Here is a 72,089-nt window from a genome sequence, read left to right as displayed (position 1 = left end):
GCTGGTCTCGGGCATGTGCTGGTGCCGCATTTTTCTTCACCGGGGCACCATCGCCGGAGCATCACCGAAGAACCTGACCGACGGCATTGTGGTTCCGTCGATGGGGGGCCCGGGGGGTGTCCGCACATGATATGGGATGGGAGCTGGTACTTGGCCCTTATATTGGCCCCCTATCCCTCATCAAACTTTGAGAATTCACACCCCCTGAAAGAACATTTGAGATTTTATAGGTTTGCTGCCAGTAGCCATTAAAGTGTCTGAAATGGGGACACTTTTTTCAAATGGTCACAAAATCTTGTACACTTCGAGTTTTTAGCTGATTTTTTTTATGCATGCCAAAAAAAATACAAGGATCACGTCTACCAAGTTTGGGGCCAAAAATCCTTTCGAAAAAATTTCAAAAAATCCCAAAGCGCAAAAAGTTTTGAAAATCGTAAAAAATAGAAAATGAGTCGTCTTGCCATGAAACTTCACACGAAGGCTTAAGGGACCATTGTATGAATTTACAAGCCATAAAAATGGCATTGGCATCCAAAAATATGAAGATGTACCTAACCCACCTACCACCCTATCGATACACGGCTTGCGTATCCCGTCTCTCTAGCCGGCATAGTGATCGCCCGCTCGCCTGCCCGCTCGTTTCATCGGTTGGCTTAGGCATACGGAGTTCATTCCCAATCTAAGATTGAACCAGACCAAAGGTTGCGGTAACAGGATCAGCAGGACGTAGAGGTGGACCCGATCGATTCCCGGTTTGCGCATCCCACCCCTCTGGCCGCTTGAGAGCCCGCACGCTTGTTCCGTGGGTTGACGGCATTGAGGTTCAGGCGATCGGGGGGGCGGGGGGTGAGCGCACCTGTTGTGCGATGGTTACTTGTACTTGGCCCTTATATTGGCCCCCTATCCCTCATCAAACCTTGAGAACTCACACCCCCTTACAAAGCAATTGAGATTTTACAGGTTTGCTGCCAGTAGCCATTAAAGTGTTCGAAATGGGGACACTTTTTTCGAATGGTCACAAAATCTTGTACACTTCGCGTTTTTAGCTGAATATTTTTATGCATGCCAAAAAAAATACAAGGATCATGTCTACCAAGTTTGGGGCCAAAACTCCTTCCAAAAAAATTTTAAAAAATCCTGAACCGTAAAAAGTTTCGAGAATCGTGAAAAATAGAAAACGAGTCGTCTTGCCATGAAACTTCACGTAAAGGCTTAAGGGACCATTGTATGAATTTACAAGCCATAAAAATGGCATTCGCACACAGAAATATGAAGATGTGCCTAAACCCACCAACCACCCTATCGATCCACGGCTTGCGCATCCTGTCTCTCTGGCCGGCATAGGGCCCGCCCGCCTGCCCGCCCGCCCGCTCGTTTCTTCGGTTGGCTTAGGCATACGGAGTTCATTCCCAGCCTAAGATCGGACCGGACTGAGGGTTGTTGTAGTAGGATCGACAGCACGCAGAGGGGGACCCGGCTGATCCCCGGCTTGCGCATCCTGCCCCTCTAGCCGACCGAGTGCCTGCATGCTCATTTCGTGGGTTGACTTAGGCATACGGAGTTCATTCCCAGTCTAAGATCGGATCGGACCGAGGGTTACGGCAGCACATGCTGGGCTCAGGAATGTGCTGCTGCCGCATTTTTCTTCATCGAGGCACCATCGACGAAGCATCGCTGGAGAACTTGATCGGTGGCATTGGGGTTCTGGCAATCGGGGGTGCCGGGGAGGTGTGCGCACATGATGTGCGATGGGTGCTGGTACTTGGCCCTTATATTGGCCCCCTATCCCTCATCAAACCTCGAGAACTCACACCCCCTTAAAGAGCATTTGAGATTTTACAGGTTTGCTGCCAGTAGCCATTAAAGTGTCTGAAATGGGGACATTTTTTTAAAATGGTCACAAAATCTTGTACACTTTGAGTTTTCAGCTGAATATTTTTGTGCATGCCAAAAAAAATACAAGGATCACGTCTACCAAGTTTGGGGCCAAAACTCCTTCCTGAAAAATTTTAAAAAATCTCGAACCGTAAAAAGTTTGAAAAATCATGAAAAATAGAAAACGAGTCGTCTTGCCATGAAACTTCACGTGAAGGCTTAAGGGACTTTTGTATAAATTTACAAGCCATAAAAATGGCATTGGCACGCACAAATATGAAGATGTACTAAACCAACCTACCACCCTATCGATCCACGGCTTGCGCATCCCGTCTCTCTGGCTGGCGTAACGCCCGCCCGCTCGTTTCGTCGGTTGGCTTGGGCATACGGAGTTCATTCCAAGTCTAAGATCGGACCGGACCGAGGGTTGCGACAGCACATGCTCGGCTCGGGCATGTGCTGGTGCCACATTTTTCTTCGTCGGGGCACCATCGTCAGAGCATCACTGGAGAACCTGACCGACGGCATTGGGGTTTCGGCGATCGGGGGGGACGGGGGGGTGTGCGCACATAATGTGCGATGGGTGCTAGTACTTGGCCCTTATATTGGCCCCATATCCCTCATCAAACCTCAAGAACTCACAACCCCTTGAAGAGCATTTGAGATTTTACAGGTTTGTTGCCAGTAGCCATTAAAGTGTCTCAAATGGGGACACTTTTTTCAAATGGTTACAAAATCTGGTACACTTCGAGTTTTTAGCTGATTTTTGTTGCACATGCCAACAAAAATACAAGGATCACGTCTACCAAGTTTGGGGCCAAAACTTCTTCCGAAAAAATTTTAAAAAAATCTTGAACTGCAAAAAGTTTTAAAAATCGTGAAAAATAGAAAATGAGTCGTCTCGCCATGAAACTACACGTGAAGGCTTAAGGGACCATAGTATGAATTTACAAGCCATAAAAATGGCATTGGCATGCAGAAATATGAAGATGTGCTTAAATCCACCTACCACTCAATCGATACATGGCTTGCGCATCCCGTCTCTCTGGCCGACATAGTGCCCGCCCACCCGCTTGTTTGGTCGGTCGGCTTAGGCATACGGAGTTCATTCCCAGTCTAAGATTAGACCAGACCGAGAGTTACAGTAGTAGGATCGGTAGCACGCAGAGAGGGACCCGGTCGATCCCCGGCTTGAGCATCCCGCCCCTCTGGTCGGCTGAGCGCCCGTACGCTCGTTTCGTGGGTTGACTTAGGCATACGGAGTTCATTTCCAGTCTAAGCATACGGAGTTCATTCCCAGTCTAAGATCGGACCAGACCGAGGGTTACAGCAGCACATACTGGGCTCGGGCATGTGCTGTTGCCGCATTTTTCTTCGCTGAGGCACCATCGCTGGAGCATCACCGGAGAACCTGACCGGGGGCATTGGGGTTACGGCGATCGGGGGGGCCGGGGGGTGTGCGCACATGATGTGCGATGGGTGCTGGTACTTGGCCCTTATATTGGCCCCTATCCCTCATCAAACCTCGACAACTCACACCCCCTTAAAGAGCATTTGAGATTTTATAGGTTTGCTGGCAGTAGCCATTAAAGTGTCTAAAATGGGGACACTTTTTTCAAATGGACACAAAATGTTGTACACTTCGAGTTTTTAGCTGAATTTTTTTGTGCATTCCAAGAAAAATACAAGGATCATGTCTACCAAGTTTAGGGCCAAAACTCCTTCCGAAAAACTTTTAAAAAATCCCGAATCGTAAAAAGTTTCAAAAATTGTGAAAAATAGAAAACGAGTCTTCTTGCCATGAAACTTCACGTGAAGGCTTAAGGGACCATTGTATGTATTTACAAGCCATAAAAATGGCATTCGCATGCAGAAATATGAAGATGTGCCTAAACCAACCTACCACCCTATCGATCCACGGCTTGCGCATCTCGTCTCTCTGGCCAACGTAATGCCCGCCCGCCCGCCCACTTGTTTCGTCGGTTGGCTTAGGCATACGGAGTTCATTCCCAGTCTAAGATCATACTGAATCGAGGGTTGCAGCAGCAAGATCGACAGTACGTAGAGGGGGACCCGATCGATCCCCGACTTGTGCATCCCGCCCCTCTAGCCGGCGGAGCTCCCGCACGCACGTTTCATGGGTTGACTTAGGTATATGGAGTTCATTCCTAGTCTAAGCATATGGAGTTCATTCCCAGTCTAAGATCGGACCGGACCGAGGGTTACGGCAGCACATGTTGGGCTAGGGCATGTGCTCGTGCCACTTTTTTCTTTGCCAGGGCACCATCGCCGGAGCATCACCGGAGAACTTGACCCGACGACATTGGGTTTTCGGCGATCGGGGGTGCCGGGGCGGTTGTGCGCACATGATGTGCGATGGGTGCTGGTACTTGGCACTTATATTGGCCCCCTATCCCTCATCAAACCTCAAGAACTCACACCCCCTTAAAGAGCATTTGAGATTTTACAGGTTTGCTGCCAGTAGCCATTAAAGTGTCTGAAATGGGGACACTTTTTTCAAATGGTCACAAAATCTTGTACACTTCTAGTTTTTAGCTGAATTTTTTTGTGCATGCCAACAAAAATACAAGGATCACGTCTACCAGGTTTGGGGCCAAAACTCCTTCCAAAAAAATTTTAAAAAATCCCAAACCACAAAAAGTTTCAAAAATCATGAAAACTAGAAAACAAGTCATCTTGCCATGAAACTTCACGTCAAGGCTTAAGGGACCATTGTATGAATTTACAAGCCATAAAAATGGCATTGGCACACAAAAATATGAAGATGTGCCTAAACCCACCTACCACCCTGTCGATCCACGGCTTGTGCATCCCGTCTCTCTGGCTGGCGTAGTGCCCGCCCGCCCGCCCACTCGTTTCGTCAGTTGCCTTAGGCATACGGAGTTCATTCCCAGTTAAGATCAGACCAGATCGAGGGTTACAGCAGTAGGATCATAGCATGCAGAGAGGGACCCAGTCGATCCCTGGCTTGCGCATCCTGCACCTCTAGCCGACTGAGCACTCGCACGCTCATTTCATGTGTTGACTTAGGCATACGGAGTTCATTCCCACTCTAAGCATATGGAGTTCATACCCAGTCTAAGATCGGACCAGACCAAGGGTTGCGGCAGCACATGCTGGCCTCGGGCATGTGCTGGTGCCGCATTTTTCTTCGTCAGGGTACCATCGTCGAAGCATTGCCGGAGAACCTGACCAGCGGCATTGGGGTTCCGACGGTCGGGGGGGCCGGAGGGGGTGTGCGCAGATAATGTTCGATGGGTGCTGGTACTTGTCCCTTATATTGGCCCCTTATCCCTCATCAAACCTAGAGAACTCACACCCCCTTAAAGAGCATTTGAGATTTTACAGGTTTGCTACCAGTAGCCATTAAAGTGTCTGAAACAGGGACACTTTTTTCGAATGGTCACAAAATCTTGTACACTTTGAGTTTTTAGCTGAATTCTTTTGTGCATGCCAACAAAAATACAAGGATCACGTCTCCAAGTTTGGGGCCAAAAATCCTTTCAAAAAAATTTTAAAAAATCCCGAACCACAAAAAGTTTCAAAAATTGTGAAAAATAGAAAACGAGTCCTCTTGCCATAAAACTTCACGTGAAGGCTTAAGGGACCATTGTATGAATTTACAAGCCACAAAATTGGCATTGGCTCATAGAATTATGAAGATGTGCCTAAACCCACCTACCACACTATCGATCCATGGCTTGCGCATCCCGTCTCTCTGGCCGACGTAGTGCCCGCCCGCCCGCCCGCTCGCTCGGATCTGATCGATGGTTGCGACAGCACAAGCTGGGCTCGGGTATGTGCTGGTGCCACATTTTTTGTCGTCGAAGCACCATCACCGAAGCATCGCCGGAGAACCTGACCAGCGGCATTAGGGTTTCGCGATCGGGGGCGCCGGGGGGTGTGCGCACATGCTGTGCGATGGGTGCTGGTACTTGGCCCTTATATTGGCCCCCTATCCCTCATCAAACCTCGAGAACTCACACCCCCTTAAATAGCATTTGAGATTTTACAGGTTCGCTACCAATAGCCATTAAAGTGTCTGAAGTGGGGACACTTTATTCAAATGGTCACAAAATCTTGTACACTTTGAGTTTTTAGCTGAATTTTTTTTTGCATGCCAACAAAAAGTCAAGGATCATGTCTACCAAGTTTGGGGCCAAAACTCCTTCCAAAAAAATTTTAAAAAATCCCTAACTGCAAAAAGTTTCAAAAATCGTGAAAAATAGAAAATGAGTCGTCTTGCCATGAAACCTCACGTGAAGGCTTAAGGGACCATTGTATGATTTTACAAGCCATAAAAATGGCATTGGCATGCAGAAATATGAAGATGTACTGAAACTCACCTACCACCCTATTGATCCACGGCTTGCGCATCCCGTCTCTCTGGCCGGCGTAGTGCCCGCCCGCCCGCCCGCCCGCTCGTTTCATCGGTTGGCTTAGGCATACGGAGTTCATTCCCAGTCTAAGATTAGATCAGACCGAGGGTTATGGCAGCAGGATCGGCAGCACACAGAGGGGGACCCAACCGATCCCCGGCTTGCGCATCCCGCCCCTCTGGCCGACTGAGCGCCCGCTCGCTCGTTTCATGGGTTGACTTAGGCATACGGAGTTCATTTCCAGTCTAAGCATACGGAGTTCATTCCCAGTCTAAGATCGGACCAGACCGAGGGTTGCAGCAGCACATACTGGGCTCGGGCATGTGCTGTTGCCGTATTTTTCTTCGCTGAGGCACCATCGCTGGAGCATCACCGGAGAACCTGACCAGGGGCATTGGGGTTCCGGCGATCGGGGGGGCCGGGGGGGTGTGCGCACATGATGTGCGATGGGTGCTGGTACTTGGCCCTCAAATTGGCCCCCTATCCCTCATCAAACCTCGAGAACTCACACCCCCTTAAAGAGCATTAGAGATTTTACAGGTTTGCTGCCAGTAGCCATTAAAGTGTCTGAAATGGGGACACTTTTTTCAAATGGTCACAAAATCTTGTACACTTCGAGTTTTTTGCTGAATGTTTTTGTGCATGCCAAAAAAAATACAAGCATCATGTCTACCAAGTTTGAGGCCAAAACTCCTTCCGAAAAGATTTTAAAAAATCTCGAACCGTAAAAAGTTTCAAAAATCATGAAAAATAGAAAACGAGTCATCTTGCCATGAAACTTCACGTGAAGTCTTAAGGGACCATAGTATGAATTTACAAGCCATAAAAATGGCATTGGCATGCAGTAATATGAAGATGTGCCTAAACCCACCTACCACCTTATCGATCCACGGCTTGCACATCATGTCTCTCTGGCCGACATAATGCCTGCCCGCCCGCCCGCCCGCTCGTTTCGTCAGTTGGCTTAGGCATACAAAGTTCATTCCCAGTCTAAGATCAGACCAGACCGAGGGTTGTGGCAGCAAGATCGACAGCACACAGAGGGTGAACCGGCCGATCGCCGGTTTGCGCATCCCGCCCCTCTGACCAGCTAAGCGCCCGCCTGCTCGTTTCGTGGGTTGACTTAGGCATACGGAGTTGATTCCCAGTCTAAGCATACACAGTTCATTCCCAGTCTAAGATCGGACCAGACCGAGGGTTGCGGCCGCACATGTTGGGCTCGGGCATGTGCTGGTGTCGTATTTTTCTTTGCCGGGGCACCATCGTCGGAGCATCATCGGAGAACCTGACTGGCGGCATTGGGGTTTCGGCGATTGAGGGGGCTGGGGGGGTGTGCACACATGATGTGTGATGCATGTTTGTACTGGGCCCTTATAGTGGCCCCCTATCCCTCATCAAACCTTGAGAACTCACACCCCCTTAAAGAGAATTTGAGATTTTACAGGTTTGCTGCCAGTAGCCATTAAAGTGTCTAAAATGGGGACACTTTTTTCAAATGGTCACAAAATCTTGTACACTTCGAGTTTTTAGCTAAATGTTTTTGTGCATGCCAACAAAAATACAAGGATCACGTGTACCAAGTTTGGGGCCAAAACTCTTTCCAAAAAAATTTTAAAAAATCTCGAACCGTAAAAAGTTTTGAAAATCGTGAAAAATAGAAAACGAGTCGTCTTGCCATGAAACTTCACGTGAAGTCTTAAGGGACCATTGTATGAATTTACAAGCCATAAAATATGAAGATGTGCCTAAACCCACCTACCACCCTATCGATCCACGACTTGCACATCCCGTTTCTCTGGCTGGCGTAGTGCCTGCCCGCCCGCCTGTCCGCTCGATTTGTCGGTTGGCTTAGGCATACGGAGTTCATTCCTAGCTAAGATCAGACCAGACCAAGTGTTGCAATAGAACATGCTGGGCTTGGGCATGTGCTGGTGCTGCATTTTTCTTCGTCGGGGCACTATCGCCGGAGCATCACCGGAGAACCTGACCGACGGCATTGGTGTTCCGGCGATCAGGGGGCCGAAGGGGTGTGCACACATGATGTACGATGGGTGCTGGTGCTTGGCCCTTATATTGGCCCCCTATCCCTCATCAAACCTCGAGAACTGACACCCCCTTAAAGTGCATTTGAGATTTTACATGTTTGCTGTCGGTAGCCATTAAAGTGTCTGAAATGGGGACACTTTTTTCAAATGGTCACAAAATCTTGTAGACTTCGAGTATTTAGCTGAATTTTTTTTTGCATGCCAAAAAAAATACAAGGATCACGTCTACGAAGGTTGGGGCCAAAACTCCTTCCGAAAAAATTTTAAAAAATTTTGAACCGCAAAAAGTTTCAAAAATCATAAAAAATAAAAACGAGTCGTCTTGCCATGAAACTTCACGTGAAGCTTAAGGGACCATTGTATGAATTCACAAGCCATAAAAATGGCATTGGCACTCAAAAATATGAAGATGTGTGAATTCACAAGCCATAAAAATGGCATTAGTTCTCGCCCGCCCGCTCGTTTCGTCGGTTGGCTTAGGCATACAGAGTTCATTTCTAGTCTAAGATCAGACCAGACTGAGGGTTGCGGTAGCAAGACCGCCAGCACGCAGAAGGGGACCCAGGCGATCCCTGACTTGTGCATCCCGGCCCTCTGGCCGGCTGAACGCCCGCACGTTCATTTCTTAGGTTGACTTAGGCATACGGAGTTCATTCCCAGTCTAAGATCAGACCGGACCGAGGGTTGCGGCAGCACATGCTGGGCTCGGGCATGCGCTGGTGGCACATTTTTCTTCGTCGGGGCACCATCGCCAGAGCATCGCCGAAGAACCTGACCGGATGCATTGGGGTACCGATGGCATTGGGGTTCCGGCGATCGGGGTAGCCGGGGGGGTGTGCGCACATGACGTGCGATGGGTGATGGTACTGGGCCCTTATATTGGCCCTCTATCCCTCATCAAACCTCTAGAACTCACACCCCCTTAAAGAGCATTTGAGATTTTACAGGTTTGCTGCTGGTAGCCAGTAAAGTGTCTGAAATGGGGACACTTTTTTCAAATGGTCACAAATCTTGTACACTTTGGGTTTTTAGCTGAATTTTTTTGTACATGCCAAAGAAAATACAAGGATCACATCTACCAAGTTTAGGGCCAAAAATCCTTCCAAAAAAATTTTAAAACATCCTGAACCGTAAAATATTTTAAAAATCATGAAAAATAAAAAATGAGTCGTCTTGCCATGAAACTTCACGTGAAGGCTTAAGGGACCATTGTATGAACTTACAAGCCATAAAAATGGCATTGGCATGTAGAAATATGAAGATGTGCCTAAACCCACCTACCACCCTATCGATCCACGGCTTGCGCATCCCGTCTCTCTAGTCGGCGTAGTGCCCGCCCGCTCCTTTCATCAGTTGGCTTAAGCATACGAAGTTTATTCCCAGTCTAAGATCGGATCGGACTGAGGGTTGTGGCAGCAGGATCGGCAACACGCAGAGGGGTACCTGACCAATCCCCCAATTGTGCATCCTGCCCCTCTGGCCGGTTGAGTGCCAATACGTTTGTTTTGTGGGTTGACTTAGGCATACGGAGTTCATTCCCAGTCTAAGCATACGGAGATCATTCCCAGTCTAAGATCAGATCGGATCGAGGGTTGTGGCAGCACATGCTAGGCTCGGGCATGTGCTGGTGCCGTATTTTTCTTCGTCGAGGCACCATCACCGGAGCATCACTGGAGAACTTGACCAGCGGCATTGGGTTTCCGGCGATCGGGGGGGCCGGGGGGTTGTGCGCACATGATGTGCCATGGGTGCGGGTACTTGGCCCTTATATTGGCCCCCTATCCTTCATCAAACCTTGAGAACTCACACCCCCTTAAAGAGCATTTGAGATTTTACAGGTTTCCTGCTAGTAGCCATTAAAGTGTCTGAAATGGGGACACTTTTTTCAAACGGTCACAAAATCTTGTACACTTCGAGTTTTTAGCTGAATTGTTTTATGCATGCCAATAAAAATACAAGGATCACGTCTACCAAGTTTGGGGCCAAAACTCCTTCCAAAAAAATTTTAAAAAATCTCGAACCGCAAAAAGTTTCAAAAATCATGAAAAATTGAAAACGGGCCGTCTTGCCAAGAAACTTCATGTGAAGGCTTAAGGGACCATTGTATGAATTTACAAGCCATAAAAATGGCATTGGCACGCAGAAATATGAAGATGTGCCTAAATGCACCTACCACCCTATCGATCCACGGCTTGCGCTTCCCGTGTCTCTGGCCGGCGTAGTGCCCGCCCGCCCGTCCGCCCGCTCGTTTCGTCGGTTGGCTTAGGCATACGGAGTTCATTCCCAGTCTAAGATCGAAACGGACCAAGGGTTGTGGCAGCAGGATCGACAGCATGCAGAGGGGGACCCGACTGATCCCTAGCTTGCACATCCCGCCCCTCTAGCCGGCTTAGTGCCCGCACGCTCGTTTCGTGGGTTGACTTAGGCATACGGAGTTCATTCCCAGTCTAAGCATATGGAGTTCATTCCCAGTCTAAGATCCAACCAGACCGAGGGTTGCAGTAACACATGCTGGGCTCGAGCATGTGTTGGTGCTGCATTTTTCTTCGCTAGGGCACCATCGCCGGAGCATCGTCGGAGAACCTGATCGACGACATTGGGGTTCCAGCGATCGGGGGGGCTGGGGGGGTGTACACGCATAGTGTACGATGAGTGCTGGTACTTGGCCCTTATAATGGCCCCCTATCCCTCATCAAACCTCGAGAACTCAAACCCCCTTAAAGGGCATTTGAGATTTTACAGGTTTGTTGCCAGTAGCCATTAAAGTGTCTGAATTGGGGACACTTTTTTTAAATGGTCACAAAATCTTGTACACTTCGAGTTTTTAGCTGCATTTTTTGGTGCATGCAAAAAAAAATACAAGGATCACATCTACCAATTTCGGGGCCAAAACTCCTTCCAAAAAAATTTTAAAAAATACCGAACCATAAAAAGTTTCGAAAATAATGAAAAATAGAAAATGAGTCGTCTTGTCATGAAACTTCACGTGAAGGCTTAAGGGACCGTTGTATGAATTTACAAGCCATAAAAATGGCATTGGCATGCAGAAATATGAAGATGTGCCTAAGATCGGATCAGACCGAGGGTTACGATAGCAGAACCGGCAACACACTGAAGGGGACCTTTTCGATCCCCGGCTTGCGCATCCCGCCACTTTGGCCGGCTGAGCATCCGCACACTCGTTTCGTGGGTTAACTTAGGCATACGGAGTTCATTCCCAGTCTAAGCATACGGAGTTCATTCCCAGTCTAAGCACATGTTGGGCTCGGTTAGGTGCTGGTGCCACATTTTTCTTTGCCTGGGCACCATCACCGGAGCATCATCGGAGAACCTGACCGACGGCATTGGGGTTCCGGCACTTGGCCCTTATATTGGCTCCTTATCCCTCATCAAACCTCGAGAACTCACACCCCCTTAAAGAGCATTTGACATTTTACAGGTTTGCTGCCAGTAGCCATTAAAGTGTCTGAAATGGGGATACTTTTTTCAAATGGTCACAAAATCTCGTACACTTCGAGTTTTTAGCTGAATTTTTTTGTGCACGCCAACAAAAATACAAGGATCACCTCTACCAGGTTTGGGGCTAAAACTCCTTCTGAAAAAATTTTAAAAAATCTCGAACCGTAAAAAATTTTGAAAATCATGAAAAATAGAAAACGTGTCGTCTTGCCATGAAACTTCACGTGAAGGCTTAAGGGACCATTGTATGAATTTACAAGAAATAAAAATGGCATCGGCATGCATAAATATGAAGATGTGCCTAAACCCACCTACCACCCTATCGATCCACAGCTTACGCATACCGTTTCTTTGGCCGACGTAGTGCCCGCCCGTCCGCCCGCTCGTTTTGTCGGTTGGCTTAGGCATACGGAGTTCATTCCCAGTCTAAGATCGGTTCAGACCGAGGGTTGCGACAGCACGCAGAGGGGGACCCGACCAATCTTTGGCTTGTGCATCCCGCCCCTATGGTCGGCTGAGTGCTCGCACGCTCGTTTCATGGGTTGACTTAGGCATACGGAGTTCATTACCAGTCTAAGCATACGAAGTTCATTCCTAGTCTAAGATCGGACCGGACCGAGGGTTGCGGCAGCACATGCTGGGCTCGGGCATGTGCTGGTACCATATTTTTCTTCACCGTGGCACCATCACCGAAGCATCGTCGGAGAACCTGACCAGTGGCGTTGGGGTTCCGACGATCGGGGGGGTCTGGGGGTGTGCGCACATGATGTGCAATGGGTGCTGGTACTTGGCCCTTATATTGGCCCCCTATCCCTCATCAAACCTCGAGAACTCACACCCCCGTAAAGAGCACTTGAGATTTTACAGGTTTGCTGCCAATAGCCATTAAAGTGTCTGAAATGGGGACACTTTTTTCAAATGGTCACAAAATCTTGTACACTTCGAGTTTCTAGCTGAATTTTTTTGTGCATGCCAACAAAAATACAAGGATCATGTCTACCAATTTTGGGGCCAAAACTCCTTCCGAAAAAATTTTAAAAAATCCCGAACCATAAAAAGTTTCAAAAATCAAGAAAATAGAAAACGAGTCGTCATGCCATGAAACATCACGTGAAGGCTTAAGGGACCATTGTATGAATTTACAAGCCATAAAAATGGCATTGGCATGTAGAAATATGAAGATGTGCCTAAACCCACCTACCACCCTATTGATCCATGGCTTGCGCATCTCGTCTCTCTGGCCGACGTAGGCATATGGAGTTCATTCCCAGTCTAAGCTCAGACCGGACCAAGGGTTACGGCAGCAGGATCGGTAGCACGCAGAGGGGGACCCAACCGATCCCTGGCTTGCGTATCCTGCCTCTCTGACCGACTGAGCGCCCGCACGCTCATTTCGTGGGTTGACTTAGGCATACATAGTTCATTCCCAGTGTAAGATCTGACCGGACTGAGGGTTGCGGCACCACATGTTGAGCTTGGGCATGTGCTGGTGCCGCATTTTTCTTCGTCGGGGCACCATCGTCGGAGCATCGTCGGAGAATCTGACCGGCGGCATTGGGGTTCTGGCGATCGGGGGGGTCGGGGGGTGTGCGCACATGATGTGCGATGGGTGCTCATACTTGGCCCTTAATTGCCCCCCTATCCCTCATCAAACCTCGAAAACTCACACCTCCTTAAAGAGCATTTGAGATTTTACAGGTTTGCTACCAGTAGCCATTAAAATGTCTAAAATGGGGACACTTTTTTCAAGTGGTCACAAAATCTTGTACACTTCAAGTTTTTACCTGAATTTTTTTGTGCATGCCAATAAAAATACAAGGATCACGTCTACCAAGTTTGGGGCCAAAAATCCTTCTGAAAAAATTTAAAAAAATCCCAAACCCCAAAAAGTTTCTAAAATCATGAAAATTAGAAAACGAGTCGTCTTGCCATGAAAATTCATGTGAAGGGTTAAGGGACCGTTGTATGAATTTACAAGCCACAAAAATGGCATTGGCACACAAAAATATGAAGATGTGCCTAAACCCACCTACCACCCTATCGATCCACGGCTTGCGCATCTCATCTCTCTGGTCGGCGTAGTGCCTGCCCGCCCGCCCTCCCGCTCGTTTCGTCGGTTGGCTTAGGCATACGGAGTTCATTCCCAATCTAAGATCGGACCGGACTGAGTGTTGCAGCAGCAGGATCGACAGCACGCAGAGGGGGATCCAGTTGATCCCCAGATTGCGCATCCCACCCCTCTGGCCAGCTGAGCGCCCCGTACGCTCATTTTGTGGGTTGACTTAGGCATACGGAGTTCATTCCCAGTCTAAGCATACGGAGTTCATTCCCAGTCTAAGATCAGAACGGACCGAGGGTTGCGGCAGCACATGCTGGGCTCCGACATGTGCTGGTGCCGTATTTTTCTTCGTCAGGGCACCATCACCGGAGCATCACAGGAGAACCTAACCGATGGCATTGGGGTTCCGACGATCCGTGGGGCCGGGGGGTGTGCGCACATGATGTGCGATGGGTGCTGGTACTTCGCCCGTATATTGGCCTCTTATCCCTCATCAAACCTTGAGAACTCAAACCCCTTAAAGAGCATTTGATATTTTACAGGTTTGCTGCCAATAGCCATTAAAGTGTCTGAAATGGGGGCACTTTTTTCAATTGGTCACAAAATCTTGTACACTTCAAGTTTTTGGCTAAATTTTTTTGTGCATGCCAACAAAATTTCAAGGATCACGTCTACCAAGTTTGGGGCAAAAAATCGTTCTGAAAAAATTTTAAAAAATCCCGAACCATAAAAAGTTTTGAAAATCGTGAAAAATAGAAAATGAGTCGTCTTGCCAAGAAACTTCACGTGAACGCTTAAGGGACCATTGTATGAATTTACAAATCATAAAAATGGCATTGGCACGTAGAAATATGGAGTTCATTCCCAGTCTAAGATCAAACCAGACCGAAGGTTACGGCAGCACATGCTGGGCTCGGGCATGTGCTGGTGCCGTATTTTTCTTCGTCGGGGCACCATCGCCGGAGAACCTGATCGGTGGCATTGGGGTTCTGGCGATCGGGGGGGCCGGGGCGGGTGTGCTTACATGATGTGTGATGGGTGCTAGTACTTGGCCCTTATATTGGCCCCCTATCCCTCATCAAACCTCAAGAACTCACACCCCCTTAAAGAGCATTTGAGATTTTACAGGTTTGCTGCCAGTAACCATTAAAGTGTCTGAAATGGGGACGATTTTTTCAACTGGTCACAAAATCCTGTACACTTCGAGTTTTAAGCTGATTTTTTTTGTGCATGCCAACAAAAATTCAAAGATCACATCTACCAAGTTTGGGGTGAAAACTTGTTCTGAAAAAATTTTAAAAAATCCCAAACTGTAAAAAGTTTTGAAAATCATGAAAAATGGAAAACGAGTCGTCTTGCCATGAAACTTCACGTGAAGGCTTAAGGGACCATTATATGAATTTACAAGCCATAAAAATGGCATTGGCATGTAGAAATATGGAGTTCATTCCCAGTCTAAGATCAGACCGGACCGAAGATTGCGGCAGCATATGCTGGGCTCGAGCATGTGCTGGTGCCGTATTTTTCTTCGTCGGGGCCCCATCGTCGGAGCATCGTCGGAGAACTTGATTGGCGGCATTGGGGTTCCGACGATCGGGGGGGCCGGGGTGGGTGTGCGCACAAGATGTACGATGGGTGCTGGTACTTGGCCCTTATATAGGCCCCTTATCCCTCATCAAACCTCGAGAACTCACACCCCCTTAAAGAGCATTTGAGATTTTACAGGTTTGCTGCCAGTAGCCATTAAAGTGTCTGAAATGGGGACACTTTTTTCAATTGGTCACAAAATCCTGTACACTTCGAGTTTTTAGTTGAATTGTTTTGTGCATGCCAACAAAAATACAAGGATCACGTCTACCAAGTTTGGGGCAAAAAATCCTTTCGAAAAAATTTTAAAAAATCCCAAACCGAAAAAAGTTTCGAAAATCATGAAAAATAGAAAATGAGTCGTCTTGCTATGAAACTTCACGTCAACGCTTAAGTGACCATTGTATGAATTTACAAGCCATAAAAATGGCACTGGCATGTAGAAATATGAAGATGTACGTAAGCCCACCTACCACCCTATCGATCCACGGCTTGCGCATCCCGTATCTCTGGCAAACGTAGTGCCCACCCCCCGCCCACCCGTTCATTTTATCGGTTGGCTTAGGCATACGGAGTTCATTCCCAGTCTAAGTTCAGACTGGATCAAGGGTTACGGTAGCAGGATCGGTAGCACGTAGAGGAGGACCCGACCGTTCCCCGGGTTGCGCATCCTGCCCCTCTGGCCGGCTAAGCACCCGCACGCTCGTTTCGTGGGTTGACTTAGGCATACGGAGTTCATTCCTAGTCTAAGCATACGGAGTTCATTCCCAGTCTAAGATCGGACCGGATCGAGGGTTACGGCAGCACATGCTAGGCTCAAGCATGTGGTGGTGCCGCATTTTTCTTTGCCAGGGCACCATCGCCGGAGCATCGCCAGAGAACCTGATCGACGGCATTGGGGTTCCGGCGATCGGGGGGATCGGGGGGTGTCGCACTTGATGTGCGATGGGTGCTGGTACTTGGCCTTTATATTGGCCGCATATCCCTCATCAAACCTCGAGAACTCACACCCCCTTAAAGAGCATTTGAGATTTTACAGGTTTGCTACCAGTAGCCATTAAAATGTCTGAAATGGGGACACTTTTTTTCAAATGGTCACAAAATCTTGTACACTTCAAGTTTTTAGCTGAATTTTTTTTATGCATGCCAACAAAAATACAAGTATCACGTCTACCACGTTTGGGGCCAAAACTCCTTCTGAAAAAATTTTAAAAAATCCCGAACCGCAAAAAGTTTCAAAAATCGTGAAAAATAGAAAACGAGTCATCTTGCCATGAAACTTCACGTGAAGGCTTAAGGGACCATTGTATGAATTTGCAGGCCATAAAAATGGCATTGGCACATACAAATATGAAGATGTGCCTAAACCCACCTACCACCCTATCGATACACGGCTTGTGCATCCTGCCTCTCTGGCCGGCATAGTGCCCGTCCGCCCGCCCGCCTGCTCGTTTTGTCGGTTGGCTTAGGCATACGGAGTTCATTCCCAGTCTAAGATCAGACCAGATTGAAGGTTGCGGTAACAAGATCGGTGGCACGTAGAGGGGGACCCGACGGATCCCTGGCTTGCGCATCCCGCCCCTCTGGCCGGCTGAGCGCCCGCACGCTCGTTTCGTGGGTTGACTTAGGCATACGGAGTTCATTCAAGTCTAAGCTTATGGAGTTCATTCCCAGTCTAAAATCAGACCAGACCAAGGGTTGCTGTAGCACATGCTGGGCTCGTGCATGTGCTGGTGCCACATTTTTCTTCACCGGGGCACCATCGTCGGAGCATCGCCAGACAACCTGATCGGCGGCATTGGGGTTCCGACAATCGAAGGGGCCGGGAGGTGTGCACACATGATGTGTGATGGGTGCTGGTACTTGGCCCTTATATTGGCCCCCTATCCCTCATCAAACCTAGAGAACTCACACCCCCTTAAAGAGCATTTGAGATTTTATAGGTTTGCTGCCAGTAGCCGTTAAAGTGTTTGAAATGGGGACACTTTTTTCAAATGCTCACAAAATCTTGTACACTTCGAGTTTTTGGCTGAATTTTTTTATGCATGCCAACAAAAATACAAGGATCATGTCTACCAATTTTGGGGCCAAAAATCCTTTCGAAAAATTTTTAAAAAATCCCGAACCGCAAAAGATTTCAAAAATCATAAAAAATAAAAAACGAGTCGTCTTGCCATGAAACTTAACGTGAAAGCTTAAAGGCCATTGTATGAATTTACAAGCCATAAAAATGGCATTGGCACGCAAAAATATGAAGATGTGCCTAAACCAACCTACCACCCTATCGATCGACGACTTGCGCATCCCGTCTCTCTGGCCGGCGTAATGCCTGCCCGCCTGCTCGTTTCATCGGTTGGCTTAGGCATACGGAGTTCATTCCCAACCTAAGATCAAACCGGAACAAGGGTTACGGTAGCACATGCTGGGCTCGGGCATGTGTTGGGGTCGTATTTTTCTTCACCGGTGCACCATCGTCGAAGCAACGTCGGAGAACCTGACCGGCGACATTGGGGTTCCAGCGATCGAGGAGGTTGGGGGGGTGTACGTAAATGATGTGCGATGGGTGCTGGTACTTGGCCCTTATATTGGCCCCCTATCCCTCATCAAACCTCGAGAACTCACACCCCCGTAAAGAGCATTTGAGATTTTACAGGTTTGCTGCCAGTAGCCATTAAAATGTCTGAACTGGGGACACTTTTTTCAAATGGTCACAAAATCTTGTACACTTCAAGTTTTTAGCTGAATTTTTTTGTGCATGCCAACAAAAATACAAGGATCATGTCTACCAAGTTTGGGGCCAAAACTCCTTCCGAAAAAATTTTAAAAAATCCCAAACCGCAAAAAGGATCCAAAATCGTGAAAAATAAAAAACGAGTCGTCTTGCCATGAAACTTCATGTCAAGGCTTAAGGGACCACTGTATGAATTTACAAGCCATAAAAATGGCATTGGCAAGCAACAATATGAAGATGTGCCTAAACCCACCTACAACCCTATCGATCCACGGCTTACACATCCTGTCTATCTGGCCGACGTAGTGCCCACCCGCCCGCCCACCCGATCGTTTCGCATAGGGGACCCGGTCGATCCCGACTTGTGCATCCCACCCCTCTGGCCGGCTGAGCGCCTGCATGCTTGTTTCGTGGGTTGACTTAGGCATATGGAGTTCATTCCTAGTCTAAGCATACGGAGTTCATTCCCAGTCTAAGATTGGATCAGACAGAGGGTTGCGGTAGCACATGCTGGGCTCGGGCATGTGCTGGTGCCACATTTTTCTTCGCTGGGGCACCATCGCCAGAGCATCGCCAGAGAACCTGACCGACGGCATTGGAGTTCCGGGGATCGGTGGGGCTGAGGGGGGTGTACGCACAAGATGTCTGATGGGTGCTGGTACTTGGCCCTTATATTGGCCCCCTATCCCTCATCAAACCTCAAGAACTCACACCCCCTTAAAGAGCATTTGAGATTTTACAGGTTTGCTGCTAGTAGCCATTAAAGTGTTTGAAATGGGGACACTTTTTTCAAATGGTCAAAAAATCTTGTACACTTCGAGTTTTTAGCTGAATTTTTTTGTGCATGCCAACAAAAATATAAGGATCATGTCTGCCAAGTTTGTTGTCAAAACTCCTTTTGAAAAATTTTAAAAAAATCCTGAACCGCAAAAAGTTTCAAAAATCGTGAAAAATAGAAAACGAGTCGTCTTGCCATGAAACTTCACGTGAAGGCTTAAGGGACATTGTATGAATTTACAAGCCATAAATTTGGCATTGGCATGCAGAAATATGAAGATGTGGCTAAACCCACCCACCACCCTATCGATCCACGGTTTGTGCATCCCGTTTCTCTGATCGGCGTAGTGACCGCCCGCCGTACGGTGTTCATTCGAAGTCTAAGATCAGACCGGATTGAGGGTTGCAGTAGTAGGATCGGTAGCACGGAGAGTGGGACTCGATCGATCCCCAGCTTGCGCTTCCCGCCCCTCTAGCCGGCTGACCGCCTGCACGCTCGTTTCGTGGGTTAACTTAGGTATACGGAGTTCATTCCCAGTCTAAGCATACGGAGTTCATTCCCAGTCTAAGATCGGACCAGACCGAGGGTTACGGTAGCACATGCTAGGCTCAAGCATGTGCTGTTGCAGCATTTTCCTTCGCTGGGGCACCATGGCCAGAGCATCATCGGAGAACCTGATCAACGGCATTAGAGTTCCGGGGATCGGGGGGGCCGGGGGGGTGTGCGCACATGATGTGCGAAGGGTGCTGGCACTTGGCCCTTATATTGGCCCCCTATCCCACAACAAACCTTGAGAACTCACACCCCCTTAAAGAGCATTTGAGATTTTACAGGTTTGCTGCCAGTAGCCATTAAAGTGTCTGAAATCAAGACACTTTTTTCAAATGGTCACAAAACCTTGTACACTTCGAATTTTTAGCTGAATTTTTTTTTACATCCCAAAAAAAATACAAGGATCATGTCTACCAAGTTTGGGGCCAGAACTCCTTCCAAAAAAATTTTGAAAAATTCTGAACCGTAAAAAGTTTCGAAGATCGTGAAAAATAGAAAACGAGTTGTCTTGCCATAAAACTTCACGTGAAGGCTTAAGGGACCATTGTATTAATTTACAAGCCATAAAAATGGCATTGGCACATAGAAATATGAAGATGTGCCTAAACCCACCTACCACCCTATCAATCCACGGCTTGCGCATCCCGTCTCTCTGGCCGGCATAGCCCGCCAGCCCGTCCGCTCGTTTCGTTAGTTGGCTGAGGCATACGGAGTTCACTCCTATTCTAAGAATGACCAGACTGAGGGTTGTGGCAGCAGGATCAGTAGCACGCAAAGGGGGACCCGACCGATCCCCGACTTGCGGATCTCGCCCCTCTGGCCGGCTGAGCGCCCGCACGCTCGTTTCGTGGGTTGACTTAGGAATACAGAGTTCATTTCCAGTCTAAGCATACGGAGTTCATTCCCATTCTAAGATTGGACTGGACCAAGGGTTGCGGCATCACATGCTAGGCTCGGGCATGTGCTGGTGCCGCATTTTTCTTCTCGGGGCACCATCGTCGGAGCATCGTTGGAGAACCAAACCGACGGCATTGGGGTTCTGGTGATCGGGGGGGCCCAGGGGGTGTGCGCACATGATGTGCGATGGGTGCTGGCACTTGGCAATTATATTGGCCCCCCATCCCTCATCAAACCTCGAGAACTCACACCCCCTTAAAGAGTATTTGAGATTTTACAGGTTTGCTGCCAGTAGCCATTAAAGTGTATGAAATGGGGACATTTTTTCAAATGGTCACAAATCTTGTACACTTCGAGTTTTTAGTAGAATTTTTTTATGCATGCCAACAAAAATTCAAGGATCCCGTCTACCAAGGTTGGCGCTAAAACTCCTTCCGAAAAAATTTTAAACAATCTCAAACCGTAAAAAGTTTTAAAAATCATGAAAAATAGAAAACGAGTCGTCTTGCCATGAAACTCCACGTGAAGGCTTAAGGGACCATTGTATGAATTTACAAGCCATAAAACTAGCATTGGCACATAGAAATATGAAGATTTGCCTAATCCCACCAACCACCCTATCGATCCACGGCTTGTGCATCCCGTCTCTCTGGCCGACTTAGTGCCCGCCCGCCCGCCCACCCGCTCATTTCGTCGGTTGGCTTAGGTATACGCAGTTCATTCCCAATCTAACATCAGACCAGACCGAGGGTTGTGGTAGCAGGAATGGCAGTATGCAGAGTGGGACCCAACCGATCCTCGGCTTGCACATCCCGCCCCTCTGGTCGGCTGTGCGCCTGCACGCTCGTTTCATGGGTTGACTTAGGTATACGGAGTTCATTCCCAGTCTAAGCATATGGAGTTCATTATCAGTCTAAGATCAGACCGGACCGAGGGTTGCGGTAGCACATGCTGGGCTCGGGCATCTGTTGGTGCCGTATTTTTCTTCATCGGGGCACCACCGCCAGAGCATCACCGGAGAACCTGACCGGCGGCATTGGAGTTCCAGCGATCGCGGGGCCGGGGGGTGTGCGCACATAATGTGCGATGGGTGCTGGTACTTGGCCCTTATATTGGGCCCCTATCCCTCATCAAACCTCGAGAACTCACACACCCTTAAAGAGCATTTGAGATTTTACAGGTTTGCTACCAGTAGCCATTAAAGTGTCTGAAATGGGGACACTTTTTTCAAATGGTCACAAAATCTTGTACACTTCGAGTTTTTAGCTGAATTGTTTTGCGCATGCCAACAAAAATACAAGCATCATGTCTACCAAGTTTGTTGCCGAAAATCCTTCCGAAAAAATTTTAAAAAATCTCGAACCGCAAAAAGTTTCAAAAATCGTGAAAAATAGAAAACGAGTCGTCTTGCCATGAAACTTCATGTGAAGGCTTAAGGGACCATTGTATGAATTGACAAGCCATAAAAATGGCATTGGCACACAGAAATATGAAGATGTGCCTAAACCCACCTACCATCCTATCGATCCACGGCTTGCGCATCCCGTCTCTCTGGCCGGCGTAGTGACCACCCGCCCGCCCGTCCACTCGTTTCGTCGATTGGCTTAGGCATGCAGAGTTCATTCGCAGTCTAGGATCGGATCGGATCGAGGGTTCTAGCAGCAGGATCGGCAACACGGAGAGGGGGACCCGACTGATCCCCGGCTTACGCATCCCGCCCCTCTGGCCGGTTGAACGCCCGTACGCTCGTTTCATTGGTTAACTTAGGCATACGGAGTTCATTCCCAGTCTAAGCATATGGAGTTCATTCCCAGTCTAAGATCGGACGGGATCGAGGGTTGTGGCAGCACATGCTGCGCTCGGGCATGTGCTGGTGCCGCATTTTTCTTCATCGGGGCACCATCGCCGGAGCATCGCTGGAGAACCTGACCGGTGGCATTGGGGTTCCGACGATCAAGGGGGTCGGGGGGGTGTGCCCACATGATGTGCGATGGGTGCTGGTACTTGGCCCTTATATTGGCCCCCTATCCCCCATCAAACCTTGAGAACTCACACCCCCCTAAAAGAGCATTTGAGATTTTATAGGTTTACTGCCAGTAGCCATTAAAGTGTATAAAATGGGGACACTTTTTTCAAATGGTCACAAAATCTTGTACACTTCGAGTTTTTAGCTAAATTTTTTTTTGCATGCCAAAAAAAAACAACGATCACATCTACCAAGTTTGGGGCCGAAACTCCTTCCAAAAAAATTTTAAAAAATCTCAAACCGTAAAAAGTTTCAAAAATCATGAAAAATAGAAAACGAGTCGTCTTGCCATGAAAGTTCACGTGAAGGCTTAAGGGACCATTGTATGAATTTACAACCATAAAAATGGCATTGGCACGCAAAAGTGTGGAGATGTGCCTAAACCCACCTACCACCCTATTGATCCACGGCTTGCGCATCCCGTCTCTCTGGCCGATGTAGTGCTTGCCCACCCGCTCGTTTCGTCGGTTGGCTTAGGCATACGGAGTTCATTCCCAGTCTAAGATTGGACCAGACCGAGGGTTAGGGCAGCAGGATCAGCAGCACGTAGAGGGGCACCCGACCGATCCCCAGCTTGCGCATCCTGCCCCTCTGGCCGACTGAGCGCCCGCACGCTCGTTTCATGGGTTGACTTAGGCATATGGAGTTCATTCCTAGTCTAAGCATATGGAGTTCATTCCCAGTCTATGATCAGACTGGATCGATGGTTGCAGGAGCACATGCTGGGCTTGGGCATGTGCTGGTGCCGCATTTTTCTTCGCCAGGGTACCATCGCTGGAGCATCGTCGGAGAACCTTACCGGCAGCATTGGGGTTCCGACGATTGGAGGGGCCGGGGGGGTTTGCGCACATGATGTGCGATGGGTGCTGGTACTTAGCCCTTATATTTGCCCCTTTCCCTCATCAAACCTCGAGAACTCACACCCCCTTAAAGAGCATTTGAGATTTAACAGTTTTGCTGCCAGTAGCCATTAAAGTGTCTGAAATAGGGACACTTTTTTCAGATGATCACAAAATCTTGTACACTTCGAGTTTTTAGCTGAATTTTTTTGTGCATGCCAACAAAAATATATAGATCATGTCTACCAAGTTTGGGACCAAAACTCCTTCTGAAAAAATTTTAAGAAATCCCGAACCGTAAAAAGTTTCAAAAATCGTGAAAAATAGAAAACGAGTCGTCTTGCCATGAAACTTCACATGAAGGCTTAAGGGACCATTGTATGAATTTGCAAGCCATAAAATGGCATTGGCATGCAGAAATATGAAGATGTGCCTAAATCCACCAACCACCCTATCGATCCACGGCTTGCGCATCCCGTTTCTATGGCCGGTGTAGAGCCCGCCCGCGCGTCCACTCGTTTCATTGGTTGGCTTAGGCATACGGAGTTCATTCCCAGTCTAAGATCAGACCAGACAAGGGGTTATGACAGTAAGATAGGCAGCACGTAGAGGGGGACCCGATCGATCCCCGGCTTGCACATCCCGCCCCTCTGGCCGGCTGAGTGCCCGCACGCTCGTTTCGTGGGTTGACTTAGGCATACAGAGTTCATTTCCAGTCTAAGCATACGGAGTTCATTCCCAGTCTAAGATCAGACTGGACCGAGGGTTGCGGCAGCACATGCTGGCTCGGGCATGTGCTGGTGCTGCATTTTTTTCGTCGAGGCACCATCGTCCGAGCATCGCCAGAGAACCTGACCGACGGCATTGGGGTTCCGGCGATCGGGGGGGCCGGAGGGGGTGTGCGCACATGATGTGCGATGGGTGCTGGCACTTGGCCCTTATATTGGCCCCCTATCCCTCATCAAACCTCGAGAACTCACACACCCTTAAAGAACATTTGAGATTTTACAAGTTTGCTGCCAGTAGCCATTAAAGTGTCTGAAATGGGGACACTTTTTTCGAATGGTCATAAAACTCTTGTACACTTCAAGTTTTTAGCTGAATTTTTTTTTGAATACCAAAAAAAATACAAGGATCACATCTACCAAGTTTGGGGCCAAAACTCTTTCCGAAAAAATTTTAAAAAATCCCGAACCGCAAAAAGTTTTGAAAATCATGAAAAATAGAAAACGAGTCGTCTTGCCATGAAACTTCACGTGAACGCTTAAGGGACCATTGTATGAATTTACAAGTCATAAAAATGGCATTGGCACTTAGAAATATGAAGATGTACCTAAACCCACCTACCAACCTATCGATCCACGGCTTGCGCGTCCCGTCTCTCTGGTCGATGTAGTGCCCGCACGCCCACCCGCGCGCTCATTTTGTCGGTTGGCTTAGGCGTACGGAGTTCATTCCCAGTATAAGGTCAGACCAGACAGAGGGTTGCAATACTAGGATTGACAGCACGTAGAGGGGGACCCAGCCGATCCTTGGTTTACGCATCCCGCCCCTCTGGCCGGCTAAGCGCCCGCATGCTCGTTTCGTGGGTTGACTTAGGCATATGGAGTTCAGTCCCAGTCTAAGCATAGGGAGTTCATTCCTAGTCTAAGATAGGACCGGACTGAGGGTTGCAGCAGCACATACTGGGCTCGGGCATGTGCTGGTGCCGTATTTTTCTTCACTGGGGCACGATCGTTGGAGCATCATCGGAGAACCTGACCGGCGGCGTTGGGGTTCCGACGATCGGGGGTTTCGTGGGGGTGTGCGCACATGATGTGCGATGGGTGCTGGTACTTGGCCCTTATATTGGCCCCCTATCCCTCATCAAAATTCGAGAACTCACACCCCCTTAAAGAGCATTTGAGATTTTACAGGTTTGCTGTTAGTAGCCATTAAAGTGTCTGAAATGGGGATACTTTTTTCAAATGGCCACAGAATCTTGTACACTTCGAGTTTTTAGCTGAATTTTTTTGTGCATGCCAGAAAAAATACAAGGATCACGTCTACCAAGTTTAGGGCCAAAAGTCCTTCCAAAAAAATTTTAAAAAATCCCGAACCGCAAAAGGTTTTGAAAATCGTGAAAAATAGAAAACGAGTCGTCTTGCCATGAAACTTTAGGTGAAGGCTTAGGGGACCATTGTATGAATTTACAAGCCATAAAAATGGCATTGGCACACAGAAATATGAAGATGTCCCTAAACCCACCTGCCACCCTATCGATCCACGGCTTGCGCATCTCGTCTCTCTAGCCGACATAGTGCCTGCCCGCCCGCTCGTTTCATCAGTTGGCTTAGGCATACGGAGTTAATTCCCAATCTAAGATTGGACTGGACCGAGGTTTGCGGTAGCAGGATTGGTAGCACGCAGATGGGGACCCGATTGATCCCCAGCTTGCGCATCCCGCCCCTCTGGCCTGCTGACCGCCCGCAAGCTCGTTTCGTGGCTTGACTTTGGCATACGGAGTTCATTCCCAGTCTAAGCATACGGAGTTCATTCCCAGTCTAAGATCAGACCGGACCAAGGGTTGTGGCAGCACATGCTGTGCTCGGGCGTGTGCTGGTGCTGTATTTTTCTTTGTCGGGGCACCATCATCGAAGCATCACCGGAGAACTTGACCGACGGCATTGGGGTTCCGACGATCGGGGGGGCTGGGCGGTGTGCGCACATGATGTGCGATGGGTGCTAGTACTTGGCACTTATATTGGCCCCCTATCCCTCAAAAAACCTCGAGAACTCACACCCCCTTAAAGAGCATTTGAGATTTTATACGTTTGCTACCAGTAGCCATTAAAATGTTTGAAATGGGGACCCTTTTTTCAAATGGTCACAAAATCTTGTACACTTCGAGTTTTTAGCTAAGCATACGGAGTTCATTCCCAATCTAAGATCGGATCAGCAACATGCAGAGGGGGACTCGGGCGACCCCCGCCTTGCGCATCCTGCCCCTCTGGTCGGTTGAGTGCCCACAAGTTCGTTTTATGGGTTGACTTAGGCATACGGAGTTCATTCCCAGTCTAAGCATACGGAGTTCATTCCCAGTCTAAGATCAGACCGGACCGAGGGTTGTAGCAGCACATGCTGGGCTCGGGCATGTGCTGGTGTCACATTTTTCTTCGTCGGGGCACCATCGCCAGAGCATCATCGGAGAACCTGTCTAGCGGCATTGGGGTTGCGACGATAGGGGGGCCGAGGGGGTGTGCGCACATATGTGCGATGGGTGCTGATACTTGGCCCTTATATTGGCCCCCTATCCCTGATCAAACCTCAAGAACTCACAGCCCCTTAAAGAGCATTTGACATTGTACACGTTTGCTGCCAGTAGCCATTAAAGTGTCTGAAATGGGGACACTTTTTTCAAATGGTCACAAAATCTTGTACTCTTTGAGTTTTTAGCTGAATTTTTTTGTGCATGCCAACAAAAACTCCTTCCAAAAAACTTTTAAAAAATCCCAAACCGTAAAAAGTTTCAAAAATCATGAAAAATAGAAAATGAGTCGTCTTGCCATGAAACTTCACGTGAAGGCTTAAGGGACCATTATATGAATTTACAAGCCATAAAAATGGCAGTGGCATGCGCAAATATGAAGATGTGCCTAAACCCACCGACCACCCTATCGATCCACGACTTGTGCATCCCGTCTCTTTGGCCGACGTAGTGCCCGCCACACTCGCCCGCCCGTCCAGCCGTTCGTTTCATCTGTTGGCTTAAGCATATAGAGTTCATTCCCAGTTTAAGATCGGATCAGACCGAGGGTTACGGTAGTAGGATCGGCAGCACGCAGAAGGGGACCTGGCCAATATGCGGCTTATGTAACCCGCCCCTCTGGCCGGTTGAGCACCCGCAAGCTCGTTTTCGTGGGTTGACTTAGGCATACGGAGTTCATTCCCGGTCTAAGCATACGGAGTTCATTCCCATCTAAGATCGGACCGAATCGAGCATTACGGTGGCACATGTTGGGCTCGGGCATGTTCTGGTGCCGTATTTTTCTTCGTCGGGGCACCATCGTCGGAGTATCACCAAAGAACCTGACCGGCGGCATTAGGGTTTTGACGATCGAGGGGGTCGGGGGTGTGCGCACATGATGTGCGATGGGTGCTGGTACTTGGCCCTTATATTGGCCCCCTATCCCTCATCAAACCTTGAGAACTCACACACCCTTAAAGAGCATTTGAGATTTTACAGGTTTGCTGCCAGTAGCCATTAAAGTGTCTGAAATGGGGATACTTTTTACAAATGGTCACAAAATCTTGTACACTTCGTGTTTTTAGCTGAATGTTTTTGTGCATCCCAACAAAAATACAAGGATCATTTCTACTAAGTTAGGGGCCAAAACCCCCTCCGAAAAAATTTTAAAAAATATCGAACCGTACAAAGTTTCAAAAATCATGAAAAATAGAAAACGAGTCATCTTTCCATGAAACTTCTTGTGAAGGCTTAGGGGACCATTGTATGAATTTTGAAGCCATAAAAATGGCATTCGCAGGCAAAAAATATGAAGATGTGCCTAAACCCACCTACCACCCTATCGATCCACGGCTTACGCATCCCGTCTCTCTCGCCGGCGTAGTGCCCGCCCGCCCGCTTGTTTCGTCGGTTGGCTTAGGCATATGGAGTTCATTCCCAGCCTAAGATCAGACCGGATCGAGGGTTGTGGCAGCAAGATCGACAGCATGCAGAGGGGGACCCGACCGATCCTCGACTTGTGTATCTTGCCCCTCTGGCCGGTTGAGCGCCCGCACGCTCGTTTCGTGGGTTGACTTAGGCATACGGAGTTCATTCCCAGTGTAAGCATACGAAGTTCATTCCCAGTCTAAGATCAGACTGGACCGAGGGTTGTGGCCGCACATGCTGGACTCGGGCATGTGCTGGTGCCGCATTTTTCTTCACCGGGGCAACATTGCCGGAGGCTCGTCGGAGAACCTGACCGGATGCATTGGGGTACCGACGGCATTGGGGTTCCGGTGATCGGGGGGGCCGGGGGGGGTGTACGCACATGATGTGCGATGGGTGCTGGTACTTGGCCCTTATGTTGGCCCCCTATCCCTGATCAAACCTCGAGAACTCAAAACCCCTTAAAAAGCATTTGAGATTTTACATGTTTGCTGCCAGTAGCCATTAAAGTGTCTAAAATGGGGACACTTTTTTTCAAATGGTCACAAAATCTTGCATACTTCGAGTTTTTAGCTGAATTTTTTTGTGCATGCCAAAAAAAATACAAGGATCACATCTAATAAGTTTGGGGCCAAAACTCCTTCCCAAAAAATTTTAAAAAACCTCGAACAATAAAAAGTTTCAAAAATTATGAAAAATAGAAAACGAGTCGTCTTGCCATGAAACTTCACGTGATGGCTTAAGGGACCATTGTATGATATTGCAAGCCATAAAAATTGCATTGGCACGTAGAAATATGAAGATGTGAGTAAACCCACCTACCACAATATCGATCCATGGCTTGTGCATCCCGTCTCTCTGGCCAGCGTAGTGCCTGCCCGCCCACCCGCTCCTTTCGTCAGTTGGCTTAGGCATACGGAGTTCATTCCCAGTCTAAGATCGAATCGGACCGATGGTGGGGGCAGCACACAGAGGGGGACCCGGTCGATCCCCGGCTTGCGCATCCCAGTCCTCTGGCTGACTGAGCACCCGCACGCTCGTTTCATGGGTTGACTTAGGCATATAGAGTTCATTCCCAGTCTAAGATCGGAACGGACCGAGGGTTGCAGCAGCTCATGCTGGGCTCGGGCATGTGCTGGTGGCACATTTTTCTTCACCGGGGCACCATCACCGGAGCATCGCCAGAGAACCTGACTGGATGCATTGGGGTACCGACGGTATTGGGGTTTCGACGATCGGGGGGGCGGGTGGGGTGTGCACAGATGATGTGCGATGGGTGCTGGCACTTGGCCCCCAATATTGGCCCACTATCCCTCATCAAACCTCAAGAACTCACAACCCCTTAAAGAGCACTTGAGATTTTACAGGTTTGCTGCCAGTAGCAATTAAAGTGTCTAAAATGGGCACACTTTTTTCAAATGGTCACAAAATCTTGTATACTTCGAGTTTTTAGCTGAATTTTTTTGTGCATGCCAAAAAACATACAAGGATCATGTCTACCAAGTTTGGGGCCAAAACACCTTCTGAAAAAATTTTAAAAAATCCTGAACCATAAAAAGTTTCAAAAATCATGAAAAATAGAAAACGAGTAGTCTTGTCATGAAACTTCATGTGAAGGCTTAAGGGACCATTGTATGAATTTACAAGCCATAAAAATGGCATTGGCATGTAGAAATATGAAGATGTGCCTAAACCCACCTACCACCCTATCGATCCACGGCTTGCGCATCCCGTGTCTTTGGCCGGCGTAGTGCCCGCCCGTCTGCCCACCCGTTCGTTTCGTCGGTTGGCTTAGGCATACGGAGTTCATTCCCAGTCTAAGATCGGACCAGACCAAGGTTTGTCGCAGCAGGATTGGCAGCACATAGAAGGGTAACCCAGCCGATCCCCGGCTTGTGCATCCCACCCCTTTGGCCGGCTGAGCGCCCGCACGCTCGTTTCGTGGGTTGACTTAGGCATACGGAGTTCATTCCCAGTCTAAGCATAGGGAGTTCATTCCCAGTCTAAGATCGGACCGGACCGAGGGTTGCGGTAGCACATGCTGGACTTGGGCATGTGCTGGTGGCACATTTTTCTTCGTCGGGGCACCATCGTCGGAGCATTACCGGAGAACCTAACTGGATGCATTGGGGTACTGACGGCATTGGGGTTCTGACAGTCGGGGGGGCCGGGGGGTGCGCACATGATGTGTGATGGGTGCTGGTACTTGGCCCTTGTATTGGCCCCCTATCCCTCATCAAACCTTGAGAACTCACTCCCCCTTAAAGAGCATTTGAGAGTTTACAGGTTTGCTGCCAATAGACATTAAAGTGTCTGAAATTGGCACATTTTATTCCAATGGTCACAAAATCTTGTACACTTTGAGTTTTTAGCTTAATTTTTTTGTGCATGCCAATAAAAATACAAGGATCACGTCTACTAAGTTCAGGGCCAAAACTCCTTCCAAAAAAATTTTGAAAAATCCCAAACCATAAAAAGTTTCAAAAATCGTGAAAAATATAAAACGAGTCGTCTTGCCATGAAACATCACGTGAAGGCTTAAGGGACCATTGTATGAATTTACAAGCCATAAAAATGTTATTGGCACGTAGAAATATGAAGATGTGCCTAAACCCACCTACCATCCTATCGATCCACGGCTTGCGCATCACACCTCTCTGGCCGGCGTAGTGCCCGCCAGCCCGCCCGCCCGCCCTCTCCTTTCATTGGTTGGCTTAGCCATACGGAGTTAATTCCCAGTCTAAGATCAGACTAGACCAAGGGTTGCGACAGCAGGATCAACAGCATGCTAGGGGGACCCGGTCGATCCCCGGCTTACGCATCCCGCCCCTCTGGCCGACTGAGCGTCCGCATGCTCTTTTCGTGTGTTGACTTAGGCATACGGAGTTCATTCCCAGTCTAAGATCAGATCGGACCGAGGGTTGCGGTAGCACATGCAGGGCTCGGGCATGTGCTGGTGCCACATTTTTCTTCGTCGGGGCACCATCGCCGGAGAACCTGACCGGCGGCAATGGGGTTCCGACGATCAGGGGTGCGGGGGGGTGTGCGCACATGATGTGCGATGGGTGCTGGTACTTGGCCCTTATGTTGGCCCCCTATCCCTCATCAAACCTCGAGAACTCACACCCCCTTAAAGAGCATTTGAGATTTTACAGGTTTGCTGCAATAGCCATTAAAGTGTCTGAAATAGGAACACTTTTTTCAAATGGTTACAAAATCTTGCACACTTTGAGTTTTTAGCTGAATTTTTTTGTGCACGCCAAGAAAAATACATGGATCACGTCTACCAAGTTTGGGGCCAAAACTCCTTCCGAATAAATTTTAAAAAATCTTGAACCGTAAAAAGTTTCAAAAATCGTGAAAAATAAAAAACGAGTCGTCTTGCCATGAAACTTCACGTGAAGGCTTAAGGGACCATTGTATGGATTTATAAGCCATAAAAACGGAATTGGCATGTAAAAATATGAAGATGTGCCTAAACCCACCTACCACCCTATCGATCCACGGCTTGCGCAACCCGTCTCTCTGGCCGACGTAGTGCCCGCCCGCCCGCCCATTTCGTCAGTTGGCTTAGGTATATGGAGTTCATTCCCATTCTAACATCAGACCAGACCGAGAGTCGTGGCAGTAGGATCAGTAGCATGCAGAGGGGGACCCGGTCGATTGCTGGCTTGCGCATCCCGCCCCTCCGGCTAGCTGAGCGCCCGCACGCTCGTTTCATGGGTTAACTTAGGCATACAGAGTTCATTCCCAGTTTAAGCATACGGAGTTCATTCTTAGTCTAAGATCAGATCAGATCGAGGGTTGCAGCAGCACATGCTGGGTTGGGGCATGTGCTGGTGCCGTATTTTCTTCACCGGGGTGCCATTGCCGGAGAATCGTCGGAGAACCTGACCGACGGCATTGGGGTTCCGACGATCGGGGGGCCCGGGGGGGTGTGCACACATGATGTGTGATGGGTGCTGGTACTTGGCCCTTATATTGGCCCCCTATGCCTCATCAAACCTCGAGAACTCACACCCCCTTAAAGAGCATTTGAGATTTTACAGGTTTGCTGCCAATAGCCATTAAAGTGTATGAAATGGTGACATTTTATTCAAATGGTCACAAAATCTTGTATACTTCAAGTTTTTAGCTGAATTTTTTTGTGCATGTGAAAAAAAATACAAGGATCACGTCTACCAAGTTCAGGGCCAAAAATCCTTCTGAAAAAATTTTAAAAAATCACGAAGCGTAAAAAGTTTCAAAAATCGTGAAAAATATAAAACGAGTCGTCTTGCCATGAAACTTCACGTGAAGGCTTAAAGGACAATTGTATGAATTTACAAGCCATAAAAATGGCATTGGCACACAGAAATATGAAGATGTGCCTAAACCCACCTACCACCCTATCGACCCACGGCTTACGCATCCCGCCTCTCTGGCCGGCGTAGTCCCCGCCAGCCCGCCCGCCCGCTCCTTTCGTTGGTTGGCTTAGGCATACGGAGTTCATTCCCAATCTAAGATCGGACCGGACCAAGGGTTGCTGTAGCAGGATCGACAACACGCTGAGGGGGACTTGGTCGGTCCCCGGCTTGCGCATCCCACCCTCTGGCCGATTGAGCACCCGAACGCTCTTTTCATGTGTTGACTTAGGCATATGGAGTTCATTCCTAGTCTAAGCATACGGAGTTCATTCCCAGTCTAAGATCGGACCGCAGCGAGGGTTACGGCAGCACATGCTGGGCTCGAGCATGTGCTGGTGCCATATTTTTCTTTGCCGGGGTACCATCGTTGGAGAACTTGACCGGCGGCATTAGGGTTCCAGCGATCGGGGGGGCCGGGGGGAGTGCACACATGATATGCGATGGGTGCTGGTACTTGGCCCTTATATTGGCCCCCTATCCCTCATCAAACCTCGAGAACTCACACCCCCTTAAAGAGCATTTTAGATTTTACAGGTTTGCTACCAGTAGCCATTAATGTGTCTAAAATGGGGACACTTTTTTCAAATGGTCACAAAATCTTGTTCACTTCGGGTTTTTAGCTGAATTTTTTTGTTCATGCCAACAAAAATTCATGGATCACCTCTACCAAGTTTTGGGCCAAAACTCCTTCTGAAAAAATTTAAAAAAATCCCAAACCGTAAAAAGTTTCAAAAATCGTGAAAAATATAAAACGAGTCGTCTTGCTATGAAACATCACGTGAAGGCTTAAGGGACCATTGTATGAATTTACAAGCCATAAAAATGTCATTCCCAATCTAAGATCGGACCGGACCGGACCGAGGGTTATGGTAGCACATACTGGGCTCAGGCATGTGCTAGTGGCATATTTTTCTTCATCGGGGTACCATCGTCGAAACATTGTCGGACAACCTGATCGGATGCATTGGGGTACCGACGGTATTGGGGTTCCGACGATCGGGGGGGTCGGGGGGTGTGCACACATGATGTGCGATGGGTGCTGGTACCTGGCCCTTATATTGACCCCCTATCCCTCATCAAACCTTGAGAACTCGCTCCCCTTTAAAGCGCATTTGAGATTTTACAGGTTTGCTGCCAATAGCCATTAAAGTGTCTGAAATGGGGACATTTTATTCAAATGGTCACAAAATCTTGTACACTTCGAGTTTTTAGCTTAATTTTTTTGTACATGCCAACAAAAATACAAGGATCACGTCTACCAAGTTCAGGGCGAAAACTCATTCCGAAAAAATTTTAAAAAATCCCAAACCGTAAAAAGTTTCAAAAATTATGAAAAATATAAAATGAGTCGTCTTGCCATGAAACATCACGTGAAGGCTTAAGGGACCATTGTATCAATTTACAAGCCATAAAAATGTTATTGGCATGTAGAAATATGAAGATGTGCCTAAACCCACCTACCACCCTATCGATCCACGGCTTGCGCATCACGCCCCTCTGGCCGGCGTAGTGCCCACCAGCCCGCCTGCCCGCTCCTTTCGTTGGGTGGCTTAGGCATACGGAGTTCATTCCCAGTCTAAGATCAGACCGGACCAAGGGTTGCGGCTGCAGGATCGGCAGCACGCTGAGGGGGACCCAGTCGATCTTCGGCTTGTGCATCCCGCCCCTCTGGCCGACTGAGCGCCCGCACGCTCTTTTCATGTGTTGACTTAGGCATACGGAGTTCATTCCCAGTCTAAGCATACGGAGTTCATTCCCAGTCTAAGATCATACCGGCTGAGTGTTTCGACAGCACATGCAGGGCTCGGGCATGTGCTGGTGCCACATTTTTCTTCGTCGGGGCACCATCGCCGAAGAACCTGACCGGCGGCATTGGGGTTCCGACGATCAGGGGGGCCGTGGGGGGTGTGCACACATGATTTGCAATGGGTGCTGGTACTTGGCCTTTATATTAGCCCCCTATCCCTCATCAAACCTCGAGAACTCACACCCCCTTAAAGAGCATTTGAGATTTTACAGGTTTGCTGCCAGTAGCCATTAAAGTGTCTGAAATGGGGACACATTTTCAAATGGTTACAAAATCTTGCACACTTCTAGTTTTCAGCTGAATTTTTTTGTGCATGCCAACAAAAATACATGGATCATGTCTACCAAGTTTGGGGCCAAAACTCCTTCCGAAAAAATTTTAAAAAATCTTGAACAGCAAAAAGTTTCAAAAATTGTGAAAAATAAAAAATCTTGCCATGAAACTTCACGTGAAGGCTTAAAGGACAATTATATGAATTTACAAGCCATAAAAATGGCATTGGCACATAGAAATATGATGATGTGCCTAAACCCACCTACCACCCTATCGATCCACGGCTTGCTCATCCCGTCTCTCTGGCCGACGTAGTGCCCGCCCATCCACCCACCCGCTCGTTTCGTCGGTTGGCTTAGGCATACAGAGTTCATTCCCAGTCTAAGATCAGACCAGACTAAGGGTTGTGGCAGCAGGATCAGTAGCAGATAGAGGGGGACCCGGTTGATCCCCAACTTATGCATCCTGCCTCTCTGGCTGGCTGGCTGAGTGCCCGCACGCTTGTTTCATGGGTTGAATTAGGCAAACGGAGTTCATTCGCAGTCTAAGCATATGGAGTTCATTCCTAGTCTAAGATCGGACCTGACCGAGGGTTACGGCAGCACATGCTGGGCTTGGGCATTTGCTAGTGCCGCATTTTTCTTTCTCGGGGTGCCATCGTCAGAGCATCGTCGGAGAACCTGACCGGTGGCATTGGGGTTCCGGTGATCGGGGGGGTCGGGGGGGGTGTGCACATGATGTGCGGTGGGTGCTGGTACTTGGCCCTTATATTGGCCCCCTATCCCTCATCAAACCTTAAGAACTCACACCCCCTTAAAGAGCATTTAAGATTTTATAGGTTTGGTGCCAGTAGCCATTAAAGTGTCTAAAAAGGGGACACTTTTTTCAAATGGTCATAAAATCTTGTACACTTTGAGTTTTTAGCTGAATTTTATTGTGCATGCCAACAAAAATACAAGGATCACGTCTACTAGGTTTGGGACCAAAACTCCTTTCGAAAATATTTTAAAAAATCTCAAACTGCATAAAGTTTCAAAAATCGTGAAAAATAGAAAACGAGTCATCTAGCCATGCAACTTCACGTGAAGGCTTCAGGGACCATTGTATGAATTTACAAGCCATAAAAATGGCATTGGCATGTAGAAATATGAAGATGTGCCTAAACCCACCTACCACACAATCGATCCACGGCTTGCACATCCCGTCTCTCTGGCCAGCGTAGTGCCCGCCCGCCTGCCCGCCCACTCGTTTTGTCGGTTGGCTTAGGCATACGAAGTTCATTCCTAGTCTAAGATCGGACCGGACCGAGGGTTGTGACAGCACATGCTGGGCTCAGGCACTTGCTGGTGTCGTATTTTTCTTCGTCGGGGCACCATCGTCAGAGCATCGTTGGAGAACCTGACCGGCGGCATTGGGGTTCCGACGATCGGGGGGGCTGGCGGGTGTGAGCACATGATGTGTGATGGGTACTGGTACTTGGCCCTTATATTGGCCCCCTATTCCTCATCAAAACTCGAGAACTCACACCCCCTTAAAGAGCATTTGAGATTTTACAGGTTTGCTGCCAGTAGCCATTAAAGTGTCTAAAATTAGGATACTTTTTTCAAATGGTCACAAAATGTTGTACACTTCGAGTTTTTAGCTGAATTTTTTTGTGCATGCCAACATAAATACAAGGATCAAGTCTACCAAGTTTGAGGCCAAAACTCTTTCTGAAAAAATTTTAAAAAATCTCGAACTGCAAAAAGTTTCAAAAATCATGAAAAATAGAAAATGAGTCGTCATGCCATGAAACTTCACGTGAAGGGTTAAGGGACCATTGTATGAATTTACAAGCCATAAAAATGGCATTGGCATGCAGAAATATGAAGATGTGCCTAAACCCACCTACCACCCTATCGATCCACGGCTTGCGCATCCCGTCTCTCTGGTCGACGTAGAGCCCGCCCGCCCGCACGCACGCTCGTTTAGTCGGTTGGCTTAGGCATACAGAGTTCATTCCCAGTCTAAGATCAGAACGGATCGAGGGTTACGGTAGCAGGATCGGCAGCACGCAGAGGGGGACCCGACGATCCCTGACTTGCGCATCCCGCCCCTCTGGCCGGCTCAGCGCCCGCACGCACGTTTCGTGGGTTGACTTAGGCATACGGAGTTCATTCCTAGTCTAAGCATACTTAGTTCATTCCCAGTCTAAGATCGGACTAGATCGAGGGTGGCAGCAGCATATGCTGGGCTCGGGAATGTACTGGTGTCATATTTTTCTTCGTCGGGGCACCATCGTCGAAGCATCGTCGGAGAACCTGACAGGCGGAATTAGGGTTCCGACGATCGCGGGGGTCGGAGGGGGTGTGTGCACATGATGTGCGATGGGTGCTGGTACTTGGCCCTTATATTGGCCCCCTATTCCCCATCAAACCTTGAGAGCTCACACCCCCTTACAGAGCATTTGAGATTTTACAGGTTTGCTGCCAGTAGCCATTAAAGTGTTTGAAATGGGGACATTTTTTTCAAATGGTCACAAAATCTTGTACACTTTGATTTTTTGGCTGAATTTTTTTTTGCATGCCAAAAAAAATACAAGGATCACGTCTACCATGTTTGGGGCCAAAACTCCTTCCGAAAAAATTTTAAAAAATCTCGAATCACAAAAAGTTTCAAAAATCATGAAAAATAGAAAACGACTCGTCTTGCCATGAAACTTCACGTGAAGGCTTAAGGGACCATTGTATGAATTTACAAGCCATAAAAATGGCATTGGCATGTAGAAATATGGAGATGTGCCTAAACCCACCTACCACCCTATCGATCCACGGCTTGCACAACTCGTCTCTCTGGCCGGCATAGTGCCCGCCCGCCCATTCATTTTGTTGGTTGCCTTAGGCATATGGAGTTCATTCCCAGTCTAAGATCAGACCAGACTGAGGTTTGCTGCAGCACATGCTGGGCTTGAGCATGTGCTGGTGCCGTATTTTTCTTCGTTGGGGCACCATCACCGGAGCATCGTCGGAGAACCTAACTGACAGCATTGGGGTTCCGACGATCGGGGGGCCAGGGGGGGTGTGCGCACGTGATGTGCGATGGGTGCTGGTACTTGGCCCTTATACTGGCCCCCTATCCCTCATCACATGAATTTACAAGCCATAAAAATGGTAATGGCACGCAGAAATATGAAGATGTGCCTAAACCCACCTACCACCCTATCGATCCACGGATTGTGCATCCCATCTCTCTGGCTGGTGTAGTGTCGGCCCGCCCGCTTGCCCGCCCACCCGACCGCTCGTTTCGTCGGTTGGCTTAGGCATACGGAGTTCATTCCCAGTCTAAGATCGGTCTGGACTGAGGGTTGCAGCAGCAAGATCGATAGCACGCAGAGGGGGACTCGACCGATCCCTGACTTGCAAATCCCGCCCTTCCGACCGACTGAACGATCGCACGCTTATTTTGTGGGTTGACTTAGGCATACGGAGTTCATTCCTAGTCTAAGATCGGACCGGATCGAGGGTTGTGACAGCACATACTGGGTTGGGGCATGCACTGGTGCCGTGTTTTTCTTCGTCGGGGCACCATCGCTGGAGCATCGCCGAAGAACCTGATCGACGGAAATGGGGTTCTGGCGATCAGTGGGGCCGGGGGGGTGTGCGCACATGATGTGCGATGGGTGCTGGTACTTGGCCTTTATATTGGCCCCCTATTCCTCATCAAACCTCGAGAGCTCGCACCCCCTTACAAACATTTGAGATGTTACAGGTTTGTTGCCAGTAGCCATTAAAGTGTTTGAAATGGGGACACTTTTTTCAAATGGTCACAAAATCTTGTACACTTTGAGTTTTTGCCTGAATTTTTTTGTGCATGCCAACAAAAATACAAGGATCAAGTCTACCAAGTTTGGGGCCAAAACTCCTTCCCAAAAAAATTTTAAAAAATCTTGAACCATAAAAAGTTTTGAAAATCATGAAAAATAGAAAACGAGTCGTCTTGCCATTAAACTTCACGTGAAGGCTTAAGAACCATTGTATGAATTTACAAGCCATAAAAATGGCGTTGGCACATAGAAATGTGAAGATGTGCCTAAACCCACCTACCACCCTATCAATCCACGGCTTGCGCATCCCATCTTTCTGGCCGACGTAGTGCCCGTCTACCAGCCCGCCCGCTCGTTTCGTCGGTTGGCTTAGGCATACGGAGTTCATTCCCAATCTAGGATCAGAATCAGACCAAGGGTTATGGTAGCAGGATCGACAGCACGCAGAGGGGGACTCGACCGATCCCTGGCTTGTGCATCCCTCCCCTCTAACCAGCTGAGCGCCCGCACGCTCGTTTTGTGCGTTGACTTATTCATACGGAGTTCATTACCAGTCTAAGCATACGGAGTTCATTCCCAGTCTAAGATCGGACCGGATTGAGGGTTGCGACAGCACATGCTGGGCTGGGGCATTTGCTGGTGCCACATTTTTCTTCGCCGGGGCACCATCGTCGGAGCATCACCGGAGAACCTGACAGGCGGCATTGGCGTTCCGGCGATCGGTGGGGTCGGGGGGGTGTGCGCACATGATGTGCGATGGGTGCTGGTACTTGGCCCTTATATTGGCCCCCTATTCCTCATCAAACCTCGAGAGCTCACACCCCCTTAAAGAGCATTTGAGATTTTACAGGTTTGCTACCAGTAGCCATTAAAGTGTCTAAAATGGGGACATTTTTTTCAAATGCTCACAAAATCTTGTACACTTTGAGTTTTTGGCTGAATTTTTTTGTGCATGCCAACAAAAATACAAGGATCACGTCTCCCAAGTTTGGGGCCAAAACTCCTTCCGAAAAAATTTTAAAAAATCCCAAACCATAAAAAGTTTCAAAAATCATGAAAAATAGAAAACGAGTCGTCTTGCCATGAAACTTCACGTGTAGGCTTAAAGGACCATTGTATGAATTTACAAGCCACAAAAATGGCAATGGCATGCAGAAATACAAAGATGTGCCTAAACCCACCTACCACCATATCGATCCACGGCTTGCGCATCTCGTCTCTCTGGCTGGCGTAGTGCCCGCCCGCCCGTTCATTTCGTCGGTTGGCTTAGGCATACGGCGTTCATTCCTAGTATAAGATTGGACCGAACCGAGGGTTGCAGCAGCAGGATCGGTAACACGCAGATGGGGACCCGACTGATCCCTGACTTGTGCATCCCGCCCCTCTGGCTGACTGAGCGCCCGCACGTTCGTTTCGTGGCTTGACTTAGGCATACGGAGTTCATTCCCAGTCTAAGCATATGGAGTTCATTCCCAGTCTAAGATCAGACCAGACCGAGGGTTGCGGTAGCACATGCTAGGCTCGGGCATGTGCTGGTGCCGCATTTTTCTTCGTTGGGGCACCATCACTGGAGCATCGCCGTAGAACCTGACCGGCAGCATTGAGGTTCCGACGATCGGGGGGCCGGGGGGGTGTGCGCACATGATATGCGATGGGTGCTAGTACTTGGCCCTTATATTGGCCCCCTATCCCTCATCAAACCTCGAGAACTCACACCCCTTAAAGAGCATTTGAGATTTTACAGGTTTGCTGCCAGTAGCCATTAAAGTGTCTAAAATCGGGACACTTTTTTCAACTGGTCACAAAACCTTGCACACTTCATTTTTTTAGCTGAATTTTTTTGTGCATGCCAACAAAAATACAAGGATCACGTCTACCAAGTTCGAACCGTAAAAAGTTTCTAAAATCGTGAAAAATAGAAAACGAGTCATCTTGCCATGAAACTTCACGTGAAGGCTTAAGGGACCATTGTATGAATTTACATGCGATAAAAATGGCACTGGCATGCAAAAATATGAAAATGTGCCTAAACCCACCTACCACCCTATCGATCCACAGTTTGCGCATCTCGTCTCTTTGGCCGAAGTAGTACCCGCCCGCCCGTCCGCCCACTCGTTTCGTTGATTGGCTTAGGCATACGGAGTTCATTCCCAGTCTAAGACTAGATCAGACCAAGGGTTACGGTAGCAAGATCGACAGCACGTTGATTGGGACTCAGCTGATCCCTGACTTGCGCATCCCGCCCTTCTGGCCGGCTGAGCACACGCGCTCTCATTTCATGGGTTGACTTAGGCATACGGAGTTCAATCCCAGTCTAAGCATACGGAGTCCATTCCCAGTCTTAGATCGGACCGGACCGAGGTTTGCGGCACCACATGCTGGGCTTGGGTATGTGCTGGTGCCGCATTTTTCTTCACCGGGGCACCATCGTCGGAGCATTGCCAAAGAACCTGCCCAGCGGCATTGGGGTTTCGTTGATCGGGGGGGTGGGGGGGTGTGCGCACATGATGTGTGATGGGTGCTGGTACTTGGCCCTTATATTGGCCCTCTATCCCTCATCAAACCTCGAGAACTCACACCCTACGTAAAAAGTTTCAAAAATCATGAAAAATAGAAAACGAGTCGTCTCACCATCAAACTTCACGCGAAGGCTTAAGGGACAATTGTATGAATTTACAAGCCATAAAAATGGCATTGGAATGCAGAAATATGAAGATGTGCCTAAACCCACCTACCACCCTATCGATCCATAGATTACGCATCCCGTCTCTCTGGCCGACGTAGTGCCCGCCCGCCCGCCCGCTCGTTTCATTGGTTGGCTTAGGCATACGGAGTTCATTCCCAACCTAAGATTGAACCGGACCAAGGTTTATGGTAGCAGGTTTGGCAGCACGCAGAGGGGGACCCGACTGATCCCCGGCTTGTGCATCCCGCCACTCTGGGTGGCTGGGCACCCACACGCTCGTTTCGTGGGTTGACTTAGGCATACGGAATTCATTCCCAGTCTAAGCATACGGAGTTCATTCCCAGTCTAAGATCGGATTGGACCGAGGGTTGTGGCAGCACATGCTGGGCTCCGGCATGTGCTGGCACCACATTTTTCTTCATCGGAGCTTCGTCGGAGAACCTGACCGGTGGCATTGGGGTTTTGGTGATCGGGGGGGCCGGGGGGGTGTGCACACATGATGTGTGATGGGTGCTGGTACTTGGCCCTTATATTGGCCCCCTATCCCTCATCAAACCTCGAGAGCTCACACCTCCTTAAAAAGAATTTAAGATTTTCCAGGTTTCCTGCCAGTAGCCATTAAAGTGTCTGAAATAGGGACACTTTTTTGAAATGGTCACAAAATCTTGTACACTTCGAGTTTTTAGCTGAATTTTTTTGTGCATGCCAAAAAAAATACAAGGATCACGTCTATAAAGTTTGGGGCCAAAACTCCTTTCGAAAAAATTTGAAAAAATCCCGATACGAAAAAAGTTTCAAAAATCATGAAAAATAGAAAACGAGTCGTCTTGCCATGAAACTTCATGTGAAGGCTTAAGGGACCATTGTATGAATTTACAAGCCATAAAATTGGCATTGGCACGTAGAAATATGAAGATGTGCCAAAACCCACCTACCACCATATCGATCCACGACTTGCGCATCCCGTCTCTCTGGCCGACATAGTGCCCACCCGTCCGCCCACCTGCTCATTTCGTCGGTTGGCTTAGGCATACGGAGTTCATTCCCAGTCTAAGATCGAACCGAATCAAGGGTTGTGGCAGCAGGATCGATAGCATGCAGAGGGGGACTCGGTCGATCCCCGGCTTGCGCATCCCACCCCTCTGGCCGGCTGAGCGCCCGCACGCTCGTTTCGTGGGTTGTCTTAGGCATACAGAGTTCATTCCCAGTCTAAGCATACGGAGTTCATTCCCAGTCTAAGAATGGACCGGACTGAGGGTTGCGATAGCACATGCTGGGCTCGGTCAATACGCAAAGGGGGACCCAACCGATCCCCGGCTTACGTATCCTGCCCCTTTGGCCGGTTGAACGCCCGCACACTCATTTCGTGGGTTGAATTAGGCATACAGAGTTCATTCGCAGTCTAAGATCGGATCAGACCGAGGGTTGCGGCAGCACATGCAGGGCTCGGGCATGTGCTGGTCAGTGTTTTTCTTCGTCGGGGCACCATCGTCGGAGCGTCATCGGAGAACCTGACCGGTGGCATTGGGGTTCCGGCGATCAGGGGGGCCGGGGGGGTGTGCGCACATGATGTGCGATGGGTGCTGGTACTTGGCTCTTATATTAGCCCCCTATCCCTCATCAAACCTCGAGAACTCACACCCCCTTAAAGAGAATTTGAGATTTTACAGGTTTTCTGCCAGTTGCCATTAAAATGTCTAAAATGGAAACACTTTTTTCAAATGGTCACAAAATCTTGTACACTTCTAGTTTTTAGCTAAATTGTTTTGTGCATGCCAACAAAGATTCAAGGATCATGTCTTCCAAGTTTGGGGTCAAAACCCCTTCCGAAAAAATTTTAAAACATCCTGAACCATAAAAAGTTTCGATAATCATGAAAAATAGAAAACGAGTCATCTTGCTGTGAAACTTCACGTGAAGGCTTAAGGGACCATTGTATGAATTTACAAGCCATAAAAATGGCATTGGCACACAGAACTATGAAGATGTGCCTAAACCCACCTACCAACCTATCGATCAACGACTTGCGCATCCCGTCTCTTTGGTCGGCATAGTGCCCGCCCGTCGGCCCCCCCGCCGGCCCTCCCGCTCGTTTTCCTCGGTTGGCTTAGGCATATGGAGTTCATTCCCAGTCTAAGATTGGACCAGACCAAGGGTTGTGGGAGCAGGATCGACAGCACGCAAAGGGGACCCGACCTATCCCCGGCTTGCGCATCCTGCCACTCTGACCAGATGAGCACTCGTACGCTCGTTTCATGGGTTGACTTAGGCATACAGAGTTCATTCCTAGTCTAAGATTGGACCGGACTGAGGGTTACGACAGCACATGCTAGGCTCGGGCATGTGCTGGTGCCGTATTTTTCTTCACCGGGGCACCATCGTCGGAGCACCGGAGAACCTGACCGACGGCATTAGGGTTCCAGCGATCAGGGGGCGGGGGGTGTGGGCACATGATGTGCGATGGGTGCTGGTACTTGGCCCTTATATTGGCCACCTATCCCTCATCAAACCTCGAGAACTCACACCCCCTTAAAGAGCATTTGAGATTTTACAGGTTTGCTACCAGTAGCCATTAAAGTGTCTAAAATGGGGACACTTTTTTCAAATGGTCACAAAATCTTGTACACTTTGAGTTTTTAGCTGAATTTTTTTGTGCATGTGAACAAAAATACAAGGATCCCATCTACCAAGTTTGGGCCAAAACTCCTTTCGAAAAAATTTTAAAAAATCCCGAACCATAAAAAGTTTCAAAAATCATAAAAAATAGAAAACGAGTCGTCTCGCCATGAAACTTCACGTGAAGGCTTAAGGGACCATTGTATGAATTTACAAGCCATAAAAATGGCATTGGCACACAGAAATATGAAGATGTACCCAAAGCCACCTACCACCCTATCGATCCACGGCTTGCGTATTCCGTCTCTCTGGCCAGTGTAGTGCCCGCCCGCCCTCCCGCTCGTGTCGTCGGTTGGCTTAGGCATACAAAGTTCATTCCTAGTCTAAGATCAATCCAGACCGAGGGTTGCAACAGTAGGATCGGTAGCATGAAGAGGGGGGCCCAACCGATCCCCGACTTGCGTATCCCGTCCCTCTGGCCGGCTGAGCACTCACACGCTCGTTTCGTGGGTTGACTTAGGCATACGGAGTTCATTCCCAGTCTAAGCATACGGAGTTCATACCCAGTCTAAGATCAGACAGGATCCAGGGTTGCAGCAGTACATGCTGGGCTTGAGCATGTGCTGGTGCTGCATTTTTCTTCGCCAGGGCACCATCGCCGGAGCATCGTCGGAGAACATGACCGACGGCATTCGGTTTTCGGTGATCAGGGGGGCCGGGAGGGGTGTGCACACATGATGTGCGATGGGTGCTGGTACTTGGCCCTTATATTGGCCCCTTATGCGTCATCAAAGAATGAGAACTCACACCCCCTTAAAGTGCATTTGAGATTTTACAGGTTTGCTACCAGTAGCAATTAAAGTGTTTGAAATGGGCCACTTTTTTCAAATGGTTACAAAATCTTGTACACTTCGAGTTTTTAGCTGAATTATTTTGTGCATGCCAACAAAAATACAAGGATCACGTCTACGAAGTTTGGGGCCAAAACTCTATTTGAAAAAATTTTTAAAAATCCCGAACCGTAAAAAGTTTTTAAAATCATGAAAAATAGAAAACGAGTCGTCTTGCCATGAAACTTCATGTGAAGGCTTAAGAGACTATTGTATGAATTTACAAGCCATAAAAATTGTATTGGCATGTAGAAATATGAAGATGTGCCTAAACCCACCTACCACCCTATCGATCCACGGCTTACGTATCCTATCTCTCTGGCCAGCGTCGTGCCCATCCGCCCGCATGCTCGCTCATTTCATCAGTCGGTTTAGGCATACGGAGTTCATTCCCAGTCTAAGATTGGACCGGACTGAGGGTTGCGATAGCAGGATCGACAACACGCAGACGGGGACCAGACCGATCCCCGGCTTACGCATCCTCCCCTTTGGCCGGCTGAGCACCCGCACGCTCATTTCGTGGGTTGACTTATGCATATGGAGTTCATTCCCCGTGTAAGATTAGATCAGACCGAGGGTTGCAGCAGCACATGCTAGGCTCAGGCATGTGCTGGTGCTGTATTTTTCTTCGTCGAGGCACCATCGCCGAAGAACCTGACCGATGGTATTGGGGTTTCGACGACCGGGGGGGCCAGTGGGGTGTGCGCACATGAAGTGCAATGGGTGTTGGTACTTAGCCCTTATATTGACCCCTATATTGGCCCCCTATCCCTCATCAAACCTTGAGAACTCACAACCCTTTAAAGAGCATTTGGGATTTTATAGGTTTGCTGCCAGGAGCCATTAAAGTGTCTAAAATGGGGACACTTTTGTCAAATGGTCACAAAATCTTGTACACTTTGAGTTTTTAGCTGAATTGTTTTATGCATGCCAAAAAAAATAAAAGGATTGCGTCTACCAAGTTTTGGGGCCAAAAATCCTTCCGAAAAAATTTTAAAAAATCCCGAACTGCAAAAAGTTTTGAAAATCATGAAAAATAGAAAATGAGTCGTCTTGCCATGAAGCTTCACGTGAAGGCTTAAGGGACCATTGTATGAACTTACAAGCCATAAAAATGGCATTTGCATGCAGAAATATAAAGATGTGCCTAAACCCACCTACCACCGTATCGATCCATGGCTTGCGCATCCTGTCTCTCTGGCCGGCGTAGTGCCCACCCGCCCGTCCGTTCGCTCGTTTCGTCGATCGGCTTAGGCATACGGAGTTCATTCCCAGTCTAAGATTGGATCGGACCGAGGGTTGCGACAGTACTATCAGTAGCACGCAGAGGGGGGCCTGATCGATCCCCAGCTTGCGTATCCCACTCCTCTGGCCGATTAAGCGCCCGCACGATCGTTACGTGGGTTGTCTTAGGCATACGGAGTTCATTCCCAGTCTAAGCATGCGGAGTTCATTCCTAGTCTAAGATCGGACCAAACCGAGGGTTGTGGCAGCACATGCTGGGCTCAGGCATGTGCTGGTCCGCATTTTTCTTCACCAGGACACCATCGTCGGAGAACTTGATCGACGGCATTGTGGTTCCAACGATCGGGGGGTCGGGGGGGTGTGCGCACAAGATGTGCGATGGGTGCTGGTACTTGGCCCTTATATCGGCCCCCTATCCCTCATCAAACCTTGAGAACTCACACCCTCTTAAAGAGCATTTGAGATTTTACAGGTTTGCTGCCAGTAGCCATTAAAGTGTCTGAAATGTGGACACTTTTTTCAAATGATCACAAAATCTTGTACACTTCGAGTTCTTAGCTGAATTTTTTTTTTGAATGCCAACAAAAATACAAGGATCACGTCTACCAATTTTGGGGACAAAACTCCTTCCAAAAAAATTTTAAAAAATCCTGAACCGCAAAAAGTTTTGAAAATCATGAAAAATAGAAAACGAGTCGTCTTGCCATGAAACTTCACGTGAGCTTAAGGGACCATTGTATGAATTTACAAGCCATAAAAATGGCATTGGCACGCAGAAATATGAAGATGTGCCTAAACCCAACTACCACCCTATCGATCGATGGCTTGCGCATCTCGTCTTTCTGGCCGGCACTGTACCCGCCCGCCCGCCCGTCTGCTCGCCCGCTCGTGTCATCGGTTGGCTTAGGCATACGGAGTTCATTCCCAGTCTAAGATCAGACCAGACTGAGGGTTGCAGTAGCAGGATCGATAGCACGTAGATGGGGACCCAACCGATCCTCGACTTGCGCATCCCGCCCCTCCGACTGGCTGAGCACCCGTACGCTCGTTTCGTGGTTTGACTTAGGCATGCAGAGTTCATTCCCAATCTAAGCATACGGAGTTCATTCACAGTCTAAGATCAGATCGGAGCGAGGGTTGCGGTAGCACATGCTGGGCTCGGGCATGTGCTGGTGCCGCATTTTTCTTCGTCAGGGCACCATCACTGGAGCATCATTGGAGAACCTGATCGGAGACATTAGGGTTTCGGCAATCGGGGGAGCCGAAAGGGGTTGTGCGCACATGATGTGTGATGGGTGCTGGTACTTGGCCCTTATATTGGCCCCCTATCCCTCATCAAACCTTGAGAACTGACACCCCTTTAAAGAGCATTTGAGATTTTACAGGTTTGCTGCCAGTAGCCATTAAAATGTCTGAAATGGGGACACTTTTTTCAAATAGTCACAAAATCTGGTACACTTTGAGCTTTTAGCTGAATTTTTTTGTGCATGCCAACATAAATACAAGGATCATGTCTACCAAGTTTATGGCCAGAACTCCTTCCGAAAAAATTTTAAAAAATCCCGAACCGTAAAAAGTTTCAAAAATCGTGAAAAATAGAAAACGAGTCGTCTTGCCATGAAACTTCACGTGAAGCCTTAAGGGACCATTGTATGAATTTACAAGCCATAAAAATGGAATTGGCACACAGAAATATGAAGATGTGCCTAAACCCACCAAGCACCCTATCGATCCACGGCTTGAGCATCCCATCTCTCTGGCCGGCTGAGTGCCCGCATGCTCGTTTCGTTGGTTGACTTAGGCAAATGGAGTTCATTCCTAGTCTAAGCATACGAAGTTCTTTCCCAGTCTAAGATCGGACCAGATCGAGGGTTGTGGCAGCACATGCTGGGCTCGGACATGTGCCGGTGCCACATTTTTCTTCGCTGGGGCACCATCGTCGGTGCATCATCAGAGAACCTGACCGACGGCATTGGGGTTCCGGTGATCAGGGGGGCCGGGGGGTGTGCGCACATGATGTGCGATAGGTGCTGGTACTTGCCCCTTATATTGGCCCCCTATCCCTCATCAAACCTCGAGAACTCACACCCCCTTAAAGAGCATTTAAGAATTTATAGGTTTGCTGCCAGTAGCCATTAAAGTGTCTGAAATGGGGACACTTTTTTCAAATGATCACAAAATCTTGTACACTTCGAGTTTTTAGCTGAATTTTTTTGTGCATGCCAAAAAAAATACAAGGATCAAGTCTACCAAGTTTGGGGCCAAATATCCTTCCAAAAAAATTTTAAAAAATTTCGAACCGCAAAAAGTTTTGAAAATCATGAAAAATAAAAAACGGGTCGTCTTGCCATGAAACTTCACGTGAAGGCACAAGGGACCATTGTATGAATTTACAAGCGATAAAAATGGCATTGGCAACAGAAATATGAAGATGTGCCTAAACCCACCTACCACCCTATCAATCCACGGCTTACGCATCCCGTCTCTCTAGCTGATGTAGTGCCCGCCCGCCTGCCCGCTCATTTCGTCGGTTGGCTTAGGCATACAGAGTTCATTCCCAGTCTAAGATCAGACCAGATCGAGGGTTGTGGCAGCAGGATCGACAGCACGTAGAGGGGGACCCGGTCGGGCCTCTATTGCGCATCTCGCCCCTCTGGCCGGCTGAGCACCCGCATGCTTGTTTCATGGGTTGACTTACACATACGGAGTTCATTCACATTCTAAGCATACAAAGTTCATTCCCAGTGTAAGATCAAACCGGATCGAGGGTTACGGTAGCACATGCTGGGCACGGGCATGTGCTGGTGCCGCATTTTTCTTCGTCGGGGCACCATCGTCGGAGCATCATCGGAGAACCTGACCGGCGGTATTGGAGTTCCGACGATCGGGGGGGCCGGGAGGGTGTGCGCACATGATGTGTGATGGGTGCTGGTACTTGGCCCTTATATTGGCCCCCTATCCATCATCAAACCTCGAGAACTCACACCCCCTTAAAGAGCATTTGAGATTTTACAGGTTTGCTGCCAGTAGCCATTAAAGTGTCTGAAATGGGGACACTTTTTTCAAATGGTCACAAAATCTTGTACACTTCGAGTTTTTAGCTGAATTTTTTTGTGCATGCCAACAAAAATAAAAGGATCACTTCTACCAAGTTTGGGACCAAAACTCCTTTCGAAAAAATTTTAAAAAATCCCGAAGCGCAAAAAGTTTCAAAAATCATGAAAAATAGAAAATGAGTCGTCTTGCCATGAAACTTCACGTGAAGGCTTAAGGGATCATTGTATGAATTTACAAGCCGTAAAAATGGCATTGGGAGGCAGAAATATGAAGATGTGCCTAAACACACCGACCACCCTATCGATCCACGGCTTACGCCTCCCGTCTCTCTGGCTGGCCTAGTGCCTGCCCGCCCGCCTGCCCTCTCATTTCGTCGGTTGGCTTAGGCATACGGAGTTCATTCCCAGTCTCAGATCAGACCAAACTAAGGGTTACAACAGCAAGATCGGCAGCTCGTAGAGCAGGACCTGGCTGATCCTCGGCTTGCGTATCCCGCCCCTCTGGCCGACGGAGCGCCCGCACGCTCGTTTCGTGGGTTGACTTAGGCATACGAAGTTCATTCCCAGTCTAAGCATACAGAGTACATTCCCAGTCTAAGACTGGAATGGACCGAGGGTTGCGGCAGCACATGCTGGGCAGGGCATGTGCTGGTGTTGCATTTTTCTTCATAGGGGCACTATCACCAGAACATCACCGGAAAAGCTGACCGATGGCATTGGGGTTCCGCCGATCGGGGGGGCCGGGGGGGTGTGCGCACATGATGTGCGATGGGTGCTGGTACTTGGCCCTTATATTGGCCCCCTATCCCTCATCAAACCTCGAGAACTCACACCCCCTTAAAGAACATTTGAGATTTTACAGGTTTGCTGCCAGTAGCCATTAAAGTGTCTTAAATGGGGACACTTTTTTCAAATGGTCACAAAATCTTGTACACTTCGAGTTTTTAGCTGAATTTTTTTGTGCATACCAACAAAACTACAAGGATCATGTCTACCAAGTTTGGGGCCAAAAATCCTTCTGAAAAAATTTTAAAAAATCCCGAACCGTAAAATATTTCGAAAATCATGAAAAATAGAAAACGAGTCGTCTTGCCATGACACTTCACGTGAAGGCTCAAGGGACCATTGTATGAATTTACAAGCCATAAAAATTGCATTGGCACGCAGAAATATGAAGATGTGCCTAAACCCACCTACCACCCTATCGATCCACAGCTTGCGCATCCCGTCTCTCTGGCCAATGTAGTGCCCGCCTACCCGTCCGCTCGTTTCGTCGGTTGGCTTAGGCATACTGCATTCATTCCCAATCTAAGATTAGACTGGATTGAGGGTTGCGGCAGCAGGATCGACAGCACGCAGAGGAGGACCCGACTGATCCTCGGCTTGCAAATCCTGCCCCTCTAGCCAACTGAGCGCCCGCACGCTCATTTCGTGGGTTGACTTAGGCATACGGAGTTCATTTCCAGTATAAGATCAGACCAGACCGAAGGTTGCGACAGCACATGCTGGGCTCGAGCATGTGCTGGTGATGCATTTTTCTTCACCGGGGCACCATCGTTGGAGCATCACCTGAGAACCTGACCGGTGGCATTAGGGTTCCGACGATCGGGGGGTCCGGGGGGTGTGCTCACATGATGTGTGATGGGTGCTGGTACTTGGCCCTTATATTGGCCCCCTATCCCTCATCAAACCACAAGAACTCACACCCCCTTAAAGAGCACTTGAGATTTTACAAGTTTGCTGCCAGTAGCCATTAAAGTGTCTGAAATTGGGACACTTTTTTAAAATGGTCACAAAATCTTGTACACTTCGAGTTTTTAGCTGAATTTTTTTGTGCATGCCAACAAAAATACAGGGATCACGTCTACCAAGTTTGGGGGAAAAAATCCTTCCAAAAAAATTTTAAAAAATCCTGAACCACAAAAAGTTTTGAAAATCGTGAAAAATAGAAAACGAGTCATCTTGCCATGAAACTTCACGTGAAGGCTTAAGGGACCATTGTACGAATTTACAAGACATAAAAATGGCATTGGCATGCAGAAATATGAAGATGTGCCTAAACCAACCTACCAACCTATCGATCCATGGATTGCACATCCTGTCTCTCTGGCTGGCGTAGTGCTCGCCCGCCACTCCGCCCGCTCATTTCGTCTGTTGGCTTAGGCATACTGAGTTCATTCCCAGTCTAAGATCAGACCGGATCGATGGTTGCGGTAGCTGGATCAACAGTACGTAGAGGGGGGCCCGACCGATCCCCGGCTTACACATCCTGCCCTTCTGGCCGGCTGAGTGCCCGTACGCTCGTTTCGTGGGTTGACTTAAGCATACGGAGCTAATTCCCAGTCTAAGCATACGGAGTTCATTCCCAGTCTAAGATCAGACCAGACCGAGGGTTGCGACAGCACATGCTGGGCTCGGACATGTGCTGGTGCCACATTTTTTTGCGTCGGGGCACCATCGCCGGAGCATCGTCAGAGAACCTGACCGATAGCATTGGGGTTCCGGTGATCGAGGGGCCCGGGGTGGGGGTGTGCGCACATCATGTGCGATGGGTGCTGGTACTTGGCCCTTATATTGGCCCCCTATCCCTCATCAAACCTCGAGAACTCACATCCCCTCAAAGAGCATTTGAGATTTTACAGGTTTGCTGCCAGTAGCCATTAAAGTGTCTGAAATGGGGACACTTTTTTCAAATGGTCACAAAATGTTGTACACTTCGAGTTTTTAGCTGAATTTTTTTTTGCATATCAACAAAAATACAGGGATCACGTCTACCAAGTTTGGAGACAAAACTCCTTCCAAAAAAATTTTTAAAAATCCCGAACCGTAAAAAGTTTTGAAAATCGTGAAACTTCACGTGAAGGCCTAAGGGACCATCGTGAAACTTCGCTGGGGCACTATCACCGGAACATCATCGGAAAAGCTGATCGATGGCATTGGGGTTCCGGCGATCAGGGGGGTCGGGGGGGTGTGCGCACATGATGTGCGATGGGTGCTGGTACTTGGCCCTTATATTGGCCCCCTATCCCTCATCAAACCTTGAGAACTCACACCCCCTTAAAGAGCATTTGAGATTTTACAGGTTTACTACCAGTAGCCATTAAAGTGTCTGAAATGGGGACAATTTTTTCAAATGGTCACAAAATCTTGCACACTTTGAATTTTTAGCTGAATTTTTTGGTGCATGCCAAAAAAAATACAAGGATCACGTAAGTTTGGGTCCAAAACTCCTTCCGAAAAAATTTCAAAAAAATCCCGAACCCCAAAAAATTTTGAAAATCGTGAAAAATAGAAAACAAGTGGTCTTGCCATGAAACTTCACGTGAAGGCTTAATGGACCGTTTTATGAATTTACAAGCCATAAAAATGGCATTGGCATGCAGAAATATGAAATTGTGCCAAACACACCTACCACCCTATCGATCCACGGCTTGCGCATCCGGTCTCTCTGGCCGGCGTAGTGCTCGCCCGCCCACTCGCCCGCTCGTTTCGTCGATTGGCTTAGGCATACGGAGTTCATTCCCAGTCTAGGATCGGACCGGATTGAAGGTTGCAGTAGCATGATCAGTAGCACGCAGAGGGGGACCCAATCGATCCCCAGCTTGCGCATCCCGCCCCTCTGGCCGGCTGAGCGCCTGCACGCTCATTTCATAGGTTGACGTAGGCATACGGAGTTCATTCCCAGTCTAAGCATACGGAGTTCATTCCCATTCTAAGATCAGATCAGACCGAGGGTTGTGGCAGCACATGCTGGGCTCGGGCATGTGCTGGTGCCACATTTTTCTTCGCCGGGTCACCATCGTCGGATCATCACCGGAGAACCTGACCGGCAGCATTGGGCTTCCAGTGATCGAGGGGGCCGGGGGGGAATCACACATGATGTGCGATGGGTGCTGGTACTTGGCCCTTATATTGGCCCCCTATCCCTCATCAAACCTTGAGAACTCACAGCACCTTCAAGAGCATTTGAGATTTTACAGGTTTGCTGCCAGTAGCCATTAAAATGTCTAAAATAGGGATACTTTTTCCAAATGGTCACAACATCTTGTACACTTCGAGTTTTTAGCTGAATTTTTTTGTGCATGCCAGAAAAAATACAAGGATCACGTCTATCAAGTTTCAGGCCAAAACTCCTTCCGAAAAAATTTTAAAAAATCCTGAACCGCAGAAAAGTTTAGAGAATTGTGAAAAATAGAAAACGAGTCGTCTTGCCATGAAACTTCACGCCAAGGCTTAAGGGACCAATGTATGAATTTACAAGCCATAAAAATGGCATTGGCATATAGAAATATGAAGATGTACCTAAACCCACCTACCACCCTATCGATCCACGGCTTGCGCATCCTGTCTCTCTGCCGGCATAGTGCCCGCCCACCTGCCTGTTTCATCGGTTGGCTTAGGCATATGAAGTTCATTCCCAGTCTAAGATCAGACCCGATCGATGGTTGCAGCAGCAGGATCGACAGCACGCAAAGGGGGACCCGGTCGATCCCCGGCTTGCGCATCCCGCCCCTCTCGCCTGCTGAGTGCCCGTACGCTCGTTTCGTTGGTTGACTTAGGCATACAGAGTTCATTCCCAAGCTAGGATCGGATCGGACCGAGTGTTGCGATAGCACATGCTGGGCTCGGGCATGTGCTGGTGTCACATTTTTCTTCATCGGGGCACCATCGTCGGAGCATCGCCGGAGAACCTGGCCGACGGCATTGGGGTTCCGACGATCAGGGGGGCCGGGGGGCGGGTGTGCGCACATGATGTGCGATGGGTGCTGGAACTTGGCCCTTATATTGGCCCCCTTTCCCTCATCAAACCTCGAGAACTCACACCCCCTTAAAGAGCATTTGAGATTTTACAGGTTTGCTGCCAGTAGCCATTAAAGTGTCTGAAATGGGGACACTTTTTTCAAATGGTCACAAAATCTTGTACACTTCGAGTTTTTAGTTGATTTTTTTTTGCAGGTGAAAAAAAATACAAGGATCACGTCTACCAAGTTTAGTGCAAAAACTCCTTCGAAAAAAATTTTAAAAAATCCCGAACAGCAAAAAGTTTTCAAAATCATGAAAAATAGAAAACGAATCATCTTGCCATGAAACTTCACGTGAAGGCTTTAGGGACCATTGTATGAATATACAAGCCATAAAAATGGCATTGGCGCACAGAGATATGAAGATGTGCCTAAACCCACCTACCACCCAATCGATCCACAGCTTGCGCATCCCATCTCTCTGGCCAGCGTAGTGCCCGACCGACCGCCCGCTCATTTCATCGGTTGGCTTAGGCATACAGAGTTCATTCCCAATCTAAGATCAGATCGGACCGAGAGTTGCGGTAGCAGGATCGACAGCACGAAGAGGGGGACCCAGTCGATCCCCAGCTTGTGCATCTCACCCTTCTGGCCGGTTGAGCGCCCACACGCTCGTTTCGTGGGTTGACTTAGGCATACAGAGCTCATTCCTAGTCAAAGATCGAATGGGACCAAGGGTTGCGGTAGCACATGCTGGGCTCGGGCATGTGCTGGTGCCACATTTTTCTTCATCGGGGCACCATCGTCGGAGCATCGTCGGAGAACCTAACCGGCGGCATTGGGGTTCCAGCGATCGGGGGGCCGGGGGGGTGCGCACATGATATGCGATGGTTGCTGGTACTTGGCCCTTATATTGGCCCCCTATCCCTCATCAAACCTTGAGAACTCACACCCGCTTAAAGAGCATTTTAGATTTTACAGGTTTGCTACCAGTAGCCATTAAAGTGTTTGAAATGGAGACACTTTTTTCAAACGGTCACAAAATCTTGTACACTTCGACTTTTTAGCTGAATTTTTTTTGGCATGCCAACAAAAATACAAGGATCATGTATACCAAGTTTGGGGCCAAAAATCCTTCGAAAAAAATTTTAAAAAATGTCGAACCGCAAAAAAGTTTCGAGAATCATGAAAAATAGAAAACGAGTCGTCTTGCCATGAAAGTTCATGCGAAGGCTTAAGGGACCATTGTATGAATTTACAAGCCATAAAAATGGCATTGGCATGCAGAAATATGAAGATGTACCTAAACCCACCAACCACACTATCGATCCACGGCTTGCGCATGCTGTCTCTCTGGTCGGTGTACTGCCCGCCCGCCCGCCCGCCCGCCCTCCCGCTCGTTCGTCGGTTGGCTTAGGCATGCGGAGTTCATTCCCAGTCCAAGATCGGATCGGATCGAGGGTTGTGGTAGCAGGATGTCCACCATGCAGAGGGGGACCCGGCCGATCCTTGGCTTATGAATCCCGCCCCTCTGGCCGGTTGAGCGCCCGTACGCTTGTTTCATGGGTTGACTTGGGCATACGGAGTTCATTCCCAGTCTAAGCATCCGGAGTTCATTCCTAGTCTAATATCTGACCAGACCGAGGGTTACGGCAGCATGTGCTGGTGCCGCATGTGCTGGTGCCGCATTTTTCTTCGTCGAGGCACCATCGTTGGAGCATCGTCGAAGAACCTAACCAGTGGCATTGGGTTCCGATGATCGAGGGAGCCGAGGGGGGTGTCCACACATGATGTGCGATGGGAGCTGGTACCTGGCCCTTATATTGGCCCCCTATCCCTCATAAAACCTCGAGAACTCACACCCCCTTAAAGAGCATTTGAGATTTTACAGGTTTGCTGCCAGTAGCCATTAAAGTGTCTGAAGTGGGGACACTTTTTTCAAATGGTCACAAAATTTTGTACACTTTGAGTTTTTAGCTGAATTGTTTTGTCCATGCCAATAAAAATACAAGGATCATGTCTACCAAGTTTGGGGCCAAAACTCCTTCCAAAAAAAATTTTAAAAAATCCTGAACTATAAAATGTTTTGAAAATCGTGAAAAATAAAAAACGAGTCGCCTTGCCATGAAACTTCACGTGAAGGCTTAAGGGACCATTTTATGAATTTACAGGCCATGAAAATGGCATTGGCACATAGAAATATGAAGATGTGCCTAAACCCACCTACCAGCCTATTGATCCGCGGCTTGAGCATCCCGTCTCTTTGGCCGGCGTAGTGCCCGCCCGCCCGCCCGCTCGTTTCATTGGTTGACTTAGGCATACGGAGTTCATTCCCAGTTTAAGATTGGATCGGATAGAGGGTTACGGCAGCAAGATCGGCAGCACGTAGAGGGGGACCTGGCCGATCCCCGACTTGCACATCCCGCCCCTCTGGCCGATTGAGCGCCCGCACGCTCGTTTCGTGGGTTGATATAGGCATACGAAGTTCATTCCCAGTCTAAGCATACCGAGTTCATTCCCAGTCTAAGATCAGATCGGATCGAGGGTTGTGCCAGCACATGCTGGGCTCGGGCATGTGCTGGCGCCGCATTTTTCTTTGCCGAGGCACCATCGTCGGAGCATCGTCGGAGAACCTGACCAGCGGCATTGGGGTTCCGACGATCGAGGGTCCGAGGGGGGTGTGCGCACATGATGTGCAATGGGTGTGGTACTTGGCCCCTATATTGGCCCCCTATCCCTCATCAAACCTTGAGAACTCACACCCCCTTAAAGAGCATTTGAGATTTTACAGGTTTGCCGCCAATAGCCATTAAAGTGTTTGAAATGGGGACACTTTTTTCAAATGGTCACAAAATCTTGTACACTTTGAGTTTTTAGCTGAATTTTTTTGTGCATGCCAACAAAAATACAAGGATCACGTCTACCAAGTTTGGGGCCAAAACTCCTTTCGAAAAAGTTTTAAAAAATCTTGAACCGTAAAAAGTTTTAAAAATCATGACAAATAGAAAACGAGTTGTCTTGCCATGAAAGTTCACGTGAAGGCTTAAGGGACCATTGTATGAATTTACAAGCCATAAAAATGGCATTGGCACGTAAAAATATGAAGATGTGCCTAAACCCACCTACCACCCTATCCATCGATGGCTTGCGCATCCCGTCTCTCTGGTCCGCGTAGGCATACGAAGTTTATTCCCAGCCTAAGATCAGACCAAACTGAGGGTTGAGGTAGCAGGATCGGCAACACATAGAGGCGGACCCGACCGATCCTCGGCTTGCGCATCCCACCACTCTGGCCGACTGAGCTCCCGCACGCTCATTTCGTGGTTTGACTTAGGCATACGGAGTTCATTCCTAGTCTAACATATGGAGTTCACTCCCAGTGTAAGATCAGACCAGACTGAGGGTTGCGGCAGCACATCCTGGGCTCGGGCATGTGCTGGTGCCACATTTTCTCCGTCGGGGCACCATCGCCAGAGAACCTGACTGGCGGCGTTGGGGTTCCGATGATCGGAGGGCCGGGGGCCTGTGTGCGCACATGATGTGCGATGGGTGCTGGTACTTGGCCCTTATATTGGCCCCCTATCCCTCATCAAACCTCGAGAACTCACACCCCCTTAAAGAGCATTTGAGATTTTACAGGTTTACTGCCAGTAGCCATTAAAGTGTCTGAAATGGGGACACTTTTTTCAAATGGTCACAAAATCTTGTACATTTGGAGTTTTTAGCTGAATTTTTTTGTGCATGCCAACAAAAATACAAGGATCACGTCTACCAAGTTTGGCCAGATGAGCGCCCAAACGCTCGTTTCGTTGGTTGACTTAGGCATACGGAGTTCAATCCTAGTCTAAGCACACGGAGTTCATTGCCAGTCTAAGATTGGATTAGATTAAGGGTTATGGCAGCACATGCTGGGCTCGGGCATGTGCTGGAGTCGTATTTTTCTTCATCGGGGCACCATCGTCAGAGCATCGCCGGAGAACCTGACTGACGGCATTGGGGTTCCGTCGATCGGGGGGGTAGGGGGGAGGTGTCCGCACATGATGTGCGATGGGTGTGGTACTTGGCCCTTATATTGGCCCCCTATCCCTCATCAAACCTCAAGAACTTGCACCCCCTTAAAGAGCAATTGAGATTTTACAGGTTTACCGCCAGTAGCCATTAAAGTGTTTGAAATGGGGACACTTTTTGCAAATGGTCACAAAATCTTGTACATTTGGAGTTTTTAGCTGAATTTTTTTGTGCATGCCAACAAAAATACAAGGATCACGTCCACCAAGTTTGGGGCCAAAACTCCTTCCAAAAAAATTTTAAAAACTCCCAAACTTCAAAAAGTTTCAAAAATCGTGAAAAATAGAAAACGAGTCGTCTGGCCATGAAACTTCACGTGAAGGCTTAAGGGACCATTGTATGAATTTACAAGCCATAAAAATGGCATTGGCATGCAGAAATATGAAGACGTGACTAAACCCACCTACCACGCTATCGATCCACGGCTTGCGCATCTCGTCTCTCTGGCCGGCGTAGTGCCTGCCTGCCCTCCCGCCCGCTCGTTTCGTCGGTTGGCTTAGGCATACGGAGTTCATTCCCAGTATAAGATTGAACCAGACAGAGGGTTGCGGCAGCAAGATCGACAGCACGTAGAGGGGGACCCGACCGATCCCTGACTTGTGCATCCCACCTCTCTGGCCGATTGAGCTCTCGCACGCTCGTTTCATGGGTTGACTTAGGCATACGGAGTTCATTCCTTGTCTAAGCATATGGAGTTCACTCCCAGTGTAAGATCAAACCAGACCGAGGGTTGCGGCAGCACATCCTGGGCTGGGGCATGTGCTGGTGCCACATTTTCTTCGTCGGGGCACCATCGCCGGAGAACCTGACCGACGGCATTGGGGTTCCGACGATCGGGGGGCCGAGGGGCTGTGTGCGCACATGATGTGCGATGGGTGCTGGTACTTGGCCCTTATATTGGCCCCATATCCCTCATCAAACCTCAAGAACTCACACCCCCTTAAAGAGCATTTGAAATTTTACAGGTTTGCTGCCAGTAGCCATTAAAGTGTCTGAAATGGGGACACTTTTTTCAAATGGTCACAAAATCTTGTACACTTCGAGTTTTTAGCTGAATTTTTTTGTTCATGTCAACAAAAATACAAGTATCACGTCTACCAAGTTTGGGGCCAAAACTCCTTCCGAAAAAATTTTAAAAAATCCTGAACCGCAAAAAGTTTCAAAAATCGTGAAAAATAGAAAATGAGTCGTCTTGCCATGAAACTTCACGTGAAGGCTTAAGGGACCCTTGCATGAATTTACAAGCCATAAAAATGCCATTGGCATGGAGAAATATGAAGATGTGCCTAAACCCACCTATCACCCTATCGATCCACGGCTTACGCATCCCGTCTCTCTGGCCGGCGTAGTGCCCGCCCACCTGCTCGCTTCGTCGGTTGGCTTAGGTATACGGAGTTCATTCCTAGTCTAAGATCAAACTAGAGTGAGGGTTGCGGTAGCAGGATCAGCAGCACACAGAGGGGGACCCTGTCGATCCCCGGCTTGCGCATTCCGCCCGTCTGGCCGACTGAGCGCCCACGCGCTCGTTTCGTGGGTTGACTTAGGCATATAGAGTTCATTCCATGACTAAGCATACAGAGTTCATTCCCAGCCTAAGATCAGACCGGACCGAGGGTTGCGACAGCACATGCTGGGCTCGGGCATGTGCTGGTGCCGTATTTTTCTTCGTTGGGGCACCATCGCTAGAGAACCTGACCGACGGCATTGAGGTTCCGACGATGCGGGGGGCCGAAAGGGTGTGCGCACATGATGTGCGATGGGTGCTGGTACTTGGCCCTTATATTGGCCCCCTATCCCTCATCAAACCTTGTGAACTCACACCCCCTTGAAGAGCATTTGAGATTTTACAGGTTTGCTGTCAGTAGCCATTAAAGTATCTGAAATGGGGACAGTTTTTTCAAATGGTCACAAAATCTTGTACACTTCGAGTTTTCAGCTGAATTTTTTTGTTCATGTCAAAAAAAATACAAGTATCACGTCTACCAAGTTTGGGGCCAAAACTCCTTCCGAAAAAATTTTAAAAAATCCTGAACCGCAAAAAGTTTCAAAAATCGTGAAAAATAGAAAACGAGTCATCTTGCCATGAAACTTCTCGTGAAGGCTTAAGGGACCCTTGCATGAATTTACAAGCCATAAAAATGCCATTGGCATGGAGAAATATGAAGATGTGCCTAAACCCACCTACCACCCTATCGATCCACGGCTTACGCATCCCGTCTCTCTGACCGGCGTAGTGCCCGTCCGCCCGCTCGCTTCGTCGGTTGGCTTAGGTATACGAGTTCATTCCTAGTCTAAGATCAAACTAGATTGAGGGTTGTAGTAGCAGGATCAGCAGCACACAGAGGGGGACCCTGTCGATCCCCGGCTTGCGCATTCCGCCCATCTGGCCGACTGAGCGCCCACCCGCTCGTTTCGTGGGTTGACTTAGGCATATAGAGTTCATTCCCTGACTAAGCATACAGAGTTCATTCCCAGCCTAAGATCAGACCAGACTGAGGGTTGCGACAGCACATGCTAGGCTCGGGCATGTGCTGGTGCAGTATTTTTCTTTGTTGGGGCACCATCGCTGGAGAACCTGACCAACGGCATTGGGGTTCCGACGATCCGAGGGGCCGGGAGGGTGTGCGCACATGATGTGTGATGGGTGCTGGTACTTGGCCCTTATATTGGCCCCTTATCCCTCATCAAACCTTGTGAACTCACACCCCCTTGAAGAGCATTTGAGATTTTACAGGTTTGCTGCCAGTAGCCATTAAAGTATCTGAAATGGGGACAATTTTTTCAAATGGTCACAAAATCTTGTACACTTCGAGTTTTTAGCTAAATTTTTTTGTGCATGCCACAAAAAATACAAGGATCACGTCTACCAAGTTTGGGGTGAGAACTCCTTCCGAAAAAATTTTAAAAAATCTTGAACCGTAAAAAGTTTCAAAAATCGTGAAAAATAAAAAATGAGTCGTCTTGCCATGAAACTTCACATGAAGACTTAAGGGACCATTGTATGAATTTACAAGCGATAAAAATGGCATTGGCATGCAGAAATATGAAGATGTGCCTAAACCCACCTACCAGCATATCGATCCACGGCTTGCACATCCCGTCACTCTGGCAGGCGTAATGCCCGCCCGCCCGCTCGTTTCGTTGGTTGGCTTAGGCATACGGAGTTCATTCCCAGTTCAAGATCGGACCGGATCGAGGGTTGCAGCAGTAGGATCGGTAGGACGCAGAGGGGGACCCAGCCGATCCCCGGGTTTGCGCATCCCACCCCTCTGGCCAACTGAGCGCCCGCACGCTCATTTTGTGGGTTGACTTAGGCATACGAAGTTCATTCCCAGTCTAACCATACGGAGTTCATTCCCAGTCTAAGATCAGACCAGACTGAGGGTTACAGCAGCACATGCTGGGCTCAGGCATGTTATGGTGCCTTATTTTTCTTCGTCGGGGCACCATCATCTGAGCATCGTCAGAGAACCTGACCGACGGCATTGGAGTTTCAACGATCGGGGGGCCGGGGGGTGTGCGCACATGATGTGCGATGGGTGGTGGTACTTGGCCCTTATATTGGCCCCCTATCCCTCATCAAACCTCGAGAACTCACACCCCCTTAAAGAGCATTTGAGATTTTACAGGTTTGCTGCCAGTAGCCATTAAAGTGTCTGAAATGGGGACACTTTTTTCAAATGGTCACAAAATCTTGTACACTTCGCGTTTTTAACTGAATTTTTTTGCGCATGCTAAGAAAAATACAAGGATCACATCTACCAATTTGGGTTCAAAACTCTTTTCGAAAAAATTTGAAAAAATCCCGAACCGCGAAAGGTTTCAAAAATCGTGAAAAATAGAAAACGAGTCGTCTTGCCATGAAACTTCACGTGAAGGCTTAAGGGACCGTTGCATGAATTTACAAGCCATAAAAATGGAATTGGCATGTAGAAATATGAAGATGTGCCTAAACCCAACTACCACCCTATCGATCCACGGCTTTCATATCCCGTCACTCTGGCAGGTGTAGTGTCTGCCCGCTCCTTTCGTCGGTTGGCTTAGGCATACAGAGTTCATTCCCAGTCTAAGATCAGACCAGGCCGAGGGCTGTGGCAGCAGGATCGGTAGCACACAGAAGGGGACCCGATCGATCCCCGGATTACGCATCCCACCCCTCTGGCCAACTGAGCACCCGCACACTCATTCCGTGGGTTGACTTAGGCATACGGAGTTCATTCCCAGTCTAAGATCAGATCAGACCGAGGGTTGCAGCAGCACATGCTGGGCTCGGGCATGTGCTGGAGCTGTCTTTTTCTTCGTCGGGGCACCATCGTTGGAGTATCGCCGGAGAACCTGACCGACGGCATTGGGGTTTCATCGATCGGGGGGGCGGGCGGAAGGTGTCCGCATATGATGTGTGATGGGTGCTGGTACTTGGCGCTTATATTGGCCCCCTATCCCTCATCAAACCTCGAGGCCCCCTAAAGAGCATTTGGGATTTTATAGGTTTGCTACCAGTAGCAATTAAAGTGTCTGAAATGGGGACATTTTTTTCAAATGGTCACAAAATCTTGTACACTTCGAGTTTTTAGCTGAATTTTTTTGTTCATGCCAACAAAAATATAAGGATCACGTCTACCAAGTTTTGGCCAAAACTCCTTCTGAAAAAATTTTAAAATATCTCGAACTGTAAAAAGTTTCAAAAATCGTGAAAAATAGAAACGAGTTGTCTTGCCATGAAACTTCACGTGAAGGCTTAAGGGACCATTGTATGAATTTACAAGCCATAAAAATGGCATTGGCATGCAAAAATATGAAGATGTGCGTAAACCCACCTACCACCCTATCGATCCACGGCTTGCGCATCCCATCTTTCTGGCCGACGTAGCTCCCGCCCGCCCTCTCATTCCCAGTCTAAGATTGGACCAGACCAAGGGTTGCGATAGTAGGATCGGCACACGTAGAGGGGGACCCGACCGATCCCCGGCTTGCACATCCCGGCCCTCTGGCCGGCTGAGCACCCGCACGCTCGTTTCGTGGGTTAGCTTGGGGATACGGAGTTCATTCCTAGTCTAAGCAAACAGAGTTCATTTCCAATCTAAGATCGGACCAGACCGAGGGTTGCGATAGCACATGCTAGGCACAGGCACGTGCTGGTGCCGCATTTTTCTTAACCGGGGCACCATCGCCTGAGCATCGCCAGAGAACCTGACCGGCGGCATTGGGGTTCCGATGATCGGAGGGGCCGGGGGGTGTGTGCACATGATGTGCGATGGGTGCTGGTACTTGGCCCTTTTATTGGCCCCCTATCCCTCAGCAAACCTCGAGAACTCACACCCCCTTAAAGAGCATTTGAGATTTTACAGGTTTGCTGCCAGTAGCCAATAAAGTGTCTAAAATGGGGACACTTTTTTCAATTGGTCACAAAATCTTGTACACTTCAAGTTATTAGTTGAATTTTTTTGTGCATGCCAACAAAAATACAAGGATCACGTCTACCAAGTTTGGGGCAAAAAATCCTTCCAAAAAAATTTTAAAAAATCCCAAACCATAAAAAGTTTTAAAAATCATGAAAAATAGAAAACGAGTCGTTTTGGCATGAAAGTTCACGTGAAGGCTTAAGGGACCATTGTATGAATTTACAAGCCATAAAAATGGCATTGGCACGTAGAAATATGAAGATGTGCCTAAACCCACAGGATCGAAGGTTACCCCACAGGATCGGTAGCACGCAGAGGGGGACCCGACCGATCCCCGGCTTACGCATCCCACCCCTCTGGCCGACTGAGTGCCCGCACGTTCGTTTCATGGGTTGACTTAGGCATACGGAGTTCATTCCTAGTCCAAGCATACAAAGTTCATTCCCAATCTAAGATCGGACCGGATCGAGGGTTGCGGCAGCACATGCTAGGCTCGGGCATGTGCTAGTGCCACATTTTTCTTCATCGGGGCACCATCGCCGGAGCATCACCGGAGAACCTGACCGACGGCATTGGGGTTTCTGCGATCGGGGGGGCCGGGGGGGTGTGCGCACATGATGTGCGTTGCGTGCTAGTACTTGGCCCTTCTATTGGCCCCCTATCCCTCATCAAACCTCAGGAACTCACACCATCTTAAAGAACATTTGAGATTTTACTGGTTTGCAGCCAGTAGCCATTAAAGTGTCTGAAATGGGGACACTTTTTTCAAATGGTCACAAAATCTTGTACACTTCGAGTTTTTAGCTAAATTTTTTTGTGCATGCCAACAAAAATACAAGGATCACGTCTACCAAGTTTGGGGCTAAAAATCCTTCTGAAAAAATTTTAAAAAATCTCAAAAAAATCTTAGAAAAATTTTAAAAAATCCCGAAAAAATTTTAAAAAATCATGAAAAATAGAAAACAAGTCGTCTTGCCATGAAACTTCACGTGAAGGCTTAAGAGACCATTGTATGAATTTACAAGCCATAAAAATGGCATTGGCATGCAGAAATATGAAGATGTGCCTAAACCCACCCACCACCCTATCGATTCTTGACTTGCGCATCCCGTCTCTCTGGCTGGCGTAGTGCCCGCCCACCCGTTCATTCCCGCACGCTCGTTTCATGGGTTGACTTAGGCATACGGAGTTCATTCCTAGTCTAATCATATGGAGTTCACTCCCAGTGTAAGATCAGACCAGACCGAGGGTTGCGACAGCACATCCTGGGCTGGGGCATGTGCTGGTGCCACATTTTCTTCGTCGGGGCACCATCGTCGGAGAACCTGACCGACGGCATTGGGGTTCCGACGATCGGGGGGGCCGGGGGGGTGTGCGCACATGATGTGTGATGGGTGCTGGTACTTGGCCCTTATATTGGCCCCCAATCCCTCATCAAACCTCAAGAACTCACCCCCCCTTGAGGAGCATTTGAGATTTTACAGGTTTGCTGCCAATAGCCATTAAAGTGTCTGAAATGGGGACACTTTTTTCAAACGGTCACAAAATCTTGTACACTTCGAGTTTTTAGCTGAATTTTTTTTTGCATGCCAACAAAAATACAGGGATCACGTCTACAAAGATTGGGGCCAAAACTCCTTCCGAAAATTTTTTTAAAAATCCCGAACTACAAGAAGTTTTGAAAATCATGAAAAATAGAAAACGAGTCATCTTGACATGAAACTTCACGTGAAGGCTTAAGAGACCATTGTATGAATTTACAAGCCATAAAAATGGAATTGGCATGTAGAAATATGAAGATGTGCCAAAACCCACCTACCACCTTGTCGATCCACGGCTTGCGCATCCCGTCTCTCTGGCCTGCGTAGTGCCCGCCCGCCCACCCGCTCGTTTCGTCGGTTGGCTTAGGCATACAGAGTTCATGCCCAGTCTAAGATCAGACCAGACCGAGGGTTGCGGTAGCAGGATCGACAGCACGTAGATAGGGATCCAACCGATCCTCGGCTTGCACATCTCGCCCGTCTGGCAGGCTGAGCGCCCGTACGCTTGTTTCATGGGTTGACTTAGGCATACGGAGTTCATTCCCAGTCTAAGCATACGGAGTTCATTCCCAGTCTAAGATAGGATCAGACCGAGGGTTGCGGTAGCACATGCTGGGCTCAGGCATGTGCTGGTGCCTCATTTTTCTTCGCCGGGGCACCATCGTCAGAGCATCGCCGGAGAACCTGACCGACGGCATAGGGGTTCCGACGATCGAGGGGGGCCGGGGGGGTGTGCACACATGATGTGCGATGGGTGCTGGTACTTGGCCCTTATATTGGCCCCCTATCCTTCATCAAACCTCGAGAACTCACACCCCCTTAAAGAGCATTTGAGATTTTACAGGTTTGCTGCCAGTAGCCGTTAAAGTGTTTGAAATGGGGACACTTTTTTCAAATGGTCACAAAATCTTGTACACTTCGAGTTTTTAGCTGAATTTTTTTGTGCATGCCAAAAAAAGTACAAGGATCACGTCTTCCAATTTTGGGGCCAAAACTCCATCCAAAAAAATTTAAAAAAATACCGCACCGCAAAAAGTTTCAAAAATCATGAAAAATAGAAAACAAGTCGTCTTGCCATGAAACTTTACGTGAAGGCTTAAGGGACCATTGTATGAATTTACAAGCCATAAAAATGACATTGGCATGTAGAAATATGAATATGTGCCTAAACCCACCTACAACCCTATCGATCCACGGCTTACGCACCCGTCTCTCTGGCCGACATAATGCCCGCCTGCCCGCCCGCCCGCTTGTTTCGTCAGATGGCTTAGGGATACGGAGTTTATTCCTAGTCTAAGATCAGACCAAACTGAGGGTTGCAGTAGCAGGATTGACAGGACGCAGAGGGGGACCCGACCGATCCTCGACTTGCGCATCTCGCCCCTCTGGCCGGCTGAGATCCAAGACGCTCGTTTCATGGGTTGACTTAGGCATACGGAGTTCATTCTCAGTCTAAGCATACGGAGTTCATTCCCAGTCTAAGATCGGATGGGACCGAGGGTTGTGGTAGCACATGCTGGGCTCGGGCATGTGCTGGTGCCACGTTTTTCTTCGTCGAGGCACCATCGCCGGAGCATCGCCGGAGAACCTGACCGGTGGCATTGGGGTTCCGACGATCGAGGGGGCCGAGGGGGGTATGCACACATGATGTGCGATGGGTGCTGGTACTTGGCCCTTATGTTGGCCCCCTATCCCTCATCAAACCTCGAGAACTCACACCCCCTTAAAGAGCATTTGAGATTTTACGGGTTTGCTGCCAGTAGCCATTAAAGTGTCTGAAATGGGGACACTTTTTTCAAATGGTCACAAAATATTGTACACTTTGAGTTTTTAGCTTAATTTTTTTGTGCATGCCAACAAAAATACAAGGATCACGTCTACCAAGTTTGGGACCAAAACTCCTTCCAAAAAAATTTTAAAAAATCCCAAGCGGCAAAAAGTTTCAAAAATCATGAAAAATAGAAAACAAGTCGTCTTGCCATGAAACTTCACGTGATGGCTTAACGGATCATTGTATGAATTTACAAGCCATAAAAATGGCATTGGCGTGCAGAAATATGAAGATGTACCCAAACCCACCTACCGCCCTATCGATTCACGACTTGCGTATCCCGTCTCTCTGGCCGACGTAGTGCCTGCCCACCCGTCCGCCCGCTCGTTTCGTAGGTTGGCTTAGGAATACGGAGTTCATTCCCAGTCTAAGATTAGACTGGATCAAGGGTTGCATCAGTAGGATCGATAGCACGCAAAGGGGGACCTGGTCGATCCCCGGGTTACGATCCTGCCCCTCTGGCCGGCTGAGCGCCCGTATGCTCATTTCATGCGTTGACTTAGGCATACGGAGTTCATTCCCAGTCTAAGCATACGGAGTTCGTTCACAGTCTAAGATCGGATCAGACTGAGGGTTGTGGCAGCACTTACTGGGCACGGGCATGTGCTAGCGCTGCATTTTTCTTCGTCGGGGCACCATCGCCGGAGCATCGTCGGAGAACCTAACCGGCGACATTGGGGTTTCGGTGATCGGGGGGGCCGGGGGGTGTGCACACATGATGTGCGATGGGTGCTTGTACTTGGCCCTTATATTTGCCCCCTATCCCTCATCAAACCTCGAGAACTCACACCCCCTTAAAGAGCATTTGAGATTTTACAGGTTTGCTGGCAGTAGCCGTTTAAGTGTTTGAAATGGTGACACTTTTTTCAAATGGTGACAAAATCTTATACACTTCAAGTTTTTAGCTGAATTTTTTTGTGCATCCCAACAAAAATACAAGGATCACATCTACCAAGTTTTGGGCCAAATCTCCTTCCGAAAAAATTTTAAAAAATCCCAAACCACAAAAAGTTTGAAAATCGTGAAAAATAGAAAAAGAGTCGTCTTGCCATGAAACTTCACGTGAAGGCTTAAGGGACCATTGTATGAAGTTACAAGCCATAAAAATGGCGTTGGCACATAGAAATATGAAGATGTGCCTAAACCCACCTACCAACCTATCGATCCACGGCTTGCGCATCCCGTCCCTCTGGCTGGCGTAGGGCCCGCCCACCCGCTCGCCTGTTCGTTTCATCAGTTGGCTTAGGCATACGCAGTTCATTCCCAATCTAAGATCAAATCAGACCGAGGGTTAAGGCAGTAGGATCGGCAGCACGCAGAGGGGGACCCGGTCGATCCCAGGCTTGCACAAACCACCCCTCTGGCCGGCTGAGCGCCCGCACATTCGTTTCGTGGGTTGACTTAGGCATACGAAGTTCATTCCCAGACTAAGCATACAGAGTTCATTCCCAGTCTAAGATCGGACCGATCCGAGGGTTATGGCAGCACATACTGGGCTCGGGCATGTGCTGGTGCCGCATTTTTCTTCGTCGGGGCACCCTCGTCGAAGCATCATCGGAGAACCTGACCGACGGCATTGGGGTTCCGGTGATCGGGGGGGCCGAGGGGGCCGAGGGGGTGTGTGCACATGATGTGCGATGGGTGCTGGTACTTGGCCCTTATATTGGCCCCCTATCCCTCATCAAACCTCGAGAACTCACACCCCCTTAAAGAGCATTTGAGATTTTACAGGTTTGCTGCCAGTAGCCATTAAAGTGTCTGAAATGGGGACACTTTTTTCAAATGGTCCCAAAATCTTGTACACTTCAAGTTTTTAGCTGAATTTTTTTGTGCATCCCAAAAAAAATACAAGGATCACGTCTACCAAGTTTCGGGCCAAATCTCCTTCCAAAAAAATTTTAAAAAATCCCAAACTGCAAAAAGTTTGAAAATCGTGAAAAATAGAAAAAGAGTCGTCTTGCCATGAAACTTCTCGTGAAGGCTTAAGGGACCATTGTATGAATTTACAAGGCATAAAAATGGCATTGGCACGTAGAATATATGAAGATGTGTCTAAACCCACCTACCACTATCTCGATCCACAACTTGCGCATCCCGTCTCTCTGGCCGATATAGTGCCCGCCCGCCCGTCCGCTCATTTTGTCGGTCGGCATACGGAGTTCATTCCTAGTCTAGGATTAGTCCGGATCGAGGGTTGTGGCAGCAGGATTGGCAGCAAGTAGAGGGGGACCCGGCGGATCCCCGGCTTGAGCGTCCTGCCCCTCTGGCCGGCTGAGCGCCTGCACGCTCGTTTCGTGGGATGACTTAGGCATACGGAGTTCATTCCCAGTCTAAGCATACGGAGTTCATTCCCAATCTAAGATCGAAATGGATCGAGGGTTGCGACAGCACATGCTGGGCTGAGACATGTGCTGGTGCCGCATTTTTCTTCATCGGGGCACCATCGTCGGGGCATCACCGGAAAACCTAATCGACGACATTGGGGTTCCGGCAATCGAGGGGCCCAACGGGGGTGTGCGCACATGATGTGCGATGGGTGCTGGTAGTTGGCCCTTAAATTGGCCCCCTATCCGTCATCAAACCTCAAGAACTCACACCCCCTTAATGACCATTTGAGATTTTACAGGTTTGCTGCCAGTAGCCATTAAAGTGTCTAAAATGGGGACACTTTTTTCAAATGGTCACAAAATCTCGTACACTTCGAGTTTTTAGCTGAATGTTTTTGTGCATGCCAAAAAAAATACAAGGATCACATCTACAAAGTTTGGGGCTAAAACCCCTTCCGAAAAAATTTTAAAAAATCCTGAACCAGAAAAAGTTTCAAAAATCGTGAAAAATAGAAAACGAGTCGTCTTGCCATGAAACTTCAACGTGAAGGCTTAAGGGACCATTGTATGAATTTACAAGCCATAAAAATTGCATTGGCATGCAGAAATATGAAGATGTGGCTAAACCCACCTACCACCCTATCCATCCGCGGCATTGGGGTTTCGGTGATCGGAGGGCCGGGGGGTGTACGCACATGATGTGCGATGGGTGCTGGTACTTGGCCCTTATATTGGCCCCCTATCCCTCATCAAACCTTGAGAACTCAAACCCCCTTAAAGAGCATTTGAGATTTTACAGGTTTGCTGCCACTATCCATTAAAGTGTCTGAATTGGGGACACTTTTTTCAAACGATCACAAACTCTTCTCCACTTCGATTTTTTAGCTGAATTTTTTTGTGCATCCAACAAAAATACAAGGATCACCTCTACCAAATTTGGGGACAAAACTCTTTCTAAAAAAATTTTAAAAAATCCCGAACCGTAAAAAGTTTCGAAAATCATGAAAAATTTTCAAAAATTCCCAGTCTAACATCGGATCAGACCGAGGGTTGCGACAACACATGCTGGGCTCGGGCATGTGCTGGTGCCACATTTTTCTTCATCGGGGCACCATTGTCGAAGCATCGCTGGAGAACCTGATCGACGGCATTGGGGTTTCGGTGATCGGGGGGCCGAAGGGGGGGTGTGCGCACATGATGTGCAATGGGTGCTGGTACTTGGCCCTTATATTGGCCCACTATCCCTCATCAAACCTCTAGAACTCACAGCCCCTAAAAGATCTTTTGAGATTTTACAGGTTTGTTGCTAGTAGCCATTAAAGTGTCTAAAATGGGGACACTTTTTGCAAATGGTCACAAAATCTTGTACACTTTAAGTTTTTAACTGAATTTTTTTGTGCATGCCAACAAAAATACAAGGATCACGTCTACAAAGTTTGGGGCCAAAACTCCTTCTGAAAAAATTTTAAAAAATCCCGAACCGCAAAAAGTTTCAAAAATTATGAAAAATAGAAAACGAGTCGTCTTGCCATGAAACTTCACGTGAAGGCTTAAGGGACCTTTGTATGAATTTACAAGCTATAAAAATGGCATTGGCATGCAGAAATATGAAGATGTGCCTAAACCCACCTACCACTCTATCGATCCACGACTTGCGCATCCTGTCTCTCTGGCCGGCATAATGCCCGCTTGCCCGTCCTCCCGTCCGTTCGTTTCGTCGGTTGGCTTAGGCAGACGGAGTTCATTCCCAGTCTTAGGTCGGATCGGACTGAGGGTTGCGGTAGTAGGATTGGCAGCACGCGGAGGGGGACCCGATCGATCCCCGGCTTACGCATCCCACCCCTCAGGTCGACTGAGCGCCCGCACGCTCGTTTTGTGTGTTGACTTATGCATACGGAGTTCATTCCCAGTCTAAGCATACGGAGTTCATTCCTAGTCTAAGATTGGACCAAACCGAGGGTTGCGACAGCACATGCTGGGCTCGAGCATCTACTGGCACTGCATTTTTCTCCCCCGGGGCACCATCGTCAGAGAACCTGACCAGCGGTATTGGGGTTTCTGCGATCAGGGGGGCCTGGGGGGTGTGCGCACATGATGTGCGATGGGTGCTGGTACTTGGCCTTTATATTGGCCCCCTATGCCTCATCAAACCTCGAAAACTCACACCCCTGTAAAGAGCATTTGAGATTTTATAGGTTTGCTGCCAATAGCCATTAAAGTGTCTGAAATGGGGACACTTTCTTCAAATGGTCACAAAATCTTGTACACTTCAGGTTTTTAGCTGAATTTTTTTGTGCATGCCAAAGAAAAAATACAAGGATCACGTTTACCAAGTTTGGTGCCAAAACAACTTTCGAAAAAATTTTAAAAAATCCCGAACAGCAAAAAGTTTCAAAAATCATGAAAAATAGAAAACGAGTCGTAATGCCATGAAACTTCACGTGAAGGCTTAAAGGACCATTGTATGAATTTACAAGCCATAAAAATGGAATTGGCATGAAAAAATATGAAGATGTGCATAAACCCACCTACCACCCTATCGATCCACGGCTTGCGCAACCTGTCTCTCCGGCCGGTGTAGTGCCCGCCCTCTCGCCCGCCTGTCTGCTCGTTTCGTCGGTTGGCTTAGGCATACGGAGTTCATTCCCAGTCTAAGATCAGACCGGACCAAGGGTTAGGGTAGCAGGATCGGCAGCGCGTAGAGGGGACCCGGCCGATCCCTGGCTTGTGCATCCCGTCCCTCTGGCCGGCTGAGCGCCCGCATGCTTGTTTTGTGGGTTGACTTAGGCATACGGAGTTCATTCCAAGTCTAAGATCGGACCAGACCGAGGGTTACGGCAGCAAATGCTAGGATCGGGCATGTGCTGGTGCCGCATTTTTCTTCGCCAGGGCACCATCGTCGGAGCATCGCCGGAGAACCTAACCGGCGATATTAGGGTTCTGGCAACCGGGGGGGTGTGCGCACATAATGTGCGATGGTTGCGGGTGCTTGGCCCTTTTATTGGCCCCCTATCCCTCATCAAACCTCAACAACTCACACCGCCTTAAAGAGCATTTGAGATTTTACAGGTTTGCTGCCAGTAGCCATTAAAGTGTCTGAAATGGGGACACTTTTTTCAAATGGTCACAAAATCTTGTACACTTCGAGTTTTTAGCTGAATTTTTTTGTGCATACCAACAAAAATACAAGGATCACGTCTACCAAGTTTGGGACTAAAGCTCCTTCCGAAAAAATTTTAAAAAATCTCGAACCGTAAAAGGTTTCGAAAATCATGAAAAATAGAAAACAAGTCATCTTACCATGAAACTTCACGTGAAGGCTTAAGGGACCATTGTATGAATTTACAAGCCATAAAAATGGCATTGGCACGCAGAAATATGAAGATGTGCCCAAACCCACCTACCACCCTATTGATCCACGGCTTGCGCATCATGTCTCTCTAGCCGGCGTAGTGCCCGCCAGCCCGCCCGCCCGCTCGTTTCGTCGGTTGGCTT

The sequence above is a fragment of the Durio zibethinus genome, chromosome 1 (genome assembly GCF_047325235.1).
Source record: "Durio zibethinus cultivar Kanyao isolate XHJ-2024 chromosome 1, ASM4732523v1, whole genome shotgun sequence".
Taxonomy (NCBI): Eukaryota; Viridiplantae; Streptophyta; class Magnoliopsida; order Malvales; family Malvaceae; genus Durio; species Durio zibethinus.
Note: the sequence above shows the minus strand (reverse complement) of the source record.